The sequence below is a fragment of the Arachis stenosperma genome, chromosome 1 (assembly GCF_014773155.1).
Source record: "Arachis stenosperma cultivar V10309 chromosome 1, arast.V10309.gnm1.PFL2, whole genome shotgun sequence".
In the NCBI taxonomy this organism is placed as follows: Eukaryota; Viridiplantae; Streptophyta; class Magnoliopsida; order Fabales; family Fabaceae; genus Arachis; species Arachis stenosperma.
Genome location: NC_080377.1, coordinates 44,999,669 through 45,071,757, shown reverse-complemented (window position 1 = coordinate 45,071,757; position 72,089 = coordinate 44,999,669). Strand labels below are relative to the sequence as shown.

The 72,089-nt window shown below is 39.0% G+C and overlaps 2 protein-coding genes and 2 non-coding genes across 4 annotated transcripts; 2 read left to right on the top strand and 2 right to left on the bottom strand.

The window, feature by feature from the left end:
• Positions 1-2,773: 2,773 nt before the first annotated feature.
• LOC130954578 (small nucleolar RNA R71) lies at positions 2,774-2,881 on the top strand. The gene has a single exon (XR_009076357.1). It is a non-coding gene; the product is annotated as a small nucleolar RNA R71 (small nucleolar RNA).
• A 16,526-nt stretch (positions 2,882-19,407) lies between these two features.
• Positions 19,408-20,049, bottom strand: LOC130979186 (uncharacterized). Its single transcript, XM_057902562.1, has one exon. It carries the CDS (start codon positions 20,047-20,049, stop codon positions 19,408-19,410), a length of 642 nt encoding a protein of 213 aa, XP_057758545.1.
• A 15,925-nt stretch (positions 20,050-35,974) lies between these two features.
• Positions 35,975-38,837, bottom strand: LOC130979176 (peroxisome biogenesis protein 19-2-like). The gene is made up of 3 exons (XM_057902551.1): positions 38,799-38,837; positions 38,271-38,372; positions 35,975-36,295 (listed from the first exon to the last, which is right to left on the bottom strand). Exons 1-3 carry the CDS (start codon positions 38,835-38,837, stop codon positions 35,975-35,977), a joined length of 462 nt encoding a protein of 153 aa, XP_057758534.1.
• Positions 38,838-45,362: 6,525 nt separating this feature from the next.
• LOC130949863 (small nucleolar RNA R71) lies at positions 45,363-45,466 on the top strand. The gene has a single exon (XR_009073476.1). It is a non-coding gene; the product is annotated as a small nucleolar RNA R71 (small nucleolar RNA).
• Positions 45,467-72,089: the final 26,623 nt, after the last annotated feature.

Sequence of the window (72,089 nt, the reverse complement as noted above, 5' to 3'; positions counted from 1 at the left end):
ATAGTAAGCCAATTCTTTGGATCCGGGTTCACACTTTGATCATGGCTCTTGGTGATCCATGCATTGGCATAGAACTCTTGAACCATTAAGATTCCGACTTGTTGAATGGGGTTGGTGAGAACTTCCCAACCTCTTTTTCGAATCTCATGTCGGATCTCCGGATATTCACTCTTTTTGAGTGAAAAAGGGACCTCGGGGATCACCTTCTTCAAGGCCACAACTTCATAGAAGTGGTCTTGATGCACCCTTGAGATGAATCTCTCCATCTCCCATGACTCGGAGGTGGAAGCTTTTGCCTTCCCTTTCCTCTTTCTAGAGGTTTCTCCGGCCTTAGATGCCATAAATGGTTATGGAAAAACAAAAAGCAATGCTTTTACCACACCAAACTTAAAAGGTTTGCTCGTCCTCGAGCAAAAGAAGAAAGAAGAGAGTAGAAGAAGAGTTTATATAGGAGGGGGGCTCATGGTTCGGTCATGTATGGGTGGGTTTGGGAGGGAAAGTGGTTTGAATTTGAAGGGTGAGGTAGGTGGGGTTTTATGAAGGATGGATGTGAGTGGTGAAGAGAAAGATGGGATTTGATAGGTGAAGGGTTTTGGGGAAGAGGTGTTGAGGTGATTGGTGAATGGGTGAAGAAGAGAGAGAGTGGTGGGGTTGGTGGGGATCCTGTGGGGTCCACAGATCCTGAGGTGTCAAGGAAAAGTCATCCCTGCACCAAATGGCATGCAAAAACGCGTTTTGAGCCAATTCTGGCGTTAAACACCGGGCTGGTGCCCATTTCAGGCGTTTAACGCCAGGTTCTTGCCCTTTCCTGGCGTTTAACTCCAGTCTGGTGCCCCTTTCTGGCGTTAAACGCCCAGAATGGTGCCAGACTGGGCGTTAAACGCCCATCTGCTAGCCTTACTGGTGTTTAAACGCCAGTAGGTTCTTCCTCCAGGGTGTGCTGTTTTTCTTCCTGTTTTTCATTCTATTTTTACTTTTTCAATTGATTTTGTGACTTCTCATGATCATCAACCTACAAAAAACATAAAATAACAAAGGAAAATAGATAAAATATGACATTGGGTTGCCTCCCAACAAGCGCTTCTTTAATGTCAGTAGCTTGACAGAGGGCTCTCATGGAGCCTCACAAATGCTCAGAGCAATGTTGGAACCTCCCAACACCAAACTTAGAGTTTGGTTGTGGCCTCCCAACACCAAACTTAGAGTTTGACTGTGGGGGCTCTGTTTGACTCTGATTTGAGAGAAGCTCTTCATGCTTCTTCTCCATGGTGACAGAGGGATATCCTTGAGCCTTAAACACAAAGGATTCCTCATTCACTTGAATGATCAGTTCACCTCCATCAACATCAATCACAGCCTTTGCTGTGGCTAGGAAGGGTCTGCCAAGGATGAAAGATTCATCTATGCATTTCCCAGTCTCTAGGACTATGAAATCAGTAGGGATGTAATGGTCTTCAACTTTTACCAGAACATCCTCTACAAGTCCATAAGCTTGTTTTCTTGAGTTGTCTGCCATCTCTAGTGAGATTCTTGCAGCTTGTACCTCAAAGATCCCTAGCTTCTCCATTACAGAGAGAGGCATGAGGTTTACTTGACCTAAGTCATACAGAGCCTTCTTGAAGGTCATGGTGCCTATGGTACAAGGTATGGAAAACTTCCCAGGATCTTGTCTCTTTTGAGGTAATTTCTGCCTAGACAAGTCATCCAGTTCTTTGGTGAGCAAAGGAGGTTTGTTCTCCCAAGTCTCATTTCCAAATAACTTGTCATTCAGCTTCATGATTGCTCCAAGGTATTTAGCAACTTGCTCTTCAGTGACATACTCATCCTCTTCAGAGGAGGAATACTCATCAGAGCTCATGAAAGGCAGAAGCAAGTCCAATGGAATCTCTAAGGTCTCATTTTGAGCCTCAGATTCCCATGGTTCCTCATTGGGGAACTTAGTGGAGGCCAGTGGACGTCCATTGAGGTCTCCCTCAGTGGCGTTCACTGCCTCTCCTTCCTCTCCAAATTCGGCCATGTTGATGGCCTTGCACTCTCCTTTTGGATTTTCTTCTGTATTGCTTGGAAGAGTACTAGGAGGGAGTTCAGTAACTTTCTTGCTCAGCTGACCCACTTGTGCCTCCAAGTTCCTAATGGAGGACCTTGTTTCAGTCATGAAACTTTAAGTGGTTTTGATTAGATCAGAGACCATGGTTGCTAAGTCAGAGGGGTTCTGCTTAGAATTCTCTGTCTGTTGCTGAGAAGATGATGGAAAAGGCTTGCCATTGCTAAACCTGTTTCTTCCACCATTATTGTTGTTGAAACCTTATTGAGGTCTCTGTTGATCCTTCCATGAGAAATTTGGATGATTTTTCCATGAAGATTATAGGTGTTCCATAGGGTTCTCTAGGTAATTCACCTCTTCCATTGAAGGGTTCTCAGGATCATAAGCTTCTTCTTCAGATGAAGCATCCTTAGTACTGCTTGGTGCATTTTGCATTCCAGACAGACTTTGAGAAATCAAATTGACTTGTTGAGTCAATATCTTGTTCTGAGCCAGAATGGCATTCAGAGTATCAATCTCAAGAACTCCTTTCTTCTGATTTATCCCATTGTTCACAGGATTCCTTTCAGAAGTGTACATGAATTGGTTATTTGCAACCATTTCAATTAGTTCTTGAGCTTCTGTAGGCGTCTTCTTCAGATGAAGAGATCCTCCACAGAGCTATCCAAAGACATCTTGGATAGTTCAGAGAGACCATCATAGAAAAATACCTATGATGCTCCATTCAGAAAGCATGTCAGAAGGACATTTTTTGATCAATTGTTTGTATCTTTCCCAAGCTTCATAGAGGGATTCTCCATCCTTCTGTCTGAAGGTTTGGACTTCCACTCTAAGCTTACTCAATTTTTGAGGTGGAAAGAACTTTGCCAAGAAGGCATTAACTAGCTTTTCCCATGAGTCTAGGCTTTCTTTAGGTTGTGAGTCCAACCATGTCCTAGCTCTGTCTCTTACAGTAAAAGGGAATAGCATAAGTCTGCAGACCTCAGGGTCAACCCCATTAGTCTTGACAGTGTCACAGATTTGCAAGAACTCAGCTAAAAACTGGTGAGGATCTTCTAATGGAAGTCCATGGAACTTGCAATTCTGTTGCATTAGAGAAACTAATTGAGGCTTAAGCTCAAAGTTGTTTGCTCCAATGGCAGGGATAGAGATGCTTCTCCCATAGAAGTCAGGAGTAGGTGCAGTAAAGTCACCCAGCACCTTCCTTGCATTGTTTGCATTGTTGTTGTTTTCGGCTGCCATGTCTTTTTCTTTGAAGATTTCTGTTAGGTCCTCTACAGAGAGTTGTGCCTTAGCTTCTCTTAGTTTTCGCTTCAAGGTCCTTTCAGGTTCAGGGTCAACTTCAACAAGAATGCTTTTGTCTTTGTTCCTGCTCATATGAAAGAGAAGAGAACAAGAAAATATGGAATCCTCTATGTCACAGTATAGAGATTCCTTGAGGTGTCAGAGAAGAAGAAAATTAGAAGGAAGAGGTAGAAGAATTTGAACTTAACTAGATAGAGTTCGAATTGTGCATTGAGAAGGAGTGGTACTCCATAAATAGAGGGATGTGAGAAGAGAGGAAGAGATTTTCGAAAATTAAGTGAAAGATTTTGAAAACACTTTGAAAAACTTTAATTGATTTTCGAAAACCAAGAGTGGGAAAGAGATCAAGTAATTTTTGAAAAAGATTTTGAAATTAGAAATCAAAAAGATATGATTAAAAACGGTTTTGAAAAAGATGTGACTAAAAAGATATGATTAAAAAGTTATGGTTTTAAAAAGATATGATTTGAAAAAGATTTGATTTTAAAAAACTTTGAAAACTTGAAAAAAATCTGAATTAAAAACAGAATCTTCCCTCTTGTGCCATCCTGGCGTTAAACGCCCAGAATGGTGCACATTCTGGCGTTTAACGCCCAATGCACTACCTCTTTGGGCGTTAAACGCCCAACTAGGCACCCTGGCTGGCGTTTAAACGCCAGTCTGTCCTTCTTCACTGGGCGTTTTGAACACCCAGCTTTTTCTGTGTAATTCCTCTGCTGCATGTTCTGAATCTTCAGTTCCCTGTACTATTGACTTGAAAATAGAACCAAGATCAAATAAACAATGCATGCAAGACACCAAACTTAAAATTAGACACTAGACTCAAACAAGAAACATAAAATTTTTTTGTTTTTATGATTTTGAAATTTTTTTTTGGATTTTTCGAAAATTATATGAAAATAGAAAATGAAGGTTTCAGAATTCTTAATTTGGATTCCAGGAATCATTGCAATGCTAGTCTAAGACTCCGGTCCAGAAATTAGACATGGCTTCACAGCCAGCCAAGCTTTCAAAGAAGGCTTCGGTCCAAAACACTAGACATGGCCAATGGCCAGCCAAGTCTTAGCAGATCATTGCTCCAATAGCAAGATTGATAGAAATCAACAAGCTCTTGTGATGATCAGTTGAAACCTCAGTCCAATAAGATTAGACATGGCTTCTCAGCCAGCCAAATTTCAACAGATCATCATGAAACTCTAGAACTCATTTTTAAGAACTCTGAAAAATACCTAATCTAAGCAACAAGATGAACCGTCAGTTGTCCATACACGAAACAATCCCGGCAACGGCGCAACCCAAAAACTTGGTGCACGAAATAACCAGCAAGTGCACTGGGTCGTCCAAGTAATAAACCTACGCGAGTAAGGGTCGATCCCACAGAGATTGTTGGTATGAAGCAAGCTATGGTCACCTTGTAAATCTTAGTCAGGCAGACTCAAATGGGTATAGATGATATGAATAAAACAAAGATAAAGATAGAGATACTTATGCAATTCATTGGTAAGAGCTTCAGATAAGCGAATGGAGATGCTTGGTCCCTTCCGTCTCTCTGCTTTCCTACTGTCTTCATCCAATCCTTCTTACTCCTTCCATGGCAAGCTTATGCAAGGGTTTCACCGTTGTCAGTGCTCCCATCATCTTAGTGAAATGTTCAACGCACCCTGTCACGGCACGGCTATCCATCTGTCGGTTCTTGATCAGGCCGGAATAGAATCCAGTGATTCTTTTGCGCTTCACTAACGCCCCGCCCTCAGGAGTTTGAAGCACGTCACAGTCATTCAATCATTGAATCCTACTCAGAATACCACAGACAAGGTTAGACCTTCCGGATTCTCTTGAATGCCGCCATCAGTCTTGCCTATACCACGAAGACTCTGATCTCATGGAATGGCTGGCTCGTTTGTCAGGCGAGCGCTCGGTTGTCAGGCGATCACCATGCATCGTGTATCAGGAATCCAAGAGATATTCACCCAATCTAAGGTAGAACGGAGGTGGTGTCAGTCACACGTTCATAGGTGAGAATGATGATGAGTGTCACGGATCATCACATTCATCAAGTTGAAGAACAAGTGATATCTTGGAACAAGAACAAACGGAATTGAATAGAAGAACAATAGTAATTGCATTAATACTCGAGGTACAGCAGAGCTCCACACCTTATCTATGGTGTGTAGAAACTCTACCGTTGAAAATACATAAGAACAAGGTCTAGGCATGGCCGAATGGCCAGCCTCCCAAAGTGATCAAAGATCTAAAGATCAAACGATTCCAAGATCAGAAGATAAAATACAATAGTAAAAGGTCCTATATATAGAGAACTAGTAGCCTAAGGTGTACAAAGATTAGTAATGACATAAAAATCACTTCCGGGCCCACTTGGTGTGTGCTTGGGCTGAGCATGAAGCATTTTCGTGTAGAGACTCTTCTTGGAGTTAAACGCCAGCTTTTGTGCCAGTTTGGGCGTTTAACTCCCCACTTTGATGCCAGTTCCGGCGTTTAACGCTGGGAATTCTGAAGGTGAATTTGAACGCCGGTTTGGGCCATCAAATCTTGGGCAAAGTATGGACTATCATATATTGCTGGAAAGCCCATGATGTCTACTTTCCAACGCCGTTGAGAGCGCGCCAATTGGGCTTCTGTAGCTCCAAAATCTACTTCGAGTGCAGGGAGGTCAGAAAATTTTAACTAAAAACTAATAAAAAGTATACTAAAAACTAACTAAAACTACTAAAAACATACTAAAAACAATGCCAAAAAGCGTACAAATTATCCGCTCATCAAACACCCATCTTATGAGTTTGGGTTTTGAATCCTGCTTTGTGAGTAGATATTTAAGAGTAGCATGGTCAGTGTACACAATCACTTTTGATCCTACTAAATAAGATCTGAACTTGTCAATGGCGTAAACCACTGCAAGTAACTCTTTTTCTGTGGTTGTGTAGTTCTTCTGTGCGTCATTTAAAACACGACTGGCATAATAAATGACGTGCAGAAGCTTGTCATGCCTTTGTCCCAACACTGCACCAATGGCATGGTCTTTGGCATCACACATTAGTTTAAATGGTAATGTCCAGTCTGGTGCAGAGATGACTGGTGCTGTGACCAGCTTAGCTTTCAGAGTCTCAAATGCCTGCAGACACTCCTTATCAAAGATAAATGGCGTGTCAGCAGCTAGCAAGTAACTCTTTTTCTGTGGTTGTGTAGTTCTTCTGTGCGTCATTTAAAAACGATGGCATAATAAATGACGTGCAGAAGCTTGTCATGCCTTTGTCCCAACACTGCACCAATGGCATGGTCTTTGGCATCACACATTAGTTTAAATGGTAATGTCCAGTCTGGTGCAGAGATGACTGGTGCTGTGACCAGCTTAGCTTTCAGAGTCTCAAATGCCTGCAGACACTCCTTATCAAAGATAAATGGCGTGTCAGCAGCTAGCAGATTACTTAGAGGTTTGGCGATTTTTGAAAAATCTTTTATAAACCTCCTATAGAATCCTGCATGCCCCAGAAAGCTTCTGATTGCCTTAATATTGGCAGGTGGTGGTAATTTTTCAATTACCTCTACCTTAGCTTGATCCACCTCTATTCCCGTGTTCAAAATTTTGTGCCCAAGGACAATTCCTTCAGTCACCATAAAGTGACATTTCTCCCAGTTTAAAACCAGGTTAGTCTCTTGGCACCTCTTTAGAACAACTGCTAGATGGTCATGACAGGAGCTGAATGAGTCTCCAAATACTGAAAAATCATCCATGAAGACTTCCAGAAATTTTTCCACCATATCAGAGAAAATAGAGAGCATGCACCTTTGAAAGGTTGCAGGTGCATTGCACAAACCAAATGTCATCCTTCTGTATGCAAATACTCCGGATGGACATGTGAATGCTGTTTTCTCTTGATCTTGGGGATCTACTGCAATTTGATTATAACCTGGATATCCATCCAGGAAGCAGTAGTATTCATGACCTGCTAGTTTTTCTAGCATCTGGTCTATGAATGGTAAAGGAAAATGATCTTTTCTGGTAGCTGCATTGAGCCTTCTGTAATCAATACACATATTCCACCCTGTAACTGTTCTTGTAGGAACCAGTTCATTTTTTTCATTATGAACTACTGTCATGCCACCCTTCTTAGGGACGACTTGGACAGGGCTTACCCAGAGGCTATTAGAGATAGGATAAATAATCTCAGCCTCTAGTAATTTAGTGACCTCCTTCTGTACCACCTCCTTCATGGCTGGATTCAGCCGCCTCTGTGGTTGAACCACTAGCTTAGCGTCATCCTCCAATAGGATCTTGTGCATGCATCTGGCTAGGCTAATGCCCTTAAGATCACTGATGGACCACCCAAGAGCTGTCTTGTGTGTCCTTAGCACTTGAATTAGTGCTTCCTCTTCCTGTGGCTCTAAGGTAGAGCTTATGAGTACAGGAAAAGTGTCACCTTCTCCAAGAAATACATATTTCAGGGATGGTGGTAATGGTTTGAGCTCGGGTTTAGGAGGTTTCTCCTCTTCCTGAGGGATTTTTAGAGGTTCTATTATTCTCTCTGGTTCCTCCAGATCAGGCTGAGCATCTTTAAAGATATCTTCTAGCTCTAATTCGAGACTCTCATTCATATTGACCTCTTTCACCAGAGAGTGAATAATATCAATGCTCATGCAGTCGTTTGGGGTGTCTGGATGCTACATAGCTTTGACAACATTCATCTTAAGCTCGTCCTCATTGACTCTCAGGGTTAATTCCCCTTTTTGGACGTCAATGAGGGTTTGTCCAGTTGCTAGGAAAGGTCTTCCTAGAATGAGAGTTGCGCTCTTGTGCTCCTCCATTTCCAGCACCACAAAGTCAGTGAGAAAGGCAAATGTCCCAACCTTGACAATCATGTCTTCAGTCACGCCTGATGGGTATTTAATGGAGCCATCAGCAAGTTGGAGACATATCCGGGTTGGTTTGACTTCTTCAGTTAAACCAAGCTTTCTGATAGTAGATACAGGTATTAGGTTGATACTTGCCCCAAGATCACATAGAGCTTGCTTGGTACAAGTACCCTCTAATGTGCATGGTATCATAAAGCTTCTGGGATCTTTAAGCTTTTCTGGTAAGCTTTTCAAAATGACTGCACTGCATTCTTCAGTGAGGTAAGCTTTTTCAGTTTCTCTCCAATCCTTCTTATGACTTAAGATCTCTTTCATGAACTTAGCATAAGAGGGTATTTGCTCAAGTGCCTCTGTAAACATAATCTTTATTTCAAGAGTCCTGAGATAGTCTGCAAAGCGGGCAAATTGCTTATCCTGTTCCGCTTGGCGGAGTTTCTGAGGATAAGGCATTTTGGCTTTGTATTCCTCAACCTTAGTTGCTGCAGGTTTATTGCCTACAGATGTGATTTGAGAAGCCTTTTTAGAGGGGTTGCTATCATCACTTGTATGTGTCTGATCCCTCACTGGCGTTTGAATGCCAGGGTTGGAAGCTGGATTGGCATTGTACGCCAACTCCTTACTTGTTTCTGGCGTTTGAACACCAGAACTGAGCTTCCTTTGGGTGTTTAACGCCAACTCCTTACTTGTTTCTGGCGTTTGAATGCCAGAACTGAGCTTCCATTGGGCATTTAACGCCAACTCCTTGCCTGTTTCTGGAATTTGAACGCCAGAACTGAGCATGGGTTGGGCGTTTAACGCCAGCTCTCCACCCTTTTCTGGCGTTTGAGCGCCAGAATTATTCCTCTCTGGGCTCTTACTGTCCTCAGAGGGATTTTGGGTAGCAGTTTGTTCATTTCTTGGCTTCCTGCTGCCTTGAAGTGAGGTATTTAATGTTTTCCCAATTTTTAATTGAACTGCTTGGCACTCTTCTGTTATTTGTTTTGATAATTGCTGTTCTGTTTGCTTCAACTGCACTTCCATATTCATATTAGCCATTCTTATGTCTTGCAATATCTCCTTGAATTCGGCTAGCTGTTTTGTTAGAAAATCTAATTGCTGATTGAATTCAGTAACTTGTTCTGCAGGACTGAGTTCAGCAGTTACTGTTTTAGCCTCTTCTTTCATTGAAGGTTCACTACTTAGGTACAGATGCTGATTTCTGGCAACTGTATCAATGAGCTCTTGAGCTTCTTCAATTGTCTTTCTCATGTGTATAGATCCACCAGCTGAGTAGTCCAAAGACATCTGAGCTTTCTCTGTAAGCCCATAATAGAAGATGTCTAACTGCACCCACTCTGAAAACATTTCAGAGGGGCATTTTCTTAGCATCTCTCTATATCTCTCCCAGGCATCATAAAGAGATTCATTATCTCCTGTTTTAAAGCCTTGGATGTTCAGCCTTAGCTGTGTCATCCGTTTTGGAGGAAAGTATTGATTCAGGAATTTTTCTGACAGCTGTTTCCATGTCCTTATGCTAGCCTTAGGTTGGTTATTTAACCACCTCTTAGCTTGGTCTTTTACAGCAAATGGAAACAGTAATAATCTGTAGACATCCTAATCTACTTCTTTATCATGTACTGTGTTAATAATTTGTAAAAATTGTGCCAGAAACTCTGTAGGTTCTTCTTGTGGAAGATCGGAATACTGGCAACTTTGCTGCACCATGATAATGAGCTGAGGATTCAACTCAAAACTACTGACTCCGATGGAGGGTATACAGATACTACTCCCATATGAAGTAGTAGTGGGGTTGGCATATGACCCCAGAGTCCTTCTGGACTGTTTATTTCCACTTAGGTCCATGATGGAGAAAGGGAGATGACGTGGATTTATTATATTTATTTTATTATAAAAAAATTTTTCGAAATAATAAAATAAAATAAAATAAAAACTAAAATAAAAATTAAAAAATTAAAAAATATTTTATGAAGATTTTCGAAAAAGTGAGGAGAGAGAAAGTGGTTAGGATATTTTTGAAAAAGATATGATTTTTAAAAATCTTAAATGGATAAGATTTGAAAAATTTTGAAATTGAAATCTGAATTTTTTATAAAAAAATTCGAAATAATTGCTTAAAAATAGTTAGAAAAGATAATTTTTTGATTTTTTGAATTTTATTATGAAAGAGAAAAACACACAAAAGACACAAGATTTAATCAAAGAAAAATTATTTTTGAAAAAGTTTTAAAAGGAAGATGCCCAATTACAAAGAAAACAAACACAATGCTCTAGCCAATTGAGCTATAAATGTAACGTGTTTTAAAGAGGTATTTTTAATAAATAATTTTTTTTTTGAAAACTGATATTTTGAAAAAACACAAGAAAAACAAGAAAAGACACAAAACAAGACAAACAAAAGATCAAACAAGGAAAATAGACAAGAACAACTTGAAGGTCAAAGATGAACAAAGAACATGCAATTCGAAAATTGAAAGATAAAGAAAAGCATGCAATTGACACCAAACTTAAAACATGACACTAAACTCACATAAAAACTAAAAATTAATAAAGAAAAATAATATTTTTGAAAAATTTTTGAAAAGAAAATAAAAGACTCTGACCCAAAAGACGAAATTTTCCTAATCTAAGCAACAAGATTCACCGTCAGTTGTTCAAACGCAAACAATCCCCGGCAACGGCACCAAAAACTTGGTGCACGAAATTGTACATCACACTTTTCACAATTCGTACCACTAACCAACAAGTGCACTGGGTCGTCCAAGTAATACCTTACGTGAGTAAGGGTCGATCCCACTGAGATTGTTGGCTTGAAGCAAGCTATGGTTATCTTGTAACTCTTAGTCAGGATATCAATTATAATTATCATTTGACTTGCAAATGAACAAGAGAGCATGAATTAAATAATACTTATTATGCAGTGATGGAGAATATGTTGGAGTTTTGAAGATGCTTTGTCTTCTGAATCTCTGCTTTCTCCCTGTCTTCTTCTTCACGCACACAAGGTTCCTCCTATGGCAAGCTGTGTGTTGGTGGATCACCGTTGTCAATGGCTACCATCCGTCCTCTCAGTGAAAATGGTCCAGGTGCGCTATCACCGCACGGCTAATCATCTGTCGGTTCTCACTCATGCTGGAATAGGATCCATTGATCCTTTTGCGTCTGTCACTACGCCCAACCCTTGTGAGTTTGAAGCTCGTCACAATCATTCAATCCCTAAATCCTACTCGGAATACCACAGACAAGGTTTAGACTTTCCGGATTCTCAAGAATACTGCCAATGGATTCTAGCTTATACCACGAAGATTCTGATTAAGGAATCCAAGAGATACTCATTCAATCGAAGGTAGAACGGAGTGGTTGTTAGGCACACGTTCATAGATTGAGAATAGTGATGAGTGTCACAGATCATCACATTCATCATATTGAAGTGCGAATGAACATCTTAGATAAAAACAAGCGTGTTTGAATAGAAAACAGAAATAATTGCATTAATTCATCAAGACGCTGCAGAGCTCCTCACCCCCAACAATGGAGTTTAGAGACTCATGCCATCAAAGAGTATAAAGTTCAGATCTAAAAATGTCATGAGGTACAAAATAAGTTTCTAAAAGTTGTTTAAATACTAAACTAGTAACCTAGGTTTACAGAAAATGAGTAAACTAAGATAGATAGTGTAGAAATCCACTTCTGGGGCCCACTTGGTGTGTGCTGGGGCTGAGACTTGAGCTTCTCACGTGCCTGGGCTGTTTCTGGAGTTAAACGTCAGGTTGTAACCTGTTTTGGGCGTCTAACTCCAACTGGTAACCTGTTTCTGGCGTTTAACGCCAGAATGGAACATGGAACTGGCGTTAAACACCAATTTACGTCGTTTATCTTCGAGCAAAGTATGGACTATTATATATTGATGGAAAGCCCTAGATGTCTACTTTCCAAACCAATTGAGAGCGCACCAATTGGACTCCTGTAGCTCCAAAAAATCTATTCCGAGTGCAGGGAGGTCAGAATCCAACAGCATCAGCAGTCCTTTTTTAGCCTGAATCAGATTTTTGCTCAACTCCCTCAATTTCAGCAAAAAAATATTTGAAATCATAGAAAAACACACAAACTTATAGTAAAGTCCAGAAATATGAATTTTGCCTAAAAACTAATAAAAATATACTAAAAACTAATTAAAACATACTAAAAACTACATGAAATTACCCCCAAAAAGCGTATAAAATATCCGCTCATCACCCTACAGTCGCGAGTTTGAAGCTCGTCACAGTCATCCCTTCCCAGATCCTACTCGGTATACCACAGACAAGGTTTAGACTTTTCGGATCTCAAGAATGCTGCCAATTGATTCTAGCATAAACCACGAAGACTCTGATCGCAAGGAATTGAAGGCTCTGTTGTCAGGAGAGGCAATCAAACGCATGGACCAGGAATCCAAGAGATACACATTCAAGCTTGTTTTCATGTAGAATGGAAGTGGTTGTCAATCACGCGTTCATGAGTGAGAATGGTGATGAGTGTCACATAATCATCACATTCATCATGTTCTTGAGTGCGAATGAATATCTTAGAATAAGAATAAGCATGAATTGAATAGAAGAACAATAGTACTTTGCATTAATACTCGAGGAACAGCAGAGCTCCACACCTTAATCTATGGTGTGTAGAAACTCCACCGTTGAAAATACATAAGTGAAAATAAGGTAGGCATGGCCGTGAGGCCAGACCCCAATGTCTAAGGACTAACAATGACCAAAGATGTTCCCTAAGTCCAAAGATGTGAGTACAATAGTAGAAAGTTCTATTTATACTAAATTAGTTACTAGGGTTACAGAAATGAGTAAATGATGCAGAAATCCACTCTCGGGCCCATTTGGTATGTGCTTGGGCTGAGCATTAAAGCTTTCACGTGTAGAGGTCTTCCTTGGAGTTAAACGCCAGTTTGTAACTTATTTCTGGCATTTAACTCTGCTTTGCAACTTGTTTCTGGCATTTAACGCGAGAATAGGGCAGAAAGCTGGCGTTAAACGCCAATTTGCATCATCTAAACTCGGGCAAAGTATAGACTATTATATATTTCTGGAAAGCCCTGTATGTCTACTTTCTAACGCAATTAAGAGCGCGCCATTTGAACTTCAGTAGCTCCACAAAATCCATTTCGAGTGTAGGGAGGTCAGAATCCAACAGCATCAGCAGTCCTTTTTCAACCTCTGAATCAAATTTTTGCTCAAGTCCCTCAATTCCAACCAGAAAATACCTGAAATCACAGAAAAATACACAAACTCATAGTAAAGTCCAGAAATGTGAATTTTGCTTAAAAACTAATAAAAATATACTAAAAAGTAACTGAATCATACTAAAAACTATGTAAAAACAATGCCAAAAGCGTATAAATTATCCGCTCATTACAACACCAAACTTAAATTGTTGCTTGTCCCCAAGCAACTGAAAATTGAATTGGATAAAAAGAAGAGAATATACAATGAATCTCACAATATCAATGAAACTTAGTCCCAATTAGATGAGCGGGACTAGTAGCTTTTTGCTTCTGAACAGTTTTGGCATCTCACTTTATCCTTTGAAATTCAAAATAATTGGCATCTATAGGAACTCATAATTTTAGATAATGTTATTGATTCTCCTAGTTCAGTATGTTGATTCTTGAACACAGCTACTTTATGAGTCTTGGTCGTGGCCCTAAGTACTTTGTTTTCCAGTATTACCACTGGATACATAAATGCCACAGACACATAACTGGGTGAACCTTTTCAGATTGTGACTCAGCTTTGCTAAAGTTCCCAATTAGAGGTGTCCAGAGCTCTTAAGCACACTCTTTTGCTTTGGATCACGACTTTAACCACTCAGTCTCAAGCTTTTCACTTGGACATTCATGACACAAGCACATGGTTAGGGACAGCTTGATTTAGTCGCTTAGGCCTGGATTTTATTTCCTTGGGCCCTCCTATCCATTAATGCTCAAAGCCTTGGATACTTTTTACCCTTGCCTTTTGGTTTTAAGGGCTATTGGCTTTTTCTGCTTACTTTTTCTTTTCTTTTCTTTTTCTTTTTTTTTATTTTCGCCACTTTTCTTTTTTTTTACTGCTTTTTCTTGCTTCAAGAATCAATTTCATGATTTTTCAGATTATCAATAACATTTCTCTTTGTTCATTATTCTTTCAAGAGCTAACAATTTTAACATTCATAAACTTCACTATAAAAAATATGCACTGTTCAAGCATTCATTCAGAAAACAAAAAGTATTACCACCACATCAAAATAATTAAACTAATTTCAAGATAAAATTTGAAATCCAAGTACTTCGTCCCAAGTATAGGTTCATTAAGTCTATACTGAAACAGTTTAACTTTTCATATAATACCTAACCCTAGTCGCAACACAAGGACTAACTATGTTGCCCTAGTTCGTACACTACTTTCTGTCTATTTTTCTGTCCTTAAAACTTTACAGACTTTTCTTTGGTTTTTTATTTTTTCTTTAACTTTTTATATTTCATTTATCTTTGCCTCACTAATATGTTCTTTCCACTCCCTAAGTGTTTTATGAAGGTAATTATGAGGTTCTGCGCTTAAAATTGTCTTTCTAAAGCTTTTACAGAAAACTGCCTTTTCCGTATTATTTTATTATTTTTATTAATATATTATTTTTAATTAAATATTATTATTTAATATTTTGTTATTATTTATTATTTTATTATAAATTTTCGAAAATTAACTTACCTTTTACTTTTAACCTTTAAAATTCACTTTTTACCACCTGTAACTTTTAATATTTCTACTTTAACCACCCTAACTTTCAGAAATTACCAAATAACCCCTTAAACACCAAAATTTTTACTTCCTTGCCCTTTTAAGGATCTAAAGCCTGTTCTTCATTGTTCTTCATCACACTCAAAGTGTTCTTCATGTTCTTCATAAATTCTTCAGATTCTTTCTCTGTTTTTACCCGTTTTTCAGTCTTTTCAGCAACCGATTTTTACCATAATTCATAATAAATTAGCAGCCACTAAAACCCCATCTTTTCTACATGAACTCAACACAAATTGAACCTCAATTTAAGCCTAGGGTTTCGTTTTTCCAGCTGCTCCAAGAACATGAACTTTAAAGCTTAAATTTCATCAAATTTCATCAAAATTTCACCAAATTTTCACCAAGAATCAATCATATATGCAACCAATTTTTAGCACAGCCAAGTCATACAAAATTCACATAAATCAAACACAAATAATCAAGATTAATTTCATTACACCGTACCTTGATTTGCTGCATCAAATCTGGTTATGTCCTTAGGTGGTCCTTAAGCACTTTTTCCTCCTAAATCACATCAAGAACAACTTTAAATCCACAAACCCTCAACTGAACAAATCTCTCTCAGCACATTAGGAAGGAATATCTCACCTTAGACTTGCTGTAAATTAACATTTCTTGGCCCTCAAGTCAAGTTAAGCATGATTCCTAAGGAAGAACATCAAGAAAACACATGTTTTGCATGGTTTTTCTTGAAAACCGAATTGAAAGGGGAAAGGAACAACCATCTCACCTTATTTTCAGCCTTGATAAGTTTCATGGTTATGTAGAGGAAGAAGAGAGGATCATTTTGGTGAAATCAGAATTTTGATTTGAGTTTTAGTTCAGAAGAAATCAAGCTTTGAAGATTAAGTGCTCATGAAAGTTTCTCTCTTTTCTCTCTTGTTATTTTCGGCCAAAAGGGAGTAAATGACCAGCCTTGGAGTGTCTTGGGGGTGTAGGGTGAGTTGTGATTGGTTGGCTTGGAGGTGGATTAAAATAATATTAAAATATCTCAGGTGTATAACTACTAAAACTAGATGTAGCGGAACACTTGTAAAAGCATCTCTAAAAATTATTTTCTGAGCTACTAGCATAAATGACACTAGTAACATATTTATTGTGAGAATAAAACATGTATGATGAGGCCTTAGCATTGCTAAAGTTATCAGAGAGTGCTGGTGCTAAGCTGCACCAGTAAACTGTGAACCCGGTTAAATCGATTTTCTGTTTTTAACTAAAACTGACTAGGTAACCTTATAATATTATTCAAGAAGCTTCTAATACTAATATAATGATAATGTTACCCTATTATCTCTCTTCTCTCATGAATCGATTCCGGTTCATCAAACTGAGACTATTTAAGAAAAATCGGATCAAAATTCCTGAGCGATACGGTTCAAAAACTATGTTCTTCTTGACTGCGTTATCGAGCTTGCCTCGAAAAAGGTTCTAACTTAAAGATGGCATAATGACAATAAGGATTGAGATACTTGATGATATATTAGAGGTTCTCCCCTTATTGATCCTCCGGAGAAATCCGTACTTTCAGATAAGATCTCGCGTACTCGAAAACTGGGATTGTTACATTCTACCCTCCTAGAAGAAAATTTTGCCCTCAAAATTTCAGTTACCTGAGAATAGATGCGGGTAGTCAGCTTTCATTTTATCTTCCAGTTCCCAAGTGTGCTCTTCTTCTCCTCTTTGTCCCCAAGCTACTTTGACTAAGCGAACAGTTTTGCCTCTTAGCTGCTTATCACTTCTTTCTACGATCTGAACTAGTGATGCTTGATATGTCAAATCGTTTCATAACTATACTGTCTCTGGTTGTAAAATATAATTCTCGTCGGGAATATAATTCTTAAGTTTCGAGACATGAAAAACATCATAAAGATTTGACAGGTATGGAGGAAGGGCTACTTGATAAGCTACTAGACCAACTCTTTTAAGGATTTGGAAAGGTCCTATGTATCGAGGGTTTAGCTTTTTAGTCTAAAGGGCTCTACCTATTCCAGTAGTCGGGGTTACTTTAAGAAAGTCATGGTCTCCCTCACTAAACTCTAAGGGTCTAAGTTTATTGTCGGCATAGCTCTTTTGACGGCTCTGTGCTGTCTGGATCTTCTGGCGAATCCCCTTTATCTTCTCAGTAGTTTCTTGCACTAAGTCTGGACCTAAGACACTAGCTTCTCTGTCATCATTCCAACATAATGGTGTCTGACATCTCCTTCCGTAGAGAGCTTCATATCGTGCCATCCCGATACTTTGTTGGTAACTATTGTTGTAGACGAACTCGACCAATGGCAAATACCTATCCCATCTGCCTTGGTTATCCATCACACAAGATCTTAGCATGTCTTCTAATGTCTGGATTGTCCGCTCTGATTGTCTGTTTGTCTAAGGATGGTATGCTGTACTCATATGCAGCTCTGTTCCTGAAGCTTTTTGAAAAGCTCCCCAGAATCTGGAAGTAAACCTCGGATCTCGATCTGAAACAATTGACGAAGGTATTCCATGCAATCGTACGATTTCTTGAATATATATCCGTACCAGCCTTTCTAATGTATAGTCAACTCGAATCGGAAGGAAGTGCGCTGATTTTGTCAACCTGTCCACAGTTACCCAAATGGCATCGTGTCCTATTGATGTCCTTGGCAATCCCGTGACAAAATCCATAGTGATCTGCTCCCATTTCCATTGTGGTATTTCTAAGGGTTGCAGGGTTCCTGACGGTTTCTGGTGTTCCACCTTCACCTTCTGGCAGGTTAAACATTTTGAGACATAATCAGCTACCTCTTTCTTTAAGCCCGGCCACCAGAACATTTGTTTCAAATCTTGATACATCTTTGTCACTCCAGGATGCATAGAAATCTACTTTGATGGGCTTCTGCAAGAATCCCTTGCCACAAATCTCCAGAACTAGGCACACAAATTCTATTCTTGTATCTCCAGAGACTGCTATGATCTAGTCTTACAGCTTCTGGTTCCTCTGCTTTCATCCGTCTCAGCATCGTGATCATTTCTGAGTTTTGTGCTTGTGCTTGCTGAATCCTAATTTTAAAATCTGGTGTTATACATAACTGTGCCAAACGGACTCCCCTTGACGTCTCAGTCATAGCCAACTTAAGGTCCTCAAATTCCGCAAGTAACTTCTCTTCCTTTATCATCATCCAAGAGATACTCAAATTCTTCCTACTCAAGGCGTCTGCCACCACATTCGCTTTTCCTGGGTGATAACTTAACTTAAAATCATAGTCCTTCAGGAACTCCATCCACCTTCGCTGTCGCATATTAAGATCCTTCTGGTCAAAGATATACTTTAAACTTTTTTGGTCAGAGAAAAATTCTAGTTGAGTGCCATACAAATAGTGCCTCCAGATTCTTCAGAGCAAACACCACTGCAGCCAATTCCAAGTCATGCGTCATATAATTTCGTTCATGAGGTCTCAGCTGCCGAGAAGCATAAGCCACCACATTGTTGTCTTGAATCAGCACACACCCAAGTCCTTTATGATAGGCGTCACAATATACTTCAAAAGGTTTCTGCGGATCAGGTAGTATTAGTACAGGTGCAATTGTTAGCTTTTCCTTAAGCATCTTGAAACTTCTATCACACTTCGCCATCCAGATAAATGGAACTTCCTTTCGTGTAAGGTAAGTCAAAGGTAAGGCTATCTGTGAAAATCCTTTGATGAACCTCTGGTAATAGCCAGCAAGTCCGAGAAAACTTCGAACTTCTGTAACAGTCGTAGGTGGTTCCTATTGCACTATTGCTTCAATTTTCGAAGGATCCACTACAATTCCTCCCTATGATATAACATGTCCCAAAAATGCCACCTTCTCTGTCCAGAATTCGCACTTTGATAGTTTAGCATATAACTTCTGAGTCCTCAGTATCTGCAATACAGTCCTCAGAGGCTCTTCATGCTCTCTTTCTATCTTCGAATAAATGAAAATATTGTCTATGAAAACTACTACGAACTGGTCAAGGTACGAACGGAAAATACGATTCATGTAATCCATGAAAATCGCAGGAGCATTAGTTAGTCCAAACGACATAACCGTATACTCATAGTGACCATATCGAGTTCTAAATGCAGTCTTCGGTATATCTAACTCTTTCACTCGAATCTGGTGATAGCCCGATCGCAAATCAATCTTTGAGAACACAGTTGCTCCTTTCAACTGATCCATCAAATCATCTATCTGTGGAAGTGGATACTTGTTCTTGGTAGTGACTTTATTTAGCTGTCGGTAATCTACGCAAAGTCTCATCCCACCATCCTTCTTCTTTGCTAGCAATACTGGAGCTCCCCAAGGTGATGCACTGGGACGAATAAATTTCTTTGCGAGTAGCTCATCCAACTGCTTCTTCAACTCTACAAGTTCCAATGGTCACATCCGATACGGTGCTATGGAAATCAGTCTGGTTCCAAGTACTAGTTCAATGCTGAATTCTATCTCTTGCTGAGGAGGAAACTCAGATATGTCGTCCGAGAAAACATCAGGAAATTTTTTCACCACTCGGATTCGTTCTAAGCTTAATTCACTGTCATTCGAGCTAGCCGCTAACAGAACGTACCCCTCACAATCACTCCCGTCTAAGGTAAGTTTTACATAATTCAGATATAAAGTATGAAACTGAAATGGTTTAATATCTAAAATATCAGATGCAATAACAGCAGTTCTTTCAAAGCAATCAAGGAAAACATGATACTTGGACAACCAATCTAATCCTAGAATAACTTCTAAACCATATAGAGGCAAATAGATTAGATCATGTATAAAAGTTCTGTTCCTAATAGTGAACGGTACTTGCAGGCACACTAAACTAGTCAAAGCATTTTGGGATGCAGGTGTATGGACAATTAGATCAAAGTTCAACTCAGAAAAATCTAGTCCCAACTCACGAGCAACAGTTAAAGAAATAAAGGAATGCGATGCACCCGAGTCATACAGTACAGTTAGAAATCGATTTTTGACATAACACTGACCTTGAATCAGGGCGTCTGATTGCATAGCATCATCAGCAGTCATGGAAAACACTCGGCCTTGTTGCTGGGTTCGCACTGGATTCCAAACAAACTTTCTTGGGTAGATCACAACTGTGTGTCCAGATTCTTCACAAGTAAAACAAGCGTTCGTTCCTTACAGTATCCAAATATAACATAGCCATGGCCATGGAGATCATAACAGCTATGAGGATAGCTATACCTCGCATCAATTCATCATTCGGAGCTCGATTAAACTATGCCTATTTGCAGTCATTAAGGTCCTATCCGCACCAAACAATCAACATTAAGGTGATCAGTCTTAATATCTCAAGTAAGGCACGAACATTCCCAAAATAAGTGCTCATAGACATTCATGCCAAATGTATCTTAAAGATACCCTAACAACATGAGACACACAACAGAGTATGCAATGAAGCATAGTCAGTCCACTCCCCAGGAAGCATAGTTAGTCCATTCCCCAGGCTCTACTGGAAACGAACTGCTCTGATACCGAATTGTAACGACCCGATTTCTGGTACGTCATGATCATACTAGAAACTGAGCGCTACCAACTTGTCTTCCTAATTATTATCTATTATTTATTATATGAGCCTGATTCGTTGTTAAAAGCGTAATTATTTTGCGACGTACTTTTTTTTTGAAAATGTTTGAATTAATAAACAGAATCATTTATAATCAATTCACAAATAATAATAGATAAAACAGTTATATACAACCACACATAGATACATCACAAGCAGTTAATAACATTCAGTGATCCAGCCTTTACTTAGGTATAGACTTTTAGTTAGAACACCCTGATGAGCGGATAATTTGTACGCTTTTTGGCATTGTTTTTAGTATATTTTTAGTATGTTTTAGTTAGTTTTTAGTATATTTTTATTAGTTTTTAGTTAAAATTCACTTTTCTGGACTTTACTATGAGTTTGTGTGTTTTTCTGTGATTTCAGGTATTTTCTGGCTGAAATTGAGGGACTTGAGCAAAAATCTGATTCAGAGACTGGAAAGGACTGCAGATGCTGTTGGATTCTGACCTCCCTGCACTCGAAGTGGATTTTCTGGAGCTACAGAAGCCCAATTGGCGCGCTCTCAACGGCGTTGACAAGTAGACATTTTGGGCTTTCCAGCAATATATAATAGTCCATACTTTGCCTAAGATTTGATGGCCCAAACCGGCATTCAAAGTCACCTTCAGAATTCCCAGCGTTAAACGCCGAAACTGGCACCAAAGTGGGAGTTAAACGCCCAAACTGGCACAAAAGCTGGCGTTTAACTCCAAGAAGAGTCTCTACACGAAAATGCTTCAATGCTCAGCCCAAGCACACACCAAGTGGGCCCGGAAGTGGATTTTTATGTCATTTACTCATCTTTGTAATTCTTAAGCTACTAGTTCCCTATAAATAGGACCTTTTACTATTGTATTTTACATCTTGGTAGCTATCCATAGTCTTATGCTATCTTAGATCATTGGGAGGCTGGCCTCACGGCCATGCCTAGACCTTGTTCTTATGTATTTTCAACGGTGGAGTTTCTACACACCATAGATTAAGGTGTGGAGCTCTGCTGTACCTCGAGTATTAATGCAATTACTATTGTTCTTATTCCAAGATATTCATTCAGACTCAAGAACTTGATGAATGTGATGATTATGTGACGCTCATCATCATTCTCACTTATGAACGCGTGACTAACAACCACCTCCGTTCTACAAGCAAACAAGGCTCTAATGTTTATCTCTTGGATTCTTTAACCGGAATCTTCGTGGTATAAGCTAGAATTGATGGCGGCATTCAAGAGAATCTGAAAGGTCTAAACCTTGCCTGTGGTATTCTGAGTAGGATTCAATGATTGAATGACTGTGACGAGCTTCAAACTCGCGATTGTGGGGCGTTAGTGACAGACGCAAAAGAATCACTGGATTCTATTCCGACATGATCGAGAACCGACAGCTGGATAGCCGTGCCGTGACAGGGTGCGTTGAACATTTCCACTGAGAGGATGGGAGGTATCCACTGACAACGGTGAAACCCTTGCATACAGCTTGCCATGGAAAGGAGTAAGAAGGATTGGATGAAGACAGTAGGAAAGCAGAGAGACGGAAGGGACAAAGCATCTCCATTCGCTTATCTGAAATTCTCACCAATGATTTGCATAAGTATCTCTGTCTTATCGTTATGTTTTATTCATATATCATCCATAACCATTTGAGTCTGCCTGACTGAGATTTACAAGGTGACCATAGCTTGCTTCATACCAACAATCTCCGTGGGATCGACCCTTACTCGCGTAAGGTTTATTACTTGGACGACCCAGTGCACTTGCTGGTTAGTTGTGCGAAGTTGTGTTTATGCCATGGTATTGAGCACCAAGTCTTTGGGGCCATTACTAGGGATTATTTGAGTTGTGAAAAGTAGTGATCACAATTTCGCATACCAAGTTTTTGGCGCCGTTGCCGGGGATTGTTTCGAGTATGTACAACTGACGGTTCATCTTGTTGCTTAGATTAGGTATTTTTCAGAGTTCTTAAGAATGAATTCTAGTGTTTCGAGGTGATGATCTTATCATCACCAAAGCTGATTGATTCTCATCAATTTAGCTCTTGAATGCAATGTCCTGCTGAAGCTTGGCTATCCATGTCTAATTCCTTTAGACTAAAGCTTTAGACTAACATTGCATGATTCCTGGAATTCTCATTAAGAATTTTGATACCTTTATTTTCTGCTTCCACTTAATTTTCGAAAAAAAAAAACCAAAAAAATTTACAAAATCATAAAAACCAAAAATATGTTATGTTTCTTATTGAGACACTAGTCTCATTTTAACTTTGGTGTCTTGCATGCATTGTTTATATGATCTTGGTTCTATTTTTCAAGTCAATAATACAGGGAACTGAAGATTCAGTACATGCAGCAGAGGAATTATACAGAAAAAGCTGGGCGTTCAAAACGCCCAGTGAAGAAGGAAAAAACTGGCGTTTAAACGCCAGCCAGGGTGCCTGGCTGGGCGTTTAACGTCCAAAAGGGTAGTGCTTTGGGCGTTAAACGCCAGAATGTGCACCATTCTGGGCGTTTAACGCCAGGATGGCACAAGAGGGAAGATTCTGTTTTTAATTCAATTTTTTTTCAAGTTTTCAAAGTTTTTCAAAATCAAATCTTTTTCAAATCATATCTTTTCAATCAAATGTTTTCAAAATCAATTTCTTTCCTTTTTCAAAGATACTTGCTAACAATTAATGATTTGATTCAACAATTCAAGTATGTTGCCTTTTCTGTTGAGAAAGGTTTAATGTTGGGATCATATCTTTTCTTGTTAGGCAAGTCATTAATTTTTAAAATCAAATCTTTTTAAAATTGTTTTTCAAATCATATCTTTTTCAAAATAGTTTTCAATCATATCTTTTTTATTTCTAATTTCAAAATCTTTTTCAAAAATCACTTGATTTCTTTTCCACTTTTAGTTTTCGAAAATCAATTCAAGTTTTTCAAAATGTTTTTTTTAAATCTTTTTAACTTAATTTTCGAAAAAAAAAATCTTTTCCCCTCTTCTCACATCCTTCTATTTATGGAGTAACACTCCTCCTCAATGCACAATTCGAACTCTATCTAGTTAAGTTCGAATTCTTCTACCTCTTCCTTCTAATTTTCTGTCCCTCTGACACCTCAAGGAATCTTTATACTGTGACATAGAGGATTCCACATTTTCTTGTTCTCTTCTCTTTCATATGAGCAGGAGCAAAGACAAAGGCATTCTTGTTAAAGCTGACCCTGAACCTGAAAGGACCTTGAAGCGAAAGCTAAGAGAAGCTAAGGCACAACTCTCTGTAGAGGACCTAACAGAAATCTTCAAAGAAAAAGAACCCATGGCAGCCAAAAACAACAACAATGCCAACAATGCAAGGAAGGTGCTGGGTGACTTTACTGCACCTACTCCCGACTTCTATGGGAGAAGCATCTCTATCCCTGCCATTGGAGCAAACAACTTTGAGCTTAAGCCTCAATTAGTTTCTCTAATGCAACAGAATTGCAAGTTCCATGGACTTCCATTGGAAGATCCTCATCAGTTTTTAGCTGAGTTCTTGCAAATCTGTGACACTGTCAAGACTAATGGGGTTGACCCTGAGGTCTACAGACTTATGCTATTCCCTTTTGCTGTAAGAGACAGAGCTAGAATATGGTTGGACTTACAACCTAAAGACAGCCTGAACTCTTGGGAAAAGCTAGTCAATGCCTTCTTGACAAAGTTCTTTCCACCTCAAAAATTGAGTAAGCTTAGAGTGGAAGTCCAAACCTTCAGACAGAAGGAAGATGAATCCCTCTATGAAGCTTGGGAAAGATACAAACAATTAATCAGAAAGTGTCCCTCTGACATGCTTTCTGAATGGAGCATCATAGGTATTTTCTATGATGGTCTGTCTGAACTGTCCAAGATGTCTTTGGATAGCTCTGCTGGAGGATCTCTTCATCTGAAGAAGACGCCTACAGAAGCTCAAGAACTAATTGAAATGGTTGCAAATAACCAATTCATGTATACTTCTGAAAGGAATCCTGTGAACAATGGGACAAGTCAGAAGAAAGGAGTTCTTGAGATTGATACTCTGAATGCCATACTGGCTCAGAATAAAATATTGACTCAGCAAGTCAATTTGATTTCTCAAAGTCTGTCTGGAATGCAAAATGCACCAAACAGTACTAAGGATGCTTCATCTGAAGAAGAAGCTTATGATCCCGAGAACCCTTCATTGGAAGAGGTGAATTACATGGGAGAACCCTATGGAAACACCTATAATTCTTCATGGAGAAATCACCCAAATTTCTCATGGAAGGATCAAGAGAGACCTCAACAAGGTTTCAACAACAACAATGGTGGAAGAAATAGGTTTAGCAATGGCAAGCCTTTTCCATCATCTTCTCAGCAACAGACAGAGGATTCTAAGCAGAGCCACTCTGACTTAGCAACCATGGTCTCTGATCTAATCAAAACCACTCAAAGTTTTATGACTGAAACAAGGTCCTCCATTAGAAACTTGGAGGCACAAGTGGGACAGCTGAGCAAGAAAATTACTGAACTCCCTCCTAGTACTCTTCCAAGCAATACAGAAGAAAATCCAAAAGGAGAGTGCAAGGCCATCAACATGGCCGAACTTGGAGAGGATGAAGAGGCAGTGAACGCCACTGAGAAAGACCTCAATGGACGTCCACTGGCCTCCAATGAGTTCCCTAATGAGGAACCATGGGAATCTGAGGCTCACACTGAGACCATAGAGATTCCAATGGACTTACTTCTGCCATTCATGAGCTCTGATGAGTATTCTTCCTCTGAAGAGGATGAATATGTTACTGAAGAGCAAGTTGCTAAATACCTTGGAGCAATCATGAAGCTAAATGACAAGTTATTTGGTAATGAGACTTGGGAGAATGAACCCCCTTTGCTCACCAAAGAACTGGATGACCTGTCTAGGCAGAAATTACCTCAAAAGAGACAAGATCCTGGGAAGTTTTCAATACCTTGTACCATAGGCACCATGACCTTCAAGAAGGCTCTGTGTGATTTAGGGTCAAGTGTAAACCTCATGCCTCTCTCTGTAATGGAGAAGCTAGGGATCTTTGAGATACAAGCTGCAAGAATCTCACTAGAGATGGCAGACAACTCAAGAAAACAAGCTTATGGGCTAGTAGAGGATGTTCTGGTGAAGATTGAAGACCATTACATCCCTGCTGATTTCATAGTCCTAGAGACTGGGAAGTGCATGGATGAATCAATCATCCTTGGCAGACCCTTCCTAGCCACAGCAAAGGCTGTGATTGATGTGGACAGAGGAGAATTGATTATTCAAGTGAATGAAGAATTCTTTGTATTTAAGGCTCAAGGATATCCCTCTGTCATCATGGAGAGGAAGCATGAAGAGCTTCTCTCAAAACAGAGTCAAACAGTGCCCCCACAGTCAAACTCTAAGTTTGGTGTTGGGAGGCCACAACCAAATTCTAAGTTTGGTGTTGAACACCCACATTCAAACTCTAAGTTTGGTGTTGGGAAGTTCCAACATTGCTCTGAACATTTGTGAGGCTCCATGAGAGCCCTCTGTCAAGCTACTGACATTAAAGAAGCGCTTGTTGGGAGACAACCCAATGTTATATTTTATCTATTTTCCTTTGTTATTCTATGTTTTCTGTAGGTTGATGATCATGAGAAGTCACAAAATCAATTGAAAAAGAAAAAACATAAAGAAAAATAGAAAGAAAAACAGCACACCTTGGAGGAGAACTTGCTGGCGTTTAAACGCCAGTGAGGCTAGCAGATGGGCGTTTAACGCCCAGTCTGGCACCATTCTGGGCGTTTAACGCCAGAAAGGGGCACCAGACTGGCGTTAAACGCCAGAAAAGGGCAAGCACTTGGCGTTAAACGCCAGAAATGGGCACCAGCCCGGCGTTTAACGCCAGAATTGGCACATAGAGCAATTTTGCTCGCCACTTGGTGCAGGGATGACTTTTCCTTGACACCTCAAGATCCGTGGACCCCACAGGATCCCCACCTACCCCACCACCCTCTCTCTTCTTTTTCACCAATTCACCAATCACCTCAACACCTCTTCCCCAAAAACCCTTCACCTATCAAATCCCATCTTTCTCTTCACCACTCACATCCATCTTTCATAAAACCCCACCTACCTCACCATTCAAATTCAAACCACTTTCCCTCCCAAACCCACCCATAATGGCCGAACCCTATCCCTCTCTTCACCCCTATATAAACCCATCTTCACTCCTTCATTTTCACACACCCTAAACACTACTTCTTACTCCTTTGGCCGAACCACAAAGCCATCTCCCTCTCCTCTATTTCTTCTTCTTCTACTCTCTTCTTTCTTCTTTCGCTCGAGGACGAGCAAACCTTTTAAGTTTGGTGTGGTAAAAGCATTGCTTTTTGTTTTTCCATAACCATTTATGGCATCCAAGGCCAGAGAAACCTCTAGAAAGAGGAAAGGGAAGGCAAAAGCTTCCACCTCCGAGTCATGGGAGATGGAGAGATTCATCTCAAGGGTGCATCAAGACCACTTCTATGAAGTTGTGGCCTTGAAGAAGGTGATCCCTGAGGTCCCTTTCAAACTCAAAAAGGGTCAACTTTGATCAAAGGTTGGACCAAGTCCTCACAGACATTTGTGAAGAGGGCATTCAATGAAAGAGAGATTCAAGAAGGAAGCCGGTTCAACTAAGAAGGCATGACCACAAGCCCATCACTAAGAAAAGGATGGAGCAAACAAGAGACCCCACTCATCATGAAGTCCCTGAGATGCCTCAAGGGATGCACTTTCCTCCACAAAACTATTGGGAGCAAATCAACACCTCCCTAGGAGAATTGAGTTCCAACATGGGACAACTAAGGGTGGAGCACCAAGAACATTCCATCTTCCTCCATGAAATTAGAGAAGATCAAAGAATCATGAGAGAGGAGCAACAAAGACAAGGAAGAGACATTGAGGAGCTCAAGCACTCCATAAGATCTTCAAGAGGAAGAACAAGCCGCCATCACTAAGGTGGACCCGTTCTTTAATCTCCTTGTTCTTTAATTTTCTGTTTTTCAAAAATTTTATGCTTATGTTTATCTATGTTTGTGTCTTATGATCATTAGTATCTTAGTGTCTATGCCTTAAAGTTATGAATGTCCTATGAATCCATCACCTTTCTTAAATAAAAAATGTTCTTAATTGAAAAAGAGAAGAATTGCATGAATTTTGAATTTTATAACAGATTAATTATTTTGATGTGGTGGCAATACTTTTGTTCTCTGAATGTATGCTTAAACAGTGCATATGTCTTTTGAATTTGTTGTTCATGAATGTTAAAATTGTTGGCTCTTGAAAGAATGATGAAAAAGGAGACATGTTACTGAGGATCTGAAAAATCATAAAAATGATTCTTGAAGCAAGAAAAAGCAGTGAATACAAAAAAAAAAAGAGAAAAAAAAAGAAAAAAGAGAAAAAAACGAAAAAAAAAAGGGAGAAAGAGAAAAAGAAAGAAAAAGAAAGAAATAAAGTTGTGATCCAAGGCAAAAAGAGTGTGCTTAAGAACCCTGGACACCTCTAATTGGGGACTCTAGCAAAGCTGAGTCACAATCTGAAAAGGTTCACCCAATTATGTGTCTGTGGCATGTATGTATCCGGTGGTAATACTGGAAGACAGAGTGCTTTGGGCCACGGCCAAGACTCATAAAGTAGCTGTGTTCAAGAATCATCATACTTAACTAGGAGAATCAATAACACTATTTGGATTCTGAGTTCCCATAGAAGCCAATCATTCTGAATTTCAAAGGATAAAGTGAGATGCCAAAACTATTCAGAGGCAAAAAGCTAAAGCCCCACTCATCTAATTAATACTGATCTTCATAGATGTTTTTGGAGTTCATTGTATATTCTCTTCTTTTTATCTTGTTTGATTTTTAGTTGCTTGGGGACAAGCAACAATTTAAGTTTGGTGTTGTGATGAGCGGATAATTTGTACGCTTTTTGGCACTGTTTTTAGTATGTTTTTAGTATGTTTTAGTTAGTTTTTAGTATATTTTTATTAGTTTTTAGTTAAAATTCACTTTTCTGGACTTTACTATGAGTTTGTGTGTTTTTCTGTGATTTCAGGTATTTTCTGGCTGAAATTGAGGGACTTGAGCAAAAATCTGATTCAGAGACTGGAAAGGACTGCAAATGCTGTTGGATTCTGACCTCCCTGCACTCGAAGTGAATTTTCTGGATCTACAAAAGCCCAATTGGCGCGCTCTCAACGGCGTTGGAAAGTAGATATTCTGGGCTTTCCAGCAATATATGATAGTCTATATTTTGCCCAAGATTTGATGGCCCAAACCGGCGTTCAAAGTCACCTTCAGAATTCCCAGCGTTAAACGCCGGAACTGGCACCAAAGTGGGAGTTAAACGCCCAAACTGGCACAAAAGCTGGCGTTTAACTCCAAGAAGAGTCTCTACACGAAAATGCTTCAATGCTCAGCCCAAGCACACACCAAGTGGGCCTGGAAGTGGATTTTTATGTCATTTACTCATCTTTGTAATTCTTAAGCTACTAGTTCCCTATAAATAGGACCTTTTACTATTGTATTTTACATCTTGGTAGCTATCCTTAGTCTTATGCTATCTTAGATCATTGGGAGGCTGGCCTCACGGCCATGCCTAGACCTTGTTCTTATGTATTTTCAACGGTGGAGTTTCTACACACCATAGATTAAGGTGTGGAGCTCTGCTGTACCTCGAGTATTAATGCAATTACTATTGTTCTTCTATTCAATTCAGCTTGTTCTTATTCCAAGATATTCATTCCACTAGAGAACTTGATGAATGTGATGATTATGTGACGCTCATCATCATTCTCACTTATGAATGCGTGACTGACAACCACCTCCGTTCTACAAGCAAACAAGGCTCTAATGTTTATCTCTTGGATTCTTTAACCGGAATCTTCGTGGTATAAGCTAGAATTGATGGCGGCATTCAAGAGAATCCGGAAGGTCTAAACCTTGTCTGTGGTATTCTGAGTAGGATTCAATGATTGAATGACTGTGACGAGCTTCAAACTCGCGATTGTGGGGCGTTAGTAACAGACGCAAAAGAATCACTGGATTCTATTCCGACATGATCGAGAACCGACAGCTGGATAGCCGTGCCGTGACAGGGTGCGTTGAACATTTCCACTGAGAGGATGGGAGGTAGCCACTGACAATGGTGAAACCCTTGCATACAGCTTGCCATGGAAAGGAGTAAGAAGGATTGGATGAAGACAGTAGGAAAGCAGAGAGACGGAAGGGACAAAGCATCTCCATTCGCTTATCTGAAATTCTCACCAATGATTTGCATAAGTATCTCTATCTTATCTTTATGTTTTATTCATATATCATCCATAACCATTTGAGTCTGCCTGACTGAGATTTACAAGGTGACCATAGCTTGCTTCATACCAACAATCTTCGTGGGATCGACCCTTACTCGCGTAAGGTTTATTACTTGGACGACCCAGTGCACTTGCTGGTTAGTTGTGCGAAGTTGTGTTTATGCCATGGTATTGAGCACCAAGTCTTTGGGGGCCATTACTAGGGATTATTTGAGTTGTGAAAAGTAGTGATCACAATTTCGCATACCACACCCCTAGATATAACTAGATAATAACTATATACATATATATACATACAACATCCCAGGCCCTGACCTGTTCAAGAAGTCCCTAAGCTGGCACCCAGGCTAGCCTAGACTATATACTCACCTAGTCCCTCTAAACTACTAAATTGAGGGAAAGTACATTCTAAGTCTTCAAAACTCAAGTCAGGTGAAACGTCATCAAAAGGTAGAACATAACCTACTACTCCTCTGCACGATCAGACATTGCTATAGGACGTCTCTCTGGTACCTCATCAAGTAGCCACACAGCAGGAGTCTCGTACACAGGATTTAGGTTAAAGTTCACGTACAAGTTGGGTGTAGACAGTGGCTGGTCTCACAGTATATACATATAAATAGAGAACGAGATTCACTCTAGACTCAGAAGACTACCTAGAGCGGAATCCTCTTCTTGTGAACGGTCGTCAGCGAACTACGGAAGGGTACTCATGCTTCCATCTGAAGGGGGAAGGGAGAGAGAAGGGGTAAGAATTGGGGAGTTCTCAGTAGGGTCGGGGTTATTAGTTAAGTTCATTAATTCTGTGTGGTTTGGCAGACAAATAACAGAATATAGAGAAGTAGTAAACAGAAGACAGATAAATAAAAAAAATAGAGAAAATAGAAAGCAAAACACAAACAAAAGAATACAAGAAAATAAAACACAGAAATAGCATACAAGCAGACAAACATAAAGAAATAGAACACACACAGAAAAAAATGCAATAGAGAATGATGCGCAGACAAGAATGATGCATGTCTAGCCCTAGTACAGGCCATGAGCTCATGTGTCGGTTGGCTACCCACAATCCCGACATTTATCCAGTCACGAGTAATCCCGATTTCTCAGATACGATTTTCCGTTCCTAAATAAAAGCGCATATAATATAGCCGCTCATTTAAGACAGCCTCTGCTTACTGTAGGAAAATATATATATACTCTGCTCTGCTTTGGGGAACCGGAAAATGGCTGTAGGTAACTTAGTTTTCCTACAGAAACTCTGGGTTGCTTCAAGCAACTAATATATAGATAAATATTGCTCTGGGTTGCATTAAGCAACTAATATATATATATATATATATATATATATATATATATATATATATATATATATATATATATATATATATATATATATATAGCTCTGGGTTGCATTAAGCAACTATATATATATATATATATATATATATATATATATATATATATATATATATATATATTAATATAGCTCTGGCTTGCATCAAGCAACTAATATATATATAAATATATATCTCTTTATTATATTACTCTTCTCTTTATATCTTTTTACTCTGTTCTGGTTTCTCTTTTCTCTGTATCTCTTTACTTTGCTCTGGTTACTCTGTTCTCTGTATCTCTTTACTCTGCTCTGGTTACTCTGTTCTCTATATCTCTTTACTTTTCTCTAATTACTGTTCTTCTGTATCTATATTTACTCTTTTTCTCTTTATCTCTTTACTTCACTCTTGTTACTCTGTTCTCTGTGTTTCTCTACTTTGCTCTGATTTCTCTGCTTAACGTATGTATTTAAAGCTTATGTAAATTTCGGTATGAATAGTTAGCCTATCCCAAGTATAGGTTCATTAAGTCTATACTGAAACAGTTTAACTTTTCATATAATACCTAACCCTAGTCGCAACTCAAGGACTAACTATGTTGCCCTAGTTCGTACACTACTTTCTGTCTATTTTTCTGTCCTTAAAATTTTACAGACTTTTCTTTGGTTTTTTATCTTTTCTTTAATTTTTTATCTTTCATTTATCTTTGCATCACTAATATGTTCTTTCCACTCCCTAAGTGTTTTATGAAGGTAATTATGAGATTCTGCGCTTAAAATTGTCTTTCTAAAGCTTTTACAAAAAACTGCATTTTCCGTATTATTTTATTATTTTTATTAATATATTATTTTTAATTAAATATTATTATTTAATATTTTATTATTACTTATTATTTTATTATAAATTTTCGAAAATTAACTTACCTTTTACTTTTAACCTTTAAAATTCACTTTTTACCACCCGTAACTTTTAATATTTCTACTTTAACTATCCTAACTTTTAGAAATTACCAAATAACCCCTTAAACACCAAAATTTTTACTTCCTTGCCCTTTTAAGGATCTAAAGCCTGTTCTTCATTGTTCTTCATCAGACTCAAAGTGTTCTTCATGTTCTTCATAAATTCTTCAGATTCTTTCTCTGTTTTTACCCGTTTTTCAGTCTTTTCAACAACCGATTTTTACCATAATTCATAATAAATTAGCAGCCACTAAAACCCATTATTTTCTACATGAATTCAACACAAAATTGAACCTCAATTTAAGCCTAGGGTTTCATTTTTTCAGCTGCTCCAAGAACATGAACTTTAAAGCTTAAATTTCATCAAATTTCATCAAAATTTCACCAAATTATCACCAAGAATCAATCATATATGCAACCAATTTTTAGCACAGCCAAGTTATACAACATTCACACAAATCAAACACAAATAATCAAGTTTAATTTCGTTACACCGTACCTTGATTTGCTGCTCCAAATCTGGTTATGTCCTTAGGTGGTCCTTAAGCACTTTTTCCTCCTAAATCACATCAAGAACAACTTTAAATCCACAAACCCTCAACTGAACAAATCTCTCTCAGCATATTAGGAAGGGATATATCACCTTAGACTTGCTGTAAATTAACATTTCTTGGCCCTCAAGTCAAGTTAAGCATGATTCCTAAGGAAGAACATCAAGAAAACACATGTTTTGCATGGTTTTCCTTGAAAACCGAATTGAAAGGGGAAAGGAACAGCCATCTTGCCTTATTTCCAGCCTTGATAAGTTACATGGTTATGTAGAGGAAGAAGAGATGATCATTTTGGTGAAATCGGAATTTTGATTTGAGTTTTAGTTCAGAAGAAATCAAGCTTTAAAGATTAAGTGTTCATGAAAGTTTCTCTCTTTTCTCTCTTGTTATTTTCGGCCAAAAGGGAGTAAATGACCAGCCTTGGAATGTCTTGGGGGTGTAGGGTGAGTTGTGATTTGTTGGCTTGGAGGTGGATTAAAATAATATTAAAATATCTCAGGTGTATAACTACTAAAACTAGATGTATCGGAACACTTGTAAAAACATCTCTAAAAATTATTTTCTGAGCTACTAGCATAAATGACACTAGTAACATATTTATTGTGAGAATAAAACATGTATGATGAGGCCTTAGCATTGCTAAAGTCATCAGAGAGTGCTAGTGCTAAGCTGCTCCAATAAACTGTGAACCCGGTTAAACCGATTTTCTGTTTTTAACTAAAACTGACTAGGTAACCTTATAATATTATTCAAGAAGCTTCTAATACTAATATAATGATAATGTTACCCTATTATCTCTCTTCTCTCATGAATCAATTCCGGTTCGTCAAATTTAGACTATTTACGAAAAACTGGATCAAAATTCCTGACCGATACGGTTCAAAAACTATGTTCTTCGTGACTGCGTTATCGAGCTTGCCTCGAAAAAGGTTCTAACTTAAAGATGGCATAATTACAATGAGGATTGAGATACTTGATGATATATCAGAGGTTCTCCCCTTATTGATCCTCTGGAGAAATCCGTACTTTTAGAAAAGATCTCGCATACTCGAAAACTGGGGTTGTTACAGATCACCGTTGTCAATGGCTACCATCTGTCCTCTCAGTGAAAATGGTCCGGCTACGGTTCTCACCGCAGGGCTAATCATCTGTCGATTCTCACTTGTTTCAGAATAAAATCCATTGATCCTTTTGCGCACTGTCACTGCGCCCAACAGTCGCGAGTTTGAAGCTTGTCACAGTCATCCCCTCCCAGATCCTACTCGGAATACCACAGACAAGGTTTAGACTTTTCGGATCTCAGGAATGCTGCCAATTATTTCTAGCCTATACCACAAAGGTTATGATCTCACGGATTTGAATGCTCTGTTGTCAGGAGAAGCAGTCAAACTCGTGGATCAGAAGCCCAAGAGATACGCATTCAAGCTGTCACCCAATGACTACGTTGAGCTCAAATAGAACAGAAGTGGTTGTCAAGCACGCGTTCATGGATTTGAGAATGATGATGAGTGTCACAAATCATCAGATTCATCACATTGAAGTACGAGTGAATATCTTAGAATAGAAGCAAACGTAATTGGGTGGAAAACAGTAGTAATTGCATTAATCCATTGAAACACAGCAGAGCTCCTCACCCCCACCTATGGGGTTTAGAGACTCATACCGTCAAAGATACAATATGAAATGTAAAAATTTCATAATTCCCTCAATGAAAGTCTAAAAGTAGTTTTTATACTAAACTAGTAACCTAGGTTTACAGAAAATGAGTAACTACATGCAGATAGTGTAGAAATCAACTTCCGAGGTCCACTTGGTGAGTGTTTGGGCTGAGCTTTGAAGCTTTCACATGCATAGGCCACTCTTGGAGTTAAATGCCAGTTTTGGTGCCAGTTTGGGCGTTTAACTCCAGTTTTGGTGCCAGTTCTGGCGTTTTACACTAGAAAATAGTTTCTGGCTGGCGTTTAACGCCATTTTGGGCCATCATATCTCGGGTAAAGTATAGACTATTATACATTGCTGGAAAGCCCAAGATGTCTAATTTTCAACGCAATTGAGAGCGTGCCAATTGGGCTTCTGTAGCTCTAGAAATTTCACTTCGAGTGCAGAAAGGTCAAAATCCAACAGCATCTACAGTCCTCTCTCAGCCTCTAAATCAGATTTTCGCTCAGGTCCCTCAATTTCAGCAAAAAATTACTTGAAATCACAGAAAAATATACAAACTTATAATAAAGTCCAGAAATGTGAATTTTGCATAAAAACTAATAAAAATATACTAAAAAGTAACTAAAACATACTAAAAACTATGTAAAAACAATACCAAAAGGTGTATAAATTATCCGCTCATCATCTGGTTTCTTCCTCCAATTTCTATTTAAATTCTCAGATTCTCAACATCGTTCCCAATTGGTAGTGATAAAGCAACAGTCAGTGGCAAATGGAAACACCACTGAACACTCATGGTGGGTTGAGGCAGAGCATGGAGTAGTGCTTGTCAATCATACCAACAGGTTGGTGCATATAGCAACTATTGCTGATAGAGTTTTTCTTATTAGGAATGTTGGAGCAGGATTGTAGGAAGCCACTAGACGGGTTGGTGGTGACCAATGGCAACAAGAATGGTTTACATTTAAATTTTCAAATTTATAGATATTATAACAAGTCATCTTTTCATTGGTTTAGAAACAAGAAATGCATCAAACACCATAGCAAGCACCTTAATTAAAGAAAAATGATTATATTTTCAAGTTATACTATCTGAACTTGGGTGTGGACATTACCCGGATCTTAAGTTAATGTGGGATGCGTATAGACCAAGCTACCCTTTATTCGGCATTGATAAAAAATCTGACCAGATGTTCAACATCATCATAGAAACAAAGACCATGCTTTGATGCACGAAGATAAACCCATGGTATAAATCTTAGCATAATGTTATAATTTTTATAGTCTCTATTAGATCTACATCGTTGGATTATCTTGGTGCATCATGCACAAAGTTTAACTTTGGTGAATTGAAGGCATTCCCTAGAAACAGCTATTTTACAGATTAAACTTCTATCCATTAGTAAATTTCCGTGACAGATCATTCATTTATTTTAGAATATATGGACTGACAATTTGATTTAGAAGTAAGAAAATAGAGGCTACAGTTACAATTGTAACTCAAAAACAGCCATAGCAATCAGTTCAGAGAAAAGATAAGATGGGATAGAACGTTTACATCTGGCCAAGATTGGCTAGATCAAAATCGGGAGCAAGCTCTTGGACAATATCATTCGGTGGTTGTCCACATTCTTGCATCTTATGCATGAGGTCAACAATCTTGGTGAAGTTTTCAGAATCATTTTCATAGACTTCATTCAGATTCTGTATTAGTTCATACTGATGTGAATAATGATCATAGTCTTCTTTGCTTAAGCTAGATTTATGCTCTTCCAACCACTTTGGATATCTTTCTCCTATTTCCTTCATTGGTTCATGAAGAATCTCCTTGGACAGAAGTTGCCGCATCATGGTCTCCACAATAGATTCCATGTCCTAAACAAATTAATGACATTATCAACTTGACTTCCAGAAATCATGCCAAGATACAATGTTCTCATGATGAGGAATTACAGAAAAGAACAAAAAGCAGGGGTAACAAAAGATCCAACAAGGAGAAAAAGATGAAACATATCAGTATGTAGTATGTACACAATAATATGTTCCCCCTCCCTCGTTCCCATATTTGAAATAACATAATAGAAGATATAGTACAAGTAGTTAAGTTTGTGAAACACATTTCCGGACTGGGCTGCATGTCTCAACTAAAATCCTTTGCTAGTTGCTTTTCCATGTCAAACTCAAACAAAATCACATCTACATGGAAGTAACCTCCTAAATGTGGGGTTCAAACTTCTCTTTTCAAAAAGTATGTTGCAGTTCCTAGAGTCTAAATTCCTGTTAGCGTCTATTATCCAAGTCCAATAAATTTTCAACTTGAGTTCATAATTAAAAAAAAAATTGGACACATTTAAGCAACGAAAGATGCTGATTCCTATTGCCAAACAAGCAAACTATAGGCGATTAATTGTAACATAAGATAAGAACCCTCATATTAATTGCTTTGCTTTACAATAAAAAAATAAAGCACTTAAAGAACTGATTACAACAGAAATTACTTCTCTTCAGAATGCCATGGCAAGTATAAAGCAAAACATACAAATAAAGGACCACACTCCCATAAAATAAACTTCATACAATTTTAAAAACCGGGAATATCGAACAAAAAATATTAAGAACATACAAAAGTAAAAAGTCATTTATCAATCTTAAGCTTAAATTTGTGACTATTTTGACAGCCTTCATTATTTAACAGTTAAAAATTGCAAATGTTCTATAAAATTTTAGTAATCAATGCCATTATTTTTAAATTCTTAAGCAAGATTATGAGTGAGATTTGCTGCCGCAGTTAATGCAATCTATTTAAGTTAAGAAGCAGGAAATCCATAAGAGTTCATTACATAAAGTATTCTATACAAACAAAAATAGTACATTACCATTAAAAGATAAATAGGTTTTTTCCCTTACAGTATAAGTACTATTTTAGTTCATTCAAATGCTATTTGGAAAGAAATCTGGACAACTACATTTCATTAAAACAAATACTCTGGCATAATAACTAAGCTTTAGAAATTTTAATATGAAAACTGGATGCTAGAATATATGGTGAACTTGATTTCATATGCCATCCAAAATCAGACAAAACCAAATGCAAGAAGTGGAGAGCACTACCAACATGATCTCTATACCACGAGAATGCGGACTAGTCATTACATGAAAATAAGCAGCCCAATTTTCAATTTTAATATTAGAAAAAGAATCATAAAGGGAGAAAAAGCCATATAAACAAGAGTCATCAACCTCCTTGTCAATAACCTCTTGACCATTCCATACCTAAGTACACATTTCGGTCAAATCAAGATACGAAAATTGAATATATTCAATCATCCAATGATAGCAACAGGAAAATTTTTACATGCTTGTAAAAGGTTAAGCAAACACTAAATACCATTTTAGTGGAATGATGAAGCAAAATACAACTTTTCGCAAAACTCAACATTCACTATTCACTCCACTTCATAGCTTAATCATGTATTATATAATAAAAATCAAGCATTTCGTTACAGAATAACTCAATCTGTGCCAAGGATGTGAAATCCTTTTACTAATTCATGGTTTCATACATGTCTAAAAAATTATGGTAAAATTATAGGCCCCAATGATAAGCTTAATGCTTACAGAAGACACTATAAAAAAGAAGCAAAACACAAGGTGCCTGTAAAATCCATGACCCTCTTACTCATTTCACAACTTCATGAACTCAACCATTTTACTCAAACAGTAAACCACAGCACAAGAAACAAAGATTTGACTTTAAACTAGCACAAACAATTTTCAATTGCACCATTGCCCAACAACACAAAGCTTTCAACTTTAAAGAAAATGAATGGAAGGACGTAAACTTAGTTACCTGAGAGCCAACAAGGTCCTCAAACTGCTTGACCCAATCTTCCATCATGGCATCCTTACCAAAATCATTTGTTCTATCTTCTGATGAAGACTCCTCTGATAGCTATGAGAGTGCTGAAGATGAAGGTTATAAGCCAGTATGGGATGACAGCTCCTTTGATTCAATTGATTTGGTTAATATTTCTTCCTCAAGAAGGAAGGATGTGAAATTGAAGAATGGTCCTACAGGTGCATCTAGTAAGGGTAAGGAGAAGATAATAGTTGATGATGATGCATTTGTGGAAGATGTTTCAGATCAAGAAGTTGATCTTGGATTTGTGGGGGATGCAAGGGTTGAAGACTATGATGCTTATGATCCGAGAGCTGATTCTGATGGTGCAAATTCATGGCATTCGTTGGAGATGAAAACCTCACCAAACTCTGAAGATGAGCTGGATGAAGACAATGATTCTAATGAAGTTTTTTCAGTGTTTAGGGAGGGTGCAAAGTTTAGTGAATTACATTTAGAAGTTGGAATGAAATTTAATACCAAATGAGACTTCAAAGAGGCTGTGAGGGAGTACACCATCCAAGAGGAAATGCGTATCAAGTTTAAGAAAAATGATAGAAAAAGGGTAAGAGCAATATGTAAAGTCAAAGAATGCAAATGGGTGATTTATGCCTCAAGAGACTATGAGGACAAATGTTGGCAAGTGAAGACTTTCATGGATGATCATACCTGTCCTAGAGAGGATAAGAATAGGGCTTCAAACCGAAATTGGATTGCAAGTAAGCAAGTAAAGAAAGTGAGGAAGTATCCTAACTTTAGACATTGCGATGTTACAACATTTTTCAAAATAAAATATGATATATCCCTCAATAGGAATTCAATTTCAAGAGCACTGAGTGATGCTAGAAATGTGGTATATGGAGATGAGAAGGCACAGTATGCTATGTTGAGAGACTATGGCCTTAGTTTACTCAAGACCAACCCAAAATCAACTGTTCAAATTGAAACAACTCCATAGCCACATGGGGATCCAATCTTCGAGAAGATGTACATGTGCTTAACCGATTGTAAGAACGGTTTTAAAGTTGGCTAGTCCACTAATTGGTTTTGATGGTGCTTTCTTAAAGACCGTATTTGGAAGCCAAATGTTGCCAGCCGTTGGATAAGATGCTAATCACCACATCTATGTGATTACATGGGCAATTGTGAATGTCGAGAACAAAGATAATTGGAAGTGGTTCCTAGAATTGTTGCATTAGGACCTTGGGGACTACAAGACACATGGGTGGTGTTTTATTTTTGATATGCAAAAGGTATGTTTGATTTTTTTTTGTTACTCATGCATTTTGGTAGTTAGTTGTATAATAATAATAATAATAATAATAATAATAATAATAATAATAGATACATTCCATTTAATATGTGCGTATAATTTGATATATGTGTGTTAAATTTGAAGTCAAAACTTTAGCATATGCTTTTTGGTGTACGAAATTGGAAATCACAATTCTTCACAACTTCGCACAACTAATCAGCAAGTGCACTGGGTCGTCCAAGTAATACCTTACGTGAGTAAGGGTCGATCCCACGAAGATTGTTGGCTTGAAGCAAGTTATGGTTATCTTGTAACTCTTAGATAGGATATCAATTATAATTATCAGTTGACTTGCAAATGAACAAAAGAGCATGAAATAAATACTTATTATGCAGTAATGGAGAATATGTTGGAGTTTTGGAGATGCTTTGTCTTCTGAATCTCTGCTTTCTTCCTGTCTTCGTCTTTACGCACGCAAGTTCCCTCCCATGGCAAGCTGTATGTTTGGTGGGTCACCGTTGTCAATGGCTACCATCCATCCTCTCAGTGAAAATGGTCCAGGTGCGCTGTCACCGCACGGCTAATCATCTGTCGGTTCTCACTCATGTTGGAATAGGATCCATCGATCCTTTTGCGTCTGTCACTACGCCCAACCCTTGTGAGTTTGAAGCTCGTCACAGTCATCCAATCCCTGAATCCTACTCGGAATACCACAGACAAGGTTTAGACTTTCCGGATTCTCAAGAATGCTGCCAATGGATTCTAGCTTATACCACGAATACTCTAATTAAGGGATCTAAGAGATACTCATTCAATCTAAGGTAGAACGGGGTGGTTGTTAGGCACGCGTTCATAGGTTGAGAATGATGATGAGTGTCACGGATCATCACATTCGTCATATTGAAGTGCGAATGAATATCTTGGATAGAAACAAGCGTGTTTGAATAGAAAACAGAAATAATTGCATTAATCCATTGAGACACAGCAGAGCTCCTCACCCCCAACAATGGAGTTTAGAGACTCATGCCGTCAAAAAGTACAAAGTTCAGATCTAAAAATGTCATGAGGTACAAAATAAATCTCTAAAAGTTGTTTAAATACTAAACTAGTAACCTAGGTTTACAGAAAATGACTAAACTGAGATAGATAGTGCAGAAATCCACTTTTGGGGCCCACTTGGTGTGTGCTGGGGCTGAGCTTTGAGCTTTACACGTGCATAGGCTGTTTCTGGAGTTAAACGCCAGGTTGTAACCTGTTTCTGGCGTTTAACGCCAGAATGGAACATGGAATTGGAGTCAAACGCCAGTTTACGTCATTTATCTTCGAGCAAAGTATGGACTATTATATATTGCTGGAAAGCCCTAGATGTCTACTTTCCAACGCAATTGAGAGCTTGCCAATTAGACTTCTGTAGCTCCAGAAAATCCATTCCGAGTACAGAGAGGTCAAAATCCAACAACATCAGCAGTCCTTTTTCAGCCTGAATCAGATTTTTGCTCAGATCCTTCAATTTCAGCCAGAAAATATCTGAAATCACAGAAAAACACACAAACTCATAGTAAAGTCCAGAAATATGAATTTTTCCTAAAAACTAATAAAAATATACTAAAAACTAACTAAAACATATGATGCGCATAAACTTGTTATGCTACGATTTTAGGAAATTGCACGAACGGCAAAATTCCTTCCGGCAAGTGCACCGGTTATCGTCAAGTAAAAACTCACAATAGAGTGAGGTCGAATCCCACAAGGATTGGTTGAATGAGCAATTCGAATTAGAAGTTTGTTTAGTTGAGCGGAATCAACTTTTGGATGTGAATTTCATAAAGTAAATGTGGCAGGAAACGTAAATTGCAAGGAATTGAAATTGCATAAACTTAAATTGCGAGAATTAAGGTGCGAGAAAGTAAATTGCTGAAATTAAAAGGGAATTGGGGTGATTGCATGAATTGAAATTTTCAGAATATAAATAGAAAGTGTAGATCAGAAAGAGGGGTTCATTGGGGTCAGGAGATATTGAAATCTCCGAATCAAAACATTTTCATCTCTTCCTCAACCAATGCATTCATTGAATCTTGCTTGGCAATCTTATATGATTGGATCCCAATTCCTTGGCTCACCAATTCTCTCTAAAAACAAACAAATTCCCAATCCCTTGGTTTAAATGTTCATAAGAAGAGATGATGCTCGATCACTGATTATACCACACAGTTTCATGAACCACAATTTGGTAGGATTACATGTCACAATATCCATCCAAACCCCAATCCAATTCACTGTGAGAAAGCTTCTCTAGCATGAATCCATCATTCCTTTCCCAAGGTTCCGAAGGATTCCAATTATGGATAGTTTCTTTCCCAAGACAACTACCCAATGGAATTAGATCGAGAAGCTTTCTAACAAAATTCAAGAGAAATGATTGAAGAAGAAGATAAAAACTATTATTGATTCATTGAATTACAATAGAGCTCCCTAACCCAATGAAAGGGGTTTAGTGAGTCATAGCTCTGAATTCAATTACAAAGTATGAAAAATAGCAAAATGATCAAAAGTTCCAAAATGTCGAAAGGTTCCAACTAACTTCAATTCTATCCTATTTATACACTTTCTAAATTGAGCTTCTGTTGAGTTTCTTGGGCTTTGAGGCTTTTTCTTGATTTCCTTTTGCTTTGGGTTTATGATCCATAATCCTGATGAAGCTGTGATCCAATTCTGTAACATTCATTGAGCAAATTTAGTGATAAACAAGTAATGACACAAGACTCAACAAATTGAAGTTCCAGACTCATCAATTCTTCCGGCCCAATCCCATAAACCATGATATTCAATTGGGTTTCATACCATAATACGTTTAAGTTAATATTTGTGCTCAAATGCTAACTTAAACTTCAATATATTTGGCCCAGAAACCCTTTCAAAAGGTGGCGTTTAAGTTGAAGTTTAAGTTTCAGTTTAAGGTTAAACTGAAACTTAATCGTGGAATTGGAAGAAAGCAACCCAGGAGTGTAAAATGTCGAACACGTTTAAGCTTCAGTTTAAGGTTAAACTGAAGCTTAAACGTGGAAATGAAGAAAACAACCCTGGAGGAGCAATTGGGTCGAACACGTTTAACCTCCAGTTTAAGGTTAAACTGGAGGTTAAACGTGGAAAATGAGAAAGCAACCCTGGAGGAGAGAAATAGTCGAACACGTTTAACCTCCAGTTTAAGGTTAAACTGGAGGTTAAACGTGGAAATGCTCCTGGTGCTTCTCTTGCTTCTGGCGTTTAACCTCCAGTTTAAGGTTAAACTGGAGGTTAAACGTGGAATTGCTCCTTGGTGAGAAAAAGTGTCGAACACGTTTAACCTCCAGTTTAAGGTTAAACTGGAGGTTAAACGTGGAAATGCTCCTTTAGTTCAATTCTCATTCTGGCGTTTAACCTCCAGTTTAAGGTTAAACTGGAGGTTAAACGTGGAAATGCTTCTTAGTGCCTTTCTCATTCTGGCGTTTAACTTCCAGTTTAAGGTTAAACTGGAGGTTAAACGCCAGTTACAGCATTTCCTCCTTTCTCATGATTCTGGCGTTTAAGCTCCAGTTTAGGCTTAAACTGGAGCTTAAACTCCACATTTGATATTCAAGCTTCTTTTATTGATTTTGTTGCTTCCTTGCCTAGCCTCTTCTTCCCTGAAATCATCCAAACAATTGCATCAAAGTCTTGCAAAATTTCATGAGAAATCATCCATTCATAGCATTCAAGTAATATAACTAAAAACTCATGGAATTTGCATCAAAATCATACTGTTTGGATGGTTCATTGCTTTGTTGTTCATTTAACCATTCTTGGTTACTTTAAGCTCAAGAAAATGCATAAGACAACTAAAACTAACAGAAAAATGCTAGTGAAACTAGCCTAAGATGCCTTGGCATCACAACACCAAACTTAATACTTGCTTGTCCCTAAGCAAGTCCTGAGTTATTTGAGAAGAAAGTATGAAACAAAAAGCAATTACATTGGCTATATTAGCAAGCATTTGAAGTTCATCAGAAGGGTTTTATGCAGAAAGTTGCAGCATCACTTTTTCATTCTTATCAGGTAGGATTATCACTTTTTTATTGCATCCATCAAACACTGCTATGGCCTCTTGTTATTCTTATGTCCTTGGCACTTTTTCCTTTCTTTGTTTTTCTTTTTCTTAGAGCTCCTTTGCTCCTTGTTTTATATCTATGAGCGCTCTAGCAGTGGCTAGAAATGGCCTTCCCAGAATGATAGGGTGTAGGTAGCTTTCCTCCATGTCCAAAATGACAAAGTCTGTGGGGAAAAAATAATTTCCCACTTTCACCAGCACATTCTCAACTACCCCTTCAGCTTGCTTTTGAGTTTTGTCAGCCAGTTGTATGATTACATCAGTGGATCTCACCTCATTCAGTTGTAGCCTTCTCATAAGAGTCAGAGGCATCACATTTATGCTAGCTCCTAGATCACAGAATCCTCGGTCAATTTTTGTTTCCCCTATGATGCAGGGGATATGAAAACTTCCTGGGTCTGTTTTCTTAGAGACCATATCCTTCTTGATGAGTGCACTGCATTCTTTGTTCATTATTACAGTTTGTCCTCCCTTCAAAACTCTTTTCTTGCTCAGAAATTCCTTCAAATACTTGATATGTGTAGGCATCTGCTGGAGGACCTCAAGGAAGGGAATATTGATGTAGAGAGACTTAAATGTCTCTAAGAACCTTGAATATGTTTTCCCTTTTTCACCTCCTCCTAACCTTTGAGGAAATGGTGTTTTTGGTTGGTATGTTTCCAGCATGCCTTCCTTTTGCATTTCCTTGTCTTGCTCAGTTTCACTTTCCTGCTTAGCTTCTTCCACACCTTCTTTCAAGATTTCTGGTTCCTTTTCTGAGGGTCTGATTCCTTCTTCTTCTGAGACTTCCTTCAATATGGTGATGGCCTTGCATTCTTCCCATCTCACTCCCTTTTGTTCCCCTTTAGGATTCTTTTCTGTGTCACTAGGGAACACTGCAGTTGACTTGGGGGCCTGTTGAGATAGCTCTCCTACTCGAGACTCCATCCACTTGAGTTTTTCACCATGGTTCCTTAAGGTCGATCTCACATCTTCCCTAAAGCTTTTCAACTCATTTATGTCCTGACCCATGTTTGCTAGTATTCCTTCTATCCTGTTTAATTGATCTTGAAATTGTTGGTTCGGATTGGATTGGGCAGGTTGATTATTTTGGCCATGATATGGTGGTTGGGAGTAAGTGTTTTGTGTGGCTTGGTATGATCTATGGTTGGAGTTTTGGTATGTGGAATTGTTATGTTGGTTGTGGTTGTAAGGTTTGTGGTTTTGTGGTTGGGTTTGCTGGTTTCCCCACCCAAAGTTTGGGTAGTTTTTCCATCCTGAGTTGTAAGTGTTGGAATGTGGATCATATGATTGCTTTTGTTGGTTTCCCACATAGTTGGCCTCTTCCCAATCACCTCCTTCAATGCTTACTTCCTCTTGATCTTGTGTGTGTATTGCAGCCACTTGCTTTGTGTCTAATTTCCTGGTGAGCTCCGCTAGTTGCTTGGCAAACACCTTGTTTTGGGCTAGAATTGTATCAACATGGTTCAGCTCCATGACCCCCTTAGTGTTGCGCCTCTCTGAAGCATAGTAGTACTCATTCTCAGCCACTGTCTCAATCACTTCAATGGCTTCTTCCACAGTCTTTTTCCTGTTCAATGAACCTCTTGATGAATGGTCTACAGCCTTCCTTGATTCATACGAAAGTCCATCATAGAAAATATGCAATTGCACCCAGTCAGGGAACATGTTTGGTGGGCATTTCCTTGTCAACTCTTTGAACCTCTCCCATGCCTCGTAGAGCGTCTCACCATCTTGTTGTCTAAAAGTCTGAACCTCAGATCGAAGCCTATTGACCTTTTGTGGGGGGTAGAAACGTGCCAGAAACTTGCTCTCCACCTCATCCCAGGTTGTTAGGCTGTCCCTTGGGAATGATTCCAGCCACTTAGCTGCCTTGTCCCTAAGTGAAAATGGGAACAAGAGCAGTTTATAGGCATCTTCCTGGACTCCATTGGACTTCACAGTGTCGCAAATTCTCAGGAATTTGGTGAGATGTTGGTTTGGATCTTCATTAGCACTCCCACCAAATGAACAATGGTCCTCCACCAGTGATATTAGCTGTGGTTTGAGTTCAAAATTGTTGGCCTGAATGGGTGGTTTCTGAATGCTACTACCACAATTCCCAGAGGTTGGGTTTATGTATGAACCAAGAACCCTCCTGATGACAAGTCATCATATACCCATTTTTCAAGCTAATTTCACTTGTTTTGTTAGCATTTATGCACTTTCTTGCATCCTAAGTAGGTTATTTGGAGTGAAAATGCATAACTTCTTTAAATCAAGCAACCACCATGAAATTAATGTTAAATCATGAGGTTTGAGCTAATTTTGATTGAATTTTAATTGATTTATAAGCCTCTTGAATTTAGTGATACTTTGAGTGGTTGTTTGGTTTATTATAGGTGAAGAAAAGAAAAGAAAATGAAAAGCGTGGCCTAAGAAGCGTAACACAAGAAAAGGAAAGCGTGGCCAAAGAGGAGAGAAGCATGCCGCAACTAATGGGGGAAGCAACATTGCCCTCCACAAGGGCACACTGCCCTCTAAGAGGGCAACATGAGGTGACCAAGCAAAGGAAGGCAATTCTGCCCTGCCCACTCCAAAGGCAGAGCACAAAATGTGCCTTGGAACCAAGAGAAAGCAAATTCTGCCCTGCCCTTGTGGAGAGCAGAATCGGGCACCTCAAGGAAAGAAATCAAGGAAAAAAGGTCACCCATGCATGCTACAAGGTTTGAACAAGGAACCATGAGGAAGCTAAGCACTAAGGTCCACTACCGTGCCAAGAAACCAAGAAAATAATTAGCGTGTTTGCTTCCTCCGTGATTCGAACTCGGGCGTGCAATATGGCAACTCTGCCCTGCCCTTGGCTCGGGCAGGGCAGCATTTGAATTGGCACGATCTTGGCGCACCACTCCTCAATCTGGCGCACCAATTTCCTTCCCTGGCAGCACCAAGCGCGCGCGCTCCCATCCCTGGCGCACCAAACCGTTCCTGCTCTGCCCTTGGCGCGGGCAGGGCAGCGTTTTGCGTCCCTGGCGCACCAATCTTCCTTCTGGCGCACCAATTTCCTCCTCTGGCAGCACCAACGCGCGCACCAACTCAACTCTGGCGCATCAACTTTTCTGCCCTGCCCTTGGCGCAAGCAGGGCAGCATCTTGCCGCACCAGGACGTGCCAGACGCGCACCACGCAGCACCAACTTGCACCAAGGCCGCACCAAGCTTCCGCACCATGCACCAATTTTCTGCCCTGCCCTCCACAAGGGCAGGGCAGCCTCCTGGGAGTGACTTTTTGGGCCAAAATTCAAATTAAAAATTCATTTGAATTCATTTCTTCACCAACTCAAAAGCCCATCCAAATCCCAAAACCCAAGAATAGAAAGTGTATAAATAGGAGTTAGTTTGATTGAATTAGGACCTTGACTTTGAGCTTTGAATTTTTGCTTTTTACCTTGGCTTTTGAATTTCAATTTCTTTGAGCTTTCTTGAGAGACTTGTCCGAGCACTAAGAGGATCAAGGGAGAATTGATTGATCTCCTTCCTCATTCTCACTTGGGCAATTCTACTCTTCTGTTTTCTGAGTATTGGGTGTGTGAAATTGGGGAAATTCTGTCCCAATTCCCATTCAAGCTCTTTGCACTTTGTTTTCTGCATAATTAAATTCCAATTCTGTTCTTCTATTGCTTCTTCTTTAATTTTCTGTCAATTGCTTAGATAATTCAGATCTGGGAAGGAAATTGGGTTTTAGGCTCTACTACCTAAGCCCTTGGGATCCTGAGATCACAATTCATTTTGGGTTCTTCTGTGAACCTTTGCTACATTTTATTTTGTCTCTGTTTGAATGCTAATTGTTTCTGATTTAAATTCTGCTCAATCAATTGCTGCAATTTACTTCTTCTTTGTTTAGATCTTGCAATCCCATTCCTCAATTCCCTTTTATATTCAAGCCATTTATCTTTCTTGCCATTTAAGTTACTGCAATTTAAGTTTCTTGCACTTTAAGTTTCAGTCATTTACTTTCTTGCTCTTTAAGATTCTGCAACTTTACAATTCTGTTCTTCAATTTACTGCACTTTTCCCTTCCCCCTTTACATTTACTGTCATTTAATTCTAGTTAAACACAAATCACTCAACCAAAACTTGATTCGCTTGACTAAATCACCCACTAAACTAAAATTGCTCAATCCTTCAATCCCTGTGGGATCGACCTCACTCATGTGAGTTATTATTACTTGATGCGACCCGGTACACTTGCCGGTGAGTTTTGTGTTGGATCGTTTTCCACACATCAAGTTTTTGGCGCCGTTGCCGGGGATTGAAATAGATTGACAATGATTAAGTGAAGTGGAGGTCTAGATTAAGCATTTTTTTTCTTTTTCTGTTATTCTAACTCTTACTAACACACTAACTGTTTGAATTTTTGCTTAAACTAACCAACCAAAACTTCATTCTAGCTACAGATTGAAGTTCCATAGTATTTCTGGGTTTGTGTGTTTATTGTTGTGTGTTTGTATGTCAGGTATAGGAAGATCCTCTACTATCCACTCTGAAATTGATCAAAGGACTCTTTGGAGAATAAGAAGAGCTGAAAGAGGGAAGAATATTGTTGGAGAAGAAGAAGAATCTGAGGAGGAATTCCAAGATATGGAAGGAGATACCAATCAACCAGGAGGAGGAGCCAACAATAACCAACAGAGAAGAGTCTTGGCTTCATACACATTTGCAAATGCCAAGCATTGTGGGAGTAGCATTCTTCCTCCCAATGTCAATGCAAACAATTTTGAACTCAAGCCACAACTCATCACTCTGGTTCAAAACAATTGTTCTTTTGGAGGAGGACCTTTGGAGGATCCAAATCAACATCTGTCTACCTTTTTAAGAATCTGTGACACAGTGAAGACAAATGGTGTACCTCCTGATAGCTACAAGCTGCTACTCTTCCCATTCTCTCTCAGAGATAAAGCCACTCAATTGTTAGAGACCTTTCCAAAAGAAAGCATCAACACTTGGGATGACTTGGTGAGCAAGTTTCTTGCCAAATTTTACCCCCCTCAAAGAGTCCTAAGGTTGAAAACAGAAGTTCAAACATTCACTCAATTGGAGGCCGAGAGCTTATATGAAGCATGGGAAAGATATAAGGCTCTATTGAGGAAGTGCCCACCAGAGATGTTAACTGAGTGGGACAAGTTGCAAAACTTCTATGAGGGACTCACTCTTAAAGCTCAAGAAGCTCTTGATCACTCTGCCGGAGGCTCTCTACAACTCATGAAGACCACAGAGGAAGCTCAAAACCTCATTGATATGGTGGCCAACAACCAATATTTCTTTGCTCATCAAAGACAATGCCAACCATCACAGAGAAGAGGAGTCATGGAGTTGGAAGGAGTTGATTCAATCTTAGCTCAAAACAAGATGATGCAGCAACAGATTCAACAACAATTTGAGCAAATGGCTAAGAGAATTGATGGCTTGCAAGTGGCAGCAGTGAGCAGTACAAGCCAACCTCCAACCACTTGGGTGCAAAATGAAGAAACTCAAGAGGAGCAACAACAAGAGCAAGTTCAATACATGCACAACCAAAATCCTGGAACAAATGAAGTCTATGGTGATACCTACAATCCATCTTGGAAGAACCATCCCAACCTCAGATGGGGAGACAACCATAATCAAAACCAACAACCATGGCAAAGAAACACAAGCCAAAACAATTGGAAGAACACAAACCATAACCCCCAGCCAAACACTAACCAAAACTCATACAGAAAACCACAAAACAACTACCCAAATTCTAGCCAATACCCACCTAATAGCCACCCAACTAACCAAAACACTTATCTTCATCCATCAACACCCCAAAATCAAACCATCTCCCAAGACTCACAGAGAATCACCAATCTAGAGCTACTCATGGAGAAACTAATGAAGAGCCAAGAATTGACAACCAAGAATCAAGAAGCCTCCATGAAGAACCTAGAAAGGCAGATTGGACAAATCTCTAAGAAGATCTCTGTTGAGAAGCCATCAAATTCACTACCTAGTGACACCATTCCCAACCCAAAGGAAGAATGCAAGGTTGTGCAACTAAGAAGTGGAAGAGTGTTAACAGATGGGAGCCAAGGAGCAACAAAGAAGCTTCTGGAGAATGACACTGAGCCAATAAAGAAGGATGAAACCATTAACAAGGATACAATAACCAAGAGTGCTCAAGAAAAGCTCACAGAGGAAGACAACCAGCCACAGACTCTGAAGAAAGGAAAACCAATCATGGAAGAATCAATTCCAAAACAGCATCAAGTGGTGAAGAGCTCAACACCACCTCTACCTTATCCACAGAGATTTCACAAGGAAACAAAGGACCAGCACTTCCACAAATTTCTTGAGATTTTCAAGAAGTTGGAAATTAACATACCTTTGGCAGAGGCTTTGGAGCAAATGCCCCTGTATGCCAAGTTCTTAAAGGAGCTCATCAACAAGAAAAGAGATTGGAATGAGAAGGAAACGGTAATGCTCAGTGAGGAATGCAGTGCACTCATTAAAAAGGGACTCCCTCCCAAACTTGAGGACCCTGGAGGTTTCTTCTTACCATGCACTATTAGGAACTTATTCATTAACAAAGGGATGTGCGATCTAGGAGCAAGCATAAATCTAATCCCATATTCTTTAGTGAAAAAGCTTGGCATAGAAGAGGTGAAACCAACAGAGATGACTTTGGAATTGGTGGATCAATCAATAGTCCATCCTAAGGGGCTGATTGAGAACCTTTTAGTTAAAGTTGGCAAGTTCATCTATCCGGCAGACTTTGTGATCCTGGATTCTTCAGAAAATGGAAATGACTCCATAATACTTGGTCGACCATTTTTGGCCACTGCTAGAGCCATTGTGGACATAGAGCAAGGAGAGTTAACCCTTAGGATGCATGAGGAGAGCATCATCCTGAAAGTCTTCCCAAAATCACAAAGGGATGAAGAAACAAGCAAAATGAGTGATGGTCTCCTTCCAAAGCAATCAACTGAAAAGGAAGCAGGGGTAATCAGCAAAAAGGAAGGCATCACAACTCAAGTAACTGCCAAGAAAGGAAGATTAACAAGCAAGAAAAAGATGAAGAACAAGAAAAAGGCTCACAAAGGGTGGAAGAACAAGAAAATCCCAACTGAAGGATTCTCTAAGGGTGATAAGGTGCAATTAGTATACCAACAGCAGGGAGCAGAAGATTATTACACTGTCAACCAAATACTTTCTCTTGAGCATATGGAAATTGAGCATCAAAGCACACAGAGAAAGCTAACAGTGAGAGGTGACAAGCTGAGACATCACCAACATCAACCACCTTAAAGGGAGGTTAATGTCAAGCTAATGACAATAAAAGAGCGCTTCATGGGAGGCAACCCATGGTTTAAGATTTCTGTTTTCTCTTATTTAATAAGCTATGATCCCTCTGAATATGATCTTGAATTTTCATGCCTGGTAAATGCATATATCATTTTGAAGCACATGGCAAACTTCTAAGTTTGGTGTACCTTAAGGTACACCCACGTTCATTGTTCAAAAAAGAGGATTGTCTTTTAGAACATATGCATAATTCTTTTAATGAAGCATATGACCAAACACTAAGTTTGGTGTCTGCATGTGCAACAATGTTCAGAGGATTATTTTCCAATCATGAACTCAAAACCATACAGACAAGGGATCATACATCAATATTTTTTTTTTTAAAATACATCAATTGTGAGATTGGTTTGCAATTGCTAAGCCATCCCCTAAATAAAGGATAAGTTTGGTGTTCACCAACTTTTAACATCTTTAATTAAGGGGCATAATTGACCAAAAAAAAATTTTTATTTTAAATAATAATAAACAAAACAAAATAATTCTTTTCCTATTAAATACGAATTAATTGCCAACGGCCATATTAATGATCTAAGGCTAGCTATCTTGATTCTTGCAGGAGAAAAAGATTAAGACAAAACTCAAGGAAGGGCCACGGCTAGGAGGAGCTATGTGAAGGAGGTCACATGTGCCTAGGAGAACGTGCTCATGGGGAACAAAATTTGCATGCATGCAACATTGGACACCGAAGTGCATGCAGCCAATGGGAGGAGGATCCTCGTCAAGCCTCAACCATGCATGCAGACCGTCCATTCCATGAGTCCTTGAGATGACTAACTCAATCTCAGCCCTTCATGAAAACTAACGGTTCCTTCTTCATTCATTCATTGTGGTTTTGTTGAAAAGCTTGGAAACATGGCCTATAAATAGCCGTTGCACCAACACGGCATACACATTCCCATTCAAGCCACTTTCATATGAAACCACACTCTATTCCACTTCCAAAACCAACATAATTCCCTTGTCTCACACATCAAAACCGAACCAAAGTTCACCCCAAACACAACACATTTTTCTTCTACTCTCACTTCTTCCTTCTTTTCACTTTAATCTCAATGGCCTCATCAAGCTCACAAAGAAGGCCAGGAAAAGAGCCTATGATAACCGAACCTCTAACCTTTGATGCAACCAAATTTAGATCCCAATTCCATGAAGGGAGATATCATAGGTTCATGAAGGCAAAGAATGTCATCTATGAGAAAGGCCTTGATTTGAGGGAAGGAGAATACCCCATCATGAAGCAAATTACAAGAGAAAGAAGGTGGGAACTCTTGTGTGCTTCTCTGACTGACATCAGTGCAGTAATGATCAGGGAGTTCTATGCAAATGCTGCCAAAAAAAACAAAAACAGTGCTCCCTACACAAGTTATGTCAGAGGGGTTGAAGTGAGTTTTAGCCCTGCTGCTATCACAAGAGCTCTCAAGTTGAGAACCATAACCTATCCAGAGCTGAGTTATGAGGCTAGATTGCAAAGGGAAAATAATCCTGATGAGATCCTGCAAGGGATATGCATGGAAAATACAGATTGGGAAAGAGATTCAAAGGGGATTCCAAGTCACATAAGGAGGGTAAATCTGACTCCAGTGGCTAAAGGATGGTTTGAAATAGTGAGGAGATCTATTCTTCCTACTGGAAATGCCTCTTGGGTCACAATCAAACGAGCTCTCTTGACACACTGCATCTTGCATGGGGGTGAGATCAATATTGCACAGCTCATAGCCGACAGCATTCAAGAAATGGCCGATAGCACAAGCAAGTCAAAAGGTCTTGGACATCCAAGCACCATCCAAAGGCTACGTAACAGAGCTAATGTAATTTTTGAAGATGAGGACACAACAAAAGTGAAAGTAGGAAAATAGATTACCAAGAAGAGCATGGAGGGAATTAATGAAGAAGAAAATCAAGAAGGGGTGGTAGCTCCTAGACAAAGGAGATCACAAAGAGAGGAAGGACGAAATCAAGCTTATGATGCCATAGATATGAGCCAATTGCAAAGATCAATTGAAGAATTATCTCAGCAACTCATGCAGGCTCAACAAGGTCAGAATCAACTCATGCAGAACCAACAAGGCCAAAATCAAGGGGGCCCAGCGCAATATCTAGAGCCCCATCCTGAATTCATGGAACAATTCTTGAAAGAAAAGGAAGAACGAGAAGCTTGGCAGCATCAAATGGAGGAGAAACAAGAGAGATGGCAACAACAAATGATGACTCAGCAGCAAGAATTTCAAGCACAGGTCCTTGAAGGGCAGAAAGAGCAATACAAAGAATTCAAGGAATCATATGATAAGCTGTATTTCAGTCAAGCTAAAGCATCGGAATACAGTCACAACCTGTATCAATGGAAGAATGTTCATCATACCTTGGGAGAAGTTAGACACGTACAAAGGATGGAGTATGATGAAAACATGCAAGCAAGGTTGGAGTACTTGACCCACAATTTGCCAACACTCAATCCTGAGATCAAGCCATTTGAGCAATGCCCTGAATTCTTAGCCAAGCAACAAGCAAAATCTCGTCAATACACTGAGTCAACCCTTAACACATTGGAAACTTTTGGGCTCAAAGGACTCACAGATTCTGTTTGGGCTAGAAGATGTCCTGGAGAAGAGATCCAAGATTACTCCAAGACAGGGAAGAGAAAGAAGAAGAAGGGAGAATCAAGCAGCAGCCATGACCATTAGAAGGTGGCAAAGTTCTTTCATACTTCTTCTTTCATGTCTCTAATAAGGAAATGCATGTCTGAAACATGATATGCCTCCATCATTTATTTCCTTTACTTTATGCATTTTCTGTTCTTTGCTTTTCATTTTAAGTTAGTTAATAATTAGCTAGAAAAATGCCAAGTCTGCATAATGCTTGTATCCATCACTTAGCTTTAAATATTGCTTTGTTTCCCATATGCTTAAATAAAAGAGTTTGGTTTGAATTGAAAAGTAAAATATCCAATGTTGCATAAGTATGAATGGAAGTTGGTGGTGGCATATGTGTTTGATTAAATGCATGACTCATGGAATAAGTGTTGCATAATATCATTCTCATTAATTGTGAGTTAGCTTGCTGTTACAAAGACTTTTATCAAGAAAAGGTTGGACACCAATGGCTTGAACCTTAGGATAAATGCCTGTGGTGTTCTTGTACTGAGATCTGCTTGGATGAGTAAATTCTAAGGGGTATTTTGAAACCCGGTCACTTAGATCAACTGATTTGGGATGGCCAATTGAAATTCCACAATAAAGAGCAACTTAGATACAAAGCACTTAGTGATCCAAAGAGATGCTGGGCATCAATGATCCTAGGAAGACTTAATGAGCCAAGTGTCTGTGGTGGAGAGATGTTGAGCAAAAAGAAAAGAAAATAAAGCCAAAGGCTAGGCTGCAGCATTTGACACCCAACCTCTAACAGAATAATAAGCTTGTTAAAGCATTATAAGCCAAGAAGAGTTAGTAAGGGAGAAATCAAAAGGTGAGTCTTATAACAGCAAGTTTAGCAAACCTTTGATGCAAAATGTGTATTATGCAGCAGCAACAATAAATGAGTTGTCATTGTCTGCATAAATGCCCCATAGATCAAGTTCTGCTATCTGCATAATAAGGATATGCATTCTTTTCTTATTCATTTCATTTACTCTTAGTTTTGATGCTTGCTTGGGGACAAGCAAGGTTTAAGTTTGGTGTTGTGATGACAAGTCATCATATACCCATTTTTCAAGCTAATTTCACTTGTTTTGTTAGCATTTATGCACTTTCTTGCATCCTAAGTAGGTTATTTGGAGTGAAAATGCATAACTTCTTTAAATCAAGCAACCACCATGAAATTAATATTAAATCATGAGGTTTGAGCTAATTTTGATTGAATTTTAATTGATTTATAAGCCTCTTGAATTTAGTGATACTTTGAGTGGTTGTTTGGTTTATTATAGGTGAAGAAAAGAAAAGAAAATGAAAAGCGTGGCCTAAGAAGCGTAACACAAGAAAAGGAAAGCGTGGCCAAAGAGGAGAGAAGCGTGCCGCAACTAATGGGGGAAGCAACATTGCCCTCCACAAGGGCACACTGCCCTCTAAGAGGGCAACATGAGGTGACCAAGCAAAGGAAGGCAATTCTGCCCTGCCCACTCCAAAGGCAGAGCACAAAATGTGCCTTGGAACCAAGAGAAAGCAAATTCTGCCCTGCCCTTGTGGAGAGCAGAATCGGGCACCTCAAGGAAAGAAATCAAGGAAAAAAGGTCACCCATGCATGCTACAAGGTTCGAACAAGGAACCATGAGGAAGCTAAGCACTAAGGTCCACTACCGTGCCAAGAAACCAAGAAAATAATTAGCGTGTTTGCTTCCTCCGTGATTCGAACTCGGGCATGCAATATGGCAACTCTGCCCTGCCCTTGGCGCGGGCAGGGCAGCATTTGAATTGGCACGATCTTGGCGCACCACTCCTCAATCTGGCGCACCAATTTCCTTCCCTGGCAGCACCAAGCGCGCGCGCTCCCATCCCTGGCGCACCAAACCGTTCCTGCCCTGCCCTTGGCGCGGGCAGGGCAGCGTTTTGCGTCCCTGGCGCACCAATCTTCCTTCTGGCGCACCAATTTCCTCCTCTGGCAGCACCAACGCGCGCACCAACTCAACTCTGGTGCATCAACTTTTCTGCCCTGCCCTTGGCGCAAGCAGGGCAGCATCTTGCCGCACCAGAACGTGCCAGACGCGCACCACGCAGCACCAACTTGCACCAAGGCCGCACCAAGCTTCCGCACCATGCACCAATTTTCTGCCCTGCCCTCCACAAGGGCAGGGCAGCCTCCTGGGAGTGACTTTTTGGGCCAAAATTCAAATTAAAAATTCATTTGAATTCATTTCTTCACCAACTCAAAAGCCCATCCAAATCCCAAAATCCAAGAATAGAAAGTGTATAAATAGGAGTTAGTTTGATTGAATTAGGACCTTGACTTTGAGCTTTGAATTTTTGCTTTTTACCTTGGCTTTTGAATTTCAATTTCTTTGAGCTTTCTTGAGAGACTTGTCCGAGCACTAAGAGGATCAAGGGAGAATTGATTGATCTCCTTCCTCATTCTCACTTGGGCAATTCTACTCTTCTGTTTTCTGAGTATTGGGTGTGTGAAATTGGGGAAATTCTGTCCCAATTCCCATTCAAGCTCTTTGCACTTTGTTTTCTGCATAATTAAATTCCAATTCTGTTCTTCTATTGCTTCTTCTTTAATTTTCTGTCAATTGCTTAGATAATTCAGATCTGGGAAGGAAATTGGGTTTTAGGCTCTGCTACCTAAGCCCTTGGGATCCTGAGATCACAATTCATTTTGGGTTCTTCTGTGAACCTTTGCTGCATTTTATTTTGTCTCTGTTTGAATGCTAATTGTTTCTGATTTAAATTCTGCTCAATCAATTGCTGCAATTTACTTCTTCCTTGTTTAGATCTTGCAATCCCATTCCTCAATTCCCTTTTATATTCAAGCCATTTATCTTTCTTGCCATTTAAGTTACTGCAATTTAAGTTTCTTGCACTTTAAGTTTCAGTCATTTACTTTCTTGCTCTTTAAGATTCTGCAACTTTACAATTCTGTTCTTCAATTTACTGCACTTTTCCCTTCCCCCTTTACATTTACTGTCATTTAATTCTAGTTAAACACAAATCACTCAACCAAAACTTGATTCGCTTGACTAAATCACCCACTAAACTAAAATTGCTCAATCCTTCAATCCCTGTGGGATCGACCTCACTCATGTGAGTTATTATTACTTGATGCGACCCGGTACACTTGCCGGTGAGTTTTGTGTTGGATCGTTTTCCACACATCACCTCCTCTCAGGAATGGCATTGTTTCCATCAGCTCTCTCATGGTTGTGAAATTCTCTATCCATGTTGAGATCTAGAGCTTCCTCAAAGTTGTCTTCAGATTCTCCTTCAGATTCTTCTTCTCTCAGCACTCTCTTCCCTCTTGCTTCCCTTCTAAGCCTATGAAGGGTCCTCTCTGGTTCGGTATATGGAGGAGTTGATGTCTCTCCTCTCCTACCTGTCATACAAGAACACACCACAAGCAACAAACAAGTGGAATACTCTTGGTTAATGGAAGAGTATGGTTAGAGCAGTTGAGGAATTAATTCAAATAGTTAGTGGGTCAGTGAGTTAGTTGCTTGAATTTAAAGGCATAAGAAAGAAAACAAATAACAGAGTGCAGAAATTAAAATTCAACAAGTAACTTGAACTGAATTAACAAAACAAGAAAAATGCTCAATCTAGTTAACTTCCAATTTGAGAATTGTCAATCGAAAACCAATCCCCGGCAACGGCGCCATAAACTTGATGCGCATAAACTTGTTATGCTACGATTTTAGGAAATTGCACGAACGGCAAAATTCCTTCCGGCAAGTGCACCGGTTATCGTCAAGTAAAAACTCACAATAGAGTGAGGTCGAATCCCACAAGGATTGGTTGAATGAGCAATTCGAATTAGAAGTTTGTTTAGTTGAGCGGAATCAACTTTTGGATGTGAATTTCATAAAGTAAATGTGGCAGGAAACGTAAATTGCAAGGAATTGAAATTGCATAAACTTAAATTGCGAGAATTAAGGTGCGAGAAAGTAAATTGCTGAAATTAAAAGGGAATTGGGGTGATTGCATGAATTGAAATTTTCAGAATGTAAATAGAAAGTGTAGATCAGAAAGAGGGGTTCATTGGGGTCAGGAGATATTGAAATCTCCGAATCAAAACATTTTCATCTCTTCCTCAACCAATGCATTCATTGAATCTTGCTTGGCAATCTTATATGATTGGATCCCAATTCCTTGGCTCACCAATTCTCTCTAAAAACAAACAAATTCCCAATCCCTTGGTTTAAATGTTCATAAGAAGAGATGATGCTCGATCACTGATTATACCACACAGTTTCATGAACCACAATTTGGTAGGATTACATGTCACAATATCCATCCAAACCCCAATCCAATTCACTGTGAGAAAGCTTCTCTAGCATGAATCCATCATTCCTTTCCCAAGGTTCCGAAGGATTCCAATTATGGATAGTTTCTTTCCCAAGACAACTACCCAATGGAATTAGATCGAGAAGCTTTCTAACAAAATTCAAGAGAAATGATTGAAGAAGAAGATAAAAACTATTATTGATTCATTGAATTACAATAGAGCTCCCTAACCCAATGAAAGGGGTTTAGTGAGTCATAGCTCTGAATTCAATTACAAAGTATGAAAAATAGCAAAATGATCAAAAGTTCCAAAATGTCGAAAGGTTCCAACTAACTTCAATTCTATCCTATTTATACACTTTCTAAATTGAGCTTCTGTTGAGTTTCTTGGGCTTTGAGGCTTTTTCTTGATTTCCTTTTGCTTTGGGTTTATGATCCATAATCCTGATGAGGCTGTGATCCAATTCTGTAACATTCATTGAGCAAATTTAGTGATAAACAAGTAATGACACAAGACTCAACAAATTGAAGTTCCAGACTCATCAATTCTTCCGGCCCAATCCCATAAACCATGATATTCAATTGGGTTTCATACCATAATACGTTTAAGTTAATATTTGTGCTCAAATGCTAACTTAAACTTCAATATATTTGGCCCAGAAACCCTTTCAAAAGGTGGCGTTTAAGTTGAAGTTTAAGTTTCAGTTTAAGGTTAAACTGAAACTTAATCGTGGAATTGGAAGAAAGCAACCCAGGAGTGTAAAATGTCGAACACGTTTAAGCTTCAGTTTAAGGTTAAACTGAAGCTTAAACGTGGAAATGAAGAAAACAACCCTGGAGGAGCAATTGGGTCGAACACGTTTAACCTCCAGTTTAAGGTTAAACTGGAGGTTAAACGTGGAAAATGAGAAAGCAACCCTGGAGGAGAGAAATAGTCGAACACGTTTAACCTCCAATTTAAGGTTAAACTGGAGGTTAAACGTGGAAATGCTCCTGGTGCTTCTCTTGCTTCTGGCGTTTAACCTCCAGTTTAAGGTTAAACTGGAGGTTAAACGTGGAATTGCTCCTTGGTGAGAAAAAGTGTCGAACACGTTTAACCTCCAGTTTAAGGTTAAACTGGAGGTTAAACGTGGAAATGCTCCTTTAGTTCAATTCTCATTCTGGCGTTTAACCTCCAGTTTAAGGTTAAACTGGAGGTTAAACATGGAAATGCTTCTTAGTGCCTTTCTCATTCTGGCGTTTAACTTCCAGTTTAAGGTTAAACTGGAGGTTAAACGCCAGTTACAGCATTTCCTCCTTTCTCATGATTCTGGCGTTTAAGCTCCAGTTTAGGCTTAAACTGGAGCTTAAACTCCACATTTGATATTCAAGCTTCTTTTATTGATTTTGTTGCTTCCTTGCCTAGCCTCTTCTTCCCTGAAATCATCCAAACAATTGCATCAAAGTCTTGCAAAATTTCATGAGAAATCATCCATTCATAGCATTCAAGTAATATAACTAAAAACTCATGGAATTTGCATCAAAATCATACTGTTTGGATGGTTCATTGCTTTGTTGTTCATTTAACCATTCTTGGTTACTTTAAGCTCAAGAAAATGCATAAGACAACTAAAACTAACAGAAAAATGCTAGTGAAACTAGCCTAAGATGCCTTGGCATCAACATACTAAAAACTATATGAAATTAACCCCAAAAAGCGTATAAAATATCCACTCATCACAAAACCAAACTTAAACTGTTGCTTGTCCCCAAGCAACTAGATAAATAAAATAGGATAAAAAGAAATCAAGAAGTAATAATATCTCAGAGTTTTAAGTGAAGCTCAGATTCTAATTAGATGAGCGGGACTAGTAGCTTTTTGCTTCCGAACAGTTTTAGCATCTCACTTTATCCTTTGAAATTCAGAATGATTGGCATCCATAGGAACTCAGAATTCAGATAATGTTATTGGTTCTCCTATTTCAGTATGTTAATTCTTGAACACAATTACTTATGAGTCTTGGCTGTGACCCTAAGCATTTTGTTTTCCAGTATTACCACCAGATACATAAATGTCACAGACACATAACTGGGTGAACCTTTTTAGATTGTGACTCAGCTTTGCTAAAGTCCCCAGTTAGAGGTGTCCAGAGTTCTTAGGCACACTCTTTTGCTTTGGATCACGACTTTAACCACTCAGTCTCAAGCTCTTCACCTGGACCTTCATGACACAAGCATATGGTTAGGGACAACTTGATTTAGCCGCTTTGGCCAGGATTTTATTCCTTTAGGCCCTCCTTTCCATTGATGCTCAAAGCCTTTATTCCTTTTTGCCCTTGCCTTTTTGTTTAAGGGGCTATTAGCTTTTTCTGCTTGCTTTTTCTTTTTCTCTTTTTTTCGCAAGATTTGTTTTTCACTACTTTTTCTTACTTCAAGAATTAATTTCATGATTTTTCAGATCATCAATAACATTTCTCTTGTTCATCATTCCTTCAAAAGCCAACAGATTTAACATTCATAAACTCCATTATCAAAATTATACATTGTTCAGGCATTCATTCAGAAGACAAAAAGTATTGCCACCGCATATAAATAATTTGAATTTTTCTTATTAAAAACTCGAAAAAATATTGCCTCCTTATTCTAAAAATCTGCTATTTTATTCATGTTTGATGATGATGAGAAAAATAAATTATAGCTTAATTGGAGATAAAATCAAAATAAAGATACTAATTACTTCTACTCATATATAACTTCTAAGGTAAATTCCTAATAAGAACAATTATCACAGAGTTAAGGCTAAGATTAGGACTCAACAACCTTTATTTTGGGAGGTGGATGCTTCTTTAGTCTGTGGGGTGCTTGGTCCTTCAAGTGATAGTTTCTAATGCTTCAGTTCCTTCAGTTCACGCCCTTGCTCTTCTTGTTCCCCAAGTAGTTTGCAAAGCATGCTATTTTGATTTTGTTGTTCTTCCTTTAGTTGGTCCATAGCTTCTTGCAACTTGGTAACAGATGCTTCAAGATGCTCCCAGTATTCAATTTGAGGGATTTTCGGGAGGAACTCCTGTGCTTTCTTCTTGATGGGATCATCCTGCACTTGTTGTGCTTCCATTGACTTCTTGGTGATTAGTTGCTCAACTGAGATATACTCATTTACTCCCATCTTTACCCCAGCATCTTTACATAGCATAGAGATTAAGGTTGGATAAGCCAATTTGGCATCTTTGGAGTTCTTGTTTGCAATTGTGTAAAATTCACAAGAAATCAGTTGATGAACTTCTACTTCTTTTCCCAACATAATGCAATGAATCATTACTGCTCTTTTGATGGTGACTTCAGAGCGGTTGCTAGTGGGCAGTATAGAACGCCCAATGAAGTCCAGCCAGCCTCTGGCGACTGGTTTGAGATCTCCTCTCTTGAGTTGGTTTGGGACACCCTTTGTGTTGGTTGTCCACTTGGTTCCAGGGAGGCATATGTCCTCTAGAATTGTGTCCAAGCTCTTATTTGTTCTCATCATTCTCCTATTAAAGGAGTTTGGGTCATCTTGCAGTTGAGGCAGCTTGAAGATCTCTCTTATTTTGTCAGGGTGGAGGTGAACAATCTTCCCTCTGACCAGAGTTCGAAAGTCATAGAAGGTGGTTCCAACTATTCTCTGCCCGTCTGTTTGCCACAGATTAGAGTAGAATTCCTGAATCATGTTTCTTCCCACCTTTGTTTAAGGATTAGCTAGGATTTCCCAGCTCCTGTTTTGAATTTGCTCTTGGATCTCTGAATATTCGTCTTCTTTCAGATCAAATTTAACTTCTGGGATCACTGACCTTAGACCCATTATTTTGTAGTGATGGTCTAAATGTTCTTTGGTTAAGAACTTCCCTTGATTCTAAAGTGGTTTTGGAATATTCTCTTTCTTGCCTCTTGGAGTGGTTTGTTTTCCCTTAGGAGCCATGATCTTAGTGGGTGTTGGCTTAGTGATCACGGATAAACACACCAAACTTAGAGGTTTGCTTGTCCCCAAGTAAAAGAAAGGAAAGGAGAGGGATAGAGGGAGAACCAAGTTCGAATTGTGGAAGAGAGGAGGGAGGCCGAACGCAGATTTAAAGGGAAGGGGGTGGGTTTTCAAAAATTTTTGAAGAAGATAGGATAGAAGATATGATTTGTAAAAGATAAGTATGATAGGAAAAAGATGTAATTTAAAATTGAAAAGATATGAAATATATTTGAAAAAGATAAATCTGAATTTTGAAAAGAAGATATGATGAGTTTAAAAAGATTTGAGAAGAAATTAAAAAAATTGAAAAGAATTCAAAAAGATAAATGAGTTTTGAAAAAGGTTTGAAAAGATATTGAAGAAAATTTAAGAAATATGTTTAGGATTAAAAATTTTTCGAAATTGAAGTTGAAAGATGAGAGTTTGTGACATGTTTATGCAAGAAATCATGAATTTAAACATGAAAAATGGAAAGAAATTTGAAGTGAAAACGAAGTTACCTTCTCCCCACAATCCTGGCATTAAACGCCCAACTGCTGCATGTTTTGGGCGTTTAACGCCCATCTGTAGCTTCTCCTGGGCGTTTAACACCCAGCTGTAGCTTCTGGCTGGCGTTAAACGCCAGAAAATCCTTTATCACTGGGCATTTTTTCTGACCGCCTAGGATGCTGCAAATCTGGCGTTAAACGCCCAGAATAGTATCCATTCTGGTGTTTAACGCCCAAATGGCTATCCCTACTGGCGTTAAACGCCCAGTAGATGCTTATTTTGGGCGTTTAACGCCCAAAATAGCTTTTACTGGTGTTTTCGCACCAGTGAGCTTCTTTTTGCTATTTTATCCTCTGAATCCTTCTATAACTCTGTGAACTCATGCAATTGATACTTTACCTTGAAGATAATTAATATGAACCCGTAAAATTATCATTTAATTAACAAATAAGCTTTGTTAATGGCTGGGTTGCCTCCCAGCAAGCGCTTCTTTATTGTCTTTAGCTGGACTATTACTGAGCTTTAATCAAGTATCAGTTTTGAGCATTCTTACTCAAAATTGCTTTCAAGATAATGTTTGACTCTCTGTCCATTAACAATGAATTTTTTGTTAGAGTCATTATCCTGAAGCTCTACATATCCATATGGTGACACACCTGTAATCACATATGGTCCTCTCTACCGGGATTTCAACTTTCCGGAGAATAATCTGAGCCTAGAGTTAAACAGTAGAACTTTCTGCCCTGGCTCAAAGACTTTGGATGACAGCTTCTTATCATGTCATCTTTTTGCTTTCTCTTTTTAAATTTTTTTTATTTTCGAAAGCATTGAGTCTGAATTCCTCTAGCTCATTTAACTGGAGCAATCGTTTTTCTCTAGCTAACTTGGCATCAAGGTTTAGGAATCTGGTTGCCTAATAGGCCTTGTGTTCCAGTTCCACTGGCAAGTGACAGGCTTTTCCATACACAAGCTGGTATGGAGAGGTCCCTATAGGAGTCTTGAATGCTGTTCTATATGCCCACAGAGCATCATCCAAGCTTCTTGCCCAATCCCTTCTACGGTTAATCACAGTCCATTCTAGGAATCTTTTAAGTTCTCTATTAGAAACTTTAGCTTGCCCATTTGTTTGTGGATGATATGGAGTTGCCACCCTATGGCTAACTCCATATCGAACCATAGCAGAGTAAAGTTGTCTATTACAGAAATGAGCGCCCCATCACTGATTAGTACTTTAGGGACACCAAATCTGCTGAAGATATGTTTCTGGAGGAATTTCAGCACTGTCTTAGTATCATTAGTGGGTGTTGCAATAGCCTCCACCCATTTGGATACATAATCTACTGCCACCAGAATATAAGTGTTTGAGTATGATGGTGGGAAAGGCCCCATGAAGTCAATACCCCAAACATCAAACAACTCAATCTCCAAGATCCCTTGTTGAGGCATGGCATAACCGTGAGGCAGATTGCCAGATCTTTGGCAACTGTTACAATTACGTACAAACTCTCAGGAGTCTTTATAGAGAGTAGGCCAGTAGAAGCCACATTGGAGGACTCTTGTGGCTGTTCATTCACTTCCAAAATGTCCTCCATACTGTGATCCATGGCAATGCCAGAGGATCTTCTGTGCTTCTTCTTTAGGCACACATCTACGGATTATTCCGTCTACACATCTCTTGAAGAGATATGGTTCATCCCACAGATAGTACTTTGCATCCGAGATCAATTTCTTTGATTGCTGCCTACTATACTCTTTGGGTATGAATCTCATAGCCATGTAGTTTACAATGTCTACAAACCATGGTACTTCTTGGATGGCAAAGATTTGCTCATCCGGAAAGATTTCAGAGATCTCAGCAAGAGGGAGGGATGCCACTTCTACTGGTTCTATTCGGGACAGGTGATCTGCTACTTGGTTCTCTGTCCCTTTTCTGTCTTTTATTTCTATATCAAACTCTTGCAGAAGCAACACCCATCTTATGAGTCTGGGTTTTGAATCCTGCTTTGTGAGTAGATATTTAAGAGCAGCATGGTCAGTGTACACAATCGCTTTTGATTCTACTAAATAAGATCTAAATTTGTCAATGGCGTAAACCACTGCAAGTAACTCTTTTCTGTGGTCATGTAGTTCTTCTATGCGTCATTTAAAACAAGACTGGCATAATAAATGACGTACAGAAGCTTGTCATGCCTTTGTCCCAACACTGCACCAATGGCATGGTCACTGGCATCACACATTAGTTCAAATGGTAATGTCCTGTCTGGTGCAGAGATGACTGGTGCTGTGACCAGCTTAGCTTTCAGAGTCTCAAACGCCTGCAGACACTCCTTATCAAAGATAAATGGCGTGTCAGTAGCTAGCAGATTACTCAGAGGTTTTGCAATTTTTGAAAAATCTTTTATAAACCTCCTATAGAATCCTGCATGCCCCAGAAAGCTTCTGATTGCTTTAATATTGGTAGGTGGTGGTAATTTTTCAATTACCTCCACATTAGCTTGATCCACCTCTATTCCTTTGTTCGAAATTTTATGCCCAAGGACGATTCCTTCAGTCACCATAAAGTGACATTTTTCCCAGTTTAAGACCAGGTTAGTCTCTTGGCACCTTTTCAGAACAAGTGCTAGATGGTCAAGACAAGAGCTGAATGAGTCTCCAAATACTGAGAAGTCGTCCATGAAGACTTCCAGAAACTTTTACACCATATCAGAGAAAATAGAGAGCATGCACCACTGAAAGGTTGCAGGTGCATTACACAGACCAAATGGCATCCTTCTGTAAGCAAACACTCCAGATGGACATGTGAATGCTATTTTCTCTTGATCCTGGGGATCTACTGCAATCTGGTTGTAACCTGAATAGCCATCCAGAAAGCAGTAGTAATTATGACCTGCTAGTCTTTCTAGCATCTGGTCTATGAATGGTAAAGGAAAATGATCCTTTCTGGTGGCTGTATTGAGTCTTCTGTAGTCAATACACATGCGCCAACCTGTAACTGTTCTTGTAGGAACCAGTTCATTCTTTTCATTATGAACCATTGTCATGCCTCCCTTCTTGGAGACAACTTAGACAGGGCTCACCCAGGGGCTATCAGAAATAGGATAAATAATCCCAGCCTCTAGTAATTTAGTGACCTTCATTTGCACCACCTCCTTCATAGCCGGATTCAGCCGCCTCTGTGGTTGAACCACTAGCTTAGTACCATCCTCTAATAGGATCTTGTGCATGCATCTGGCTGGGCTAATGCCCTTAAGATCACTAATGGACCACCCAAGAGCTGTCTTGTGTGTCCTTAGCACTTGAATTAGTGCTTCCTCTTTCTGTGGCTCTAAGGCAGAGCTTATGATTACAGGAAAAGTGTCACCTTCTCCCAGAAATGCATATTTCAGGGATGGTGGCAATGGTTTGAGCTCGGGTCCTGAGGGGTTTTCAGAGGTTCTATTATTCTCTCTGATTCCTCCAGATCAAGCTGAACATCTTTAAAGATATTCTCTAGCTCTGACTCGAGACTCTCAACCATATTAATCTCCTCCACCAAGGAGTCAATAACATCAATGCTCATGCAGTCATTTGATGTGTCTGGATGCTTCATTGGTTCAACAGCATTCAGCCTGAACTCATCCTCATTGACTCTCAGGGTCACTTCCCCTTTTTCGACATCAATGAGGGTTCGTCCAGTTGCTAGGAAAGGTCTTCCTAGGATGAGAGTTGCACTCTTGTGCTCCTCCATCTCCAGCACTACAAAATCAGTGGGGAATGCCAATGGCCCAACTGTGACAATCACATCCTCAATCATGCCTGATGGGTATTTAATGGAGCTATCAGCAAGTTGAAGACAGATCCTGGTTGGTTTGATTTCTTCTGCCAAGCCAAGCTTTCTGATAGTGGATGCAGGTACTAGGTTGATACTTGCCCCAAGATCACATAGAGCTGTCTTGGTACAAGTGCCCTCTAATGTGCATGGTATCATAAAGCTTCCAGGATCCTTAAGCTTCTCTGGTAAGCTTTTCAAAATGACTGCACTGCATTCTTTAGTGAGGTAAACTTTTTCAGTTTCTCTCCAATCCTTCTTATGACTTAAGATCTCTTTTATGAACTTAGCATAAGAGGGTATTTGCTCAAGTACCTCTGCAAACGGAATCTTTATTTCAAGAGTCTTGAGATAGTCTGCAAAGCGGGCAAATTGCTTATCATGTTCCGCTTGGCGGATTTTCTGAGGATAAGGCATTTTGGCTTTGTATTCCTCAACCTTAGTTGCTGCAGGTTTATTTCCTATAGATGTGGTTGGAGAAGCCTTTTTAGAGGGGTTGCTATCAGTACTTGTATGTGTCTGATCCCTCACTGGCGTTTGAACGCCAGAACTGAGCTTCCATTGGGCGTTTAACGCCAACTCCTTGCCTGTTTGTGGCATTTGAACTCCAGAACTGAGTATGGGTTGGGCGTTTAACGCCAGCTCTCCACCCTTTTCTGGTGTTTGAGCTTCAGAATTATTCTTCTCTGGGCTCTTACTATCCTTAGAGGGATTTTGGGTAGCAGTTTGTTCATTTCTTGGCTTCCTGCTGCTTTGAAGTGAGGTATTTAATGTTTTCCCACTTCTTAATTGAACTGCTTGGCACTCTTCTGTTATTTGTTTTGATAACTGCTGTTTTGTTTGCTTCAATTGTACTTTCATATTCATATTAGCCATTCTTGTATCTTGTAGTATCTCCTTGAATTTGGCTAGCTGTTTTCTTAGAAAATCTAATTGCTGATTGAATTCAGTAACTTGTTCTGCAGGACTGAGTTCAGCAGTTACTGTTTTAGCCTCTTCTTTCAAGGAAGACTCACTACTTAGGTATAGATGCTGATTTCTGGCAACTGTATCAATGAGCTCTTGAGCTTCTTCAATTATCTTTCTCATGTGTATAGATCCACCAGCTGAGTGGTCCAAAGATATCTGAGCTTTCTCTGTAAACCCATAATAGAAAATGTCTAACTGCACCCACTCTAAAAATATTTCAGAGGGGCATTTTCTTAGCATCTCTCTGTATCTCTCCCAGGCATCATAAAGAGATTCATTATCTCCTTGTTTAAAGCCTTGGATGTTCAGCCTTAGCTGTGTCATCCGTTTTGGAAGGAAATATTGATTCAGGAATTTTTCTAACAGCTGTTTCCATGTCCTTATGCTAGCCTTAGGTTAGTTATTTAACCACCTCTTAGCTTGGTCTTTTACAGCAAATGGAAACAGTAATAATCTGTAGACATCCTAATCTACTTCCTTATCATGTACTGTGTCAGCAATTTGTAAAAACTGTGCCAGAAACTCTGTAGGTTCTTCCTGTGGAAGACCGGAATACTAGCAACTTTGCTGTACCATGATAATGAGTTGAGAATTCAACTCAAAACTACTGAATCCGATGGAGGGTATACAGATACTACTCCCATATGAAGCAGTAGTGGGGTTAGCATATGACCCCAGAGTCCTTCTGGACTGTTCATTTCCACTTAGGTCCATGATGGAGAAAGGGAGATGTTGTGAATTGGAGATTCAAATAGTATTAAAATATATATTTTTTTAGAAAACGGAAATTAAAAAAATAAAATAAAATAAAATGAAAAATGGGTGAGGATTTTTGAAAAATGAAGAGAGAGAAAAAGTGGTTATGATGTTTTGAAAAAAGACTTTATTTTTGAAAAATATATGGTTGAAAAAGATATGATTTTTTTTAAAACTGATGACTAATTTAATGCTAAATTTTCGAAAATTATGAGTGGAATGAGGAAAAAATATTTTTTTATTTTTGAATTTTAATAAAAAGAGAAAAACAATAAAAAGACACAAGACTCAAAATTTTTAGATCAAATGCTCCTTATTTTCGAGAATTTGGAAAGAAAAACACCAAGGAAAACCAAACTTAAAAATTTTAAGATCAAAACACAAGAAAGACTCAAGAACACTTTGAAGATCCACAAGAACAACAAGAACATAAAAAGAACACCAAGAACACTTTTTGAAAAATTTTTAAGAAAATAAGAACACAGAAGACACCAAACTTAAAAATTTTTATACCTTGGACACTAATAATTCGAAAATGTATAAGAAAAACAAGGAAAAACACAAAAACAAGAAAACTTAAAGATCAAACAAGGAAAATAGACAAGAACAACTTGAAGATCAAGGATGAACAAAGAACATGCAATTCGAAAATTGAAAGACAAAGAAAAGCATGCAATTGACACCAAACTTAAAACATGACACTAAACTTCACAGAAAAACTAAAATTAATAAAAAAAATTTTGAAAAGTATATAAAAGACTCTGACCCAAAAGATAAAATTTTCCTAATCTAAGCAACAAGATTTACCGTCAGTTGTTCAAACTCGAACAATCCCCGGCAACGGCGCCAAAAACTTGGTGCACGAAATTGGAAATCACAATTCTTTACAACTTCGCACAACTAACCAGCAAGTGCACTAGGTCGTCCAAGTAATACCTTACGTGAGTAAGGGTCGATCCCAAAGAGATTGTTGGCTTGAAGCAAGTTATGGTTATCTTGTAACTCTTAGTCAGGATATCAATTATAATTATCAGTTGACTTGCAAATGAACAAAAGAGCATGAAATAAATACTTATTATGCAGTAATGGAGAATATGTTGGAGTTTTGGAGATGCTTTGTCTTCTGAATCTCTGCTTTCTTCCTGTCTTTGTCTTTACGCACGCAAGTTCCCTCCCATGGCAAGCTGTATGTTTGGTGGATCACCATTGTCAATGGCTACCATCCATCCTCTCAGTGAAAATGGTCCAGGTGCGCTGTCACCGCAAGGCTAATCATCTGTCGGTTCTCACTCATGTTGGAATAGGATCCATCGATTCTTTTGCGTCTGTCACTACGCCCAACCCTTGTGAGTTTGAAGCTCGTCACAGTCATCCAATCCCTGAATCCTACTCGGAATACCACAGACAAGGTTTAGACTTTCCGGATTCTCAAGAATGCTGCCAATGGATTCTAGCTTATACCATGAAGACTCTAATTAAGGGATCTAAGAGATACTCATTCAATCTAAGGTAGAACGGGGTGGATGTTAGGCACGCGTTCATAGGTTGAGAATGATGATGAGTGTCACGGATCATCACATTTGTCATATTGAAGTGCGAATGAATATCTTGGATAGAAACAAGCGTGTTTGAATAGAAAACAGAAATAATTGCATTAATCCATCGAGACACAGCAGAGCTCCTCACCCCAACAATGGAGTTTAGAGACTCATGCCGTCAAAAAGTACAAAGTTCAGATCTAAAAATGTCATGAGGTATAAAATAAATCTCTAAAAATTGTTTAAATACTAAACTAGTAACCTAGGTTTACAGAAAATGAGTAAACTGAGATAGATAGTGCAGAAATCTACTTCTGGGGCCCACTTGGTGTGTGTTGGGGCTGAGCCTTGAGCTTTACACGTGCATAGGTGGTGCACAAAATTGTGATCATCAATGGCGCCATCAACATGGTACGCTCAATTGCAATCTCAACTCTTTATCACAACTTCGCACAACTAACAAGCAAGTATACTGGGTCGTCCAAGTAATAAACCTTACGCGAGTAAGGGTCGATCCAACGGAGATTGTTGGTATGAAGCAAATTATGGTCATCTTATAAATCTCAGTCAGGCAGATTCAAATGGTTATGGATGATTTATGAATAAAACATAAAATAAGGATAGAGATACTTATGTAATTCATTGGTGAGAATTTCAGATAAGCGTATGGAGATGCTTTGTCCCTTCCGTCTCTCTGCTTTCCTACTATCTTCATCCAATCCTTCTTACTCCTTTCCATGGCAAGCTGTATGTTGGGCATCACCGTTGTCAGTGGCTACAGTCCTGTCCTCTCAGTGAAAATGTTCAACGCGCTCTGTCACAGCACGGCTAATCATCTGTCGGTTCTCAATCAGGTTGGAATAGAATCCAGTGATTCTTTTGCGTCTGTCACTAACGCCCAGCCTTCAGGAGTTTGAAGCTCGTCACAGTCATTCAATCATTGAATCCTACTCAGAATACCACAGACAAGGTTTAGACCTTCCGGATTCTCTTGAATGCCGCCATCAATTCTAGCTCATACCACGAAGATTCCGATTAAGGGATCCAAGAGATATCCACTCAATCTAAGGTAGAACGGAGGTGGTTGTCAGGCACACGTTCATAGGTGAGAATGATGATGAGTGTCACGGATCATCACATTCATCAAGTTGAGGAACAAGTGATATCTTAGAACAATAATAAGCCGAATTGAATAGAAGAACAATAGTAATTGCATTGATACTCGAGGTACAGCAGAGCTCCACACCTTAATCTATGGTGTGTAGAAACTCCACTGTTGAAAATACATAAGAACAAGGTCTAGGCATGGCCGAATGGCCAGCCTCCCAATGATCTAAGATAGCTTAAAACTACTCAAAGATAGCTACCAAGATGAGAATACAATAGTAAAAGGTCCTATATGTAGAGAACTAGTAGCCTAGGGTTTACAGAAATGAGTAAATGACATAAAAATCCACTTCCGGGCCCACTTGGTGTGTGCTTGGGCTGAGCATTGAAGCTTTCATGTGTAGAGACTTTTCTTGGAGTTAAACGCCAGCTTTTGTGCCAGTTTGGGCGTTTAACTCTCATTCTTGTGCCAGTTCCGGCGTTTAACGCCGGGCAGTTTTGAGCTAATTTGGAACGACGGTTTGGGCCATTAAATCTCGGGCAAAGTATGGACTATTATACATTCCTGGAAAGCCCAAGATGTCTACTTTCCAACGCAAGTGAGAGCGTGCCAATTGGGTTTCTGTAGCTCCAGAAAATCCACTTCAATTGCAGGGAGGTCAGAATCCAACAGCATATGCAGTCCTTTTCAGCCTCTGAATCAGATTTTTGTTCAGGTCCCTCAATTTCAGCCAGAAAATATCTGAAATCATAGAAAAATACACAAACTCATAGTAAAGTCCAGAAAAGTGAATTTTAACTAAAAACTAATAAAAATATAATAAAAACTAACTAAAACAAACTAAAAACATACTAAAAACCATGCCAAAAAGCGTATAAATTATCCGCTCATCACAACACCAAACTTAAATTGTTGCTTCTCCCCAAGCAATTGAAAATTAAATAAGATAAAAAGAAGAGAATATGCAATGAATTTCAAAAACATCTATGAAGATCAGTATTAATTAGATGAGCGGGGCTTTTAGCTTTTTGCCTCTGAACAGTTTTGGCACCTCACTCTATCCTTTGAAATTCAGAATGATTGGCTTCTATAGGAACTCAGAATCCAGATAGTGTTATTGATTCTCCTAGTTAAGTATGATGATTCTTGAACACATTTACTTTATGAGTCTTGGCCGTGGCCCAAAGCACTCTGTCTTCCAGTATTACCACCGGATACATACATGCCACAGACACATAACTAGGTGAACCTTTTCAGATTGTGACTTAGCTTTGCTAGAGTCCCCAATTAGAGGTGTCCAGGGTTCTTAAGCACACTCTTTTTGCCTTGGATCATGACTTTATTATTTTTTTTCTTTTTCTTCTTCTCTTTTTTTTTCTTTTCGTTTTTTTTTTTGTATTCACTGCTTTTTCTTGCTTCAAGAATCATTTTTATGATTTTTCAGATCCTCAGTAACATGTCTCCTTTTT

What these genes read in the sequence shown, in the direction of transcription:
- LOC130979186 (XM_057902562.1), bottom strand. Translation starts at nt 20,049, where the DNA reads ATGACTGCTGATGATGCTATGCAATCAGACGCCCTGATTCAAGGTCAG.
- LOC130979176 (XM_057902551.1), bottom strand. Translation starts at nt 38,837, where the DNA reads ATGGTGTACTCCCTCACAGCCTCTTTGAAGTCTCATTTG. An exon ending in CCTCTTTGAAGTCTCATTTG is followed by an intron (nt 38,373 to 38,798) that starts GTATTAAATTTC and finishes GCACTCTCATAG; the next exon opens with CTATCAGAGGAGTCTTCATC. An exon ending in AGGACCTTGTTGGCTCTCAG is followed by an intron (nt 36,296 to 38,270) that starts GTAACTAAGTTT and finishes TAATTTGTTTAG; the next exon opens with GACATGGAATCTATTGTGGA.